A 58192-nucleotide genomic window follows, 5' to 3' on the forward strand; every position below is an offset into this window, starting at 1 on the left:
AATATTTATTAAATGAATTCTCTTCATTTTGTGAAGAACACGGTATTATTCTTCAAGTTTCGGCACCATATACTCCACAACAAAATGGTTTAGCTGAAAGGAAAAATCGATCTCTTGGAGAAATGGTTAATTGTATACTTTCAAATTCAAAGCTACCAATTAATCTTTGGGGAGAAGCATTACTTACTGCATGCTATATTCATAATAGAATACCTTCCAAGAAAAATGACATAACCCCTTATGAAATATGGAAAGTTAGAAAGCCAAATTTGTCATATATTAAAGTGTGGGGGTGTTTAGCATACTACCGAGCTCTAGATCCTAAGAGAACAAAGCTCGGTCCTAGAGCTATCAAAAGTGTCTTCGTAGGGTATGCTGAAAATAGTAAAGCTTATAGGCTTCTTGACTTAGAGTCTAATGTCATAGTAGAATCGAGAGACGTCGAATTCTTTGAGAATAAATGTTTTACAAGTTTTGAAATGATTGAAAATAATTCAAGATCTAGGGAAACTCAAAGTGATTTTCAAGAGAAAGAAACGAATTTTAAAGACATGATTGAACTAAGGAGAAGTACTAGAGCTAGGAAAATAAAAGACTTAGGTCCTGATTTTATTACTCATGTTTTTCTTGTTGAAGGAGATGGAGATAATAATGTGGTAAATAAATATCCTTTAGTGTTAAATTTAGAAGATGATCCTGGAAGCTTTGATGATACTATGTCTTCTAGAGATGCTTCTTTTTGGAAAGAAGCTGTGAATGATGAAATGGACTCAATTATGTCCAATAATACTTGGGTATTAGTAGATTTACCGAAAAGATCAAAACCTATTGGATGCAAATGGGTTTTTAGAAGAAAATATCATTCTGATGGTTCTATTCAAGTTTGTAAAGCTAGGCTTATAGTTAAGGGATATAGACAAAAAGAAGGAATATATTATTTTGATACATATGCTCCTGTTGCACGTATAACTTCCATTCGAGTTCTTTTTGCTCTAGCTTCCATTTATGATCTTTGTGTTCATCAAATAGATGTTAAAACTGCTTTCTTAAATGGAGACTTAAATGAGGAGATTTACATGGAACAACCGGAGGGTTTTGTTCTTCCTGGAAATAAAAGAAAAGTATGTAAATTGATTAAGTCTCTTTATGGACTTAAGCAAGCTCCTAATGTAACATCCCGATTTTCCGATTCTATTTTCAATTAATTGAGACGGGCATTTCGTTGGCACGCATATAGTTCTTTTCCTTGAGTCTGCCACTCATGTGAAAACTAGTCTATCGGGTGAAGCCGTTAAGAGTTTCTAATGCATTCGACTCGAGAATTTGGCCAGGAAGCGATCTTTCGACCGAGCTAATCTGCAAGGGTCATTACGGCACAATTAAAAACCGATTAGAGATCGGAGATAGGTCGACTCGACAGAGACATGTGATCAGGTGTGGGTGATTCCACCAGATCGCACAATTCTTGTCGATCGACACTTGACCGACTTTTCTATCGATTGGGTACCCTGTGTTCGTATTTGAAACCTTGAGATTACCCCGACAACCGAAAGTCACCAATGTTTCAAAGATGTACATTGTGGCTTGAGATGATCAACCACAGGTCAAATGCATGAAAATTTCTAAAGGCTACCCGGTAGGTTGGGCCGCGCTAGTATCGTGCCAAAGTGAAATTAACCGTGGAATTGAGATCGAATTCAAAAATTGGAAGTCTGGATGTGTCACAAATCATTTTAGGAATATTGACTCATCTTCAGAAGATTTTTCATATAATCAGAATTTTTCAGAAATTAAATCAGAGAATGGTTATTTTGGCTCGAGAAATTAGTAGGCCCGCCTTTGGTCGTGCTTTTGGAACTTAAGTTGGTTCTATGGACAAGTGAAGATGTGAATTGAAGTGTGGTGATATTGGATTAATTTTATGGACTTCATTTGATTTAATTGGAAGAGAATCAAGTGGAATTGAAGAATTGGCTATGCAAGATTTTATGCCCCGGAAAAATAAATTGCACCTATTGAAGATTGTTGTGGGAGGATTGGAGATAGTGGAATGTGACATCATCAGTGATGTCATGGTGGGGCTTGGGCGGCTAGGATCTTAACAAATGGAGGGTGGAGATTGACTCTTGAAAAGGTGGGCTTTCACTTCATCTTCTTCCTTGAATTAAGGGACTTGGTTGGATTTTTGAAAAGAGGAGAGAGAGTGGAGAACCGACCGGTTGAGCTTGCCCGACGCCCCCTTCGTCCGCCGCTTGGCCACCCGTTCGTCGTCGCCGTTTGCCGCCGCCGGTGCCGTTCCTCCTCCGCCCACGCGACCAGCTAGCTCATGCCATGCTCCGCCCTAGTCAGCCCAATTGAGACGCCGTTCGCTCGAACCAGGCTAGCCCGACGCCGCCCCTTTTGCCCACTCGGTCTCCTGCTTGCCGCCGCACGACGCCGTCGCCGGCATCGCTCGTCCGCGCACGCCCGCGCGTGCGCTCGCCAGCCAGCCGTCACGCGTTGCTTCTCCTTACTCACACGGCTCCAAGCTTCCAGCACCTTTGTTCAGTTGCTGCCGTCGTCGCTAGGGCCGCCGGAGAGCCGCCGGAGCCACCGCCAGCAACCGTTCGAGCAACCACCATCCTTCCTCCGCCGCTCCTCCGCCCGAATCGCCGCCGGACAGCTCTCCTCCGCCCATGATCAGAAGCTGCAGAAAATGGGTATGGCAGCCCATGTTTGGCCCGTTTTGGCCGCCTTCCCGAGCCCGGATGCTCGGCCCGCTTTGAGGAAAGTCGATCCTCGCGTCGTCCTCGTCGTTTTGGTCCGCTCGGCTCGCTAATCCGGTGAGTTTAACTCACTAAACCTTGATTAGACGGTTAATGATGCCCTAATTGTGCTTAGCTTAAGTTAAGTAAGCTTAGTTGGTTGAATTAGTTTATTTGGTTGATGATTAGATTATGGTGCTTAATTAAGTTAAAGTGTGTTTAGTTTAAAGTTAAGTATGTTTATTTTAATATAAAGCTTTGACGTGACATAATAGGATTTTAATTTTGAATTATTTAATTGCTTCGAAATTCTGGAAATTTATAATATTATATTAATTCCGAAATTATTAAAATATTATTATATAAAAAAAAGAACGGAAAAATTATTTTTGATCTCGGTTGCTCAGAATTTCGTGCCGATCGCTGCTGTGTAGTTGGATTTTGAAATTGATGGTTGGATATTATGAATTGAGTGTGGATCGTGAAAAATATGAATATTATTATTTAATTATTTTCGGAATAAATTTAATTATTTAATAAATTCAGAAAATTTTGTTAGGACCCTAAACTCTCAGAATTTCGTGCCGATCGTTGCTGTGCATTTAGAATTTGAATTTGATGATTGGTTGTGGCAAATTGACTGTGATTGCGATAAAATCCTAAGTGTAGAAATTGATAGGAGATTGGCCGTGATTGACCACCTATTAGAGGTCGTGCCTAGTGAGGCCGTGATGTACCACCTAGGAAAGGTCGTGCCCAGTGAGGCCGTGATTAACCACCTATTAGAGGTCGTGCCCGGTGGGCCGTGATGAACCATGATGAACCACCTGATGAGAGGGTCGTGCCTAATAGGGCCGTAATGAACCACCTATGAGAGGTCGTGCCCAGTGAGGCCGTGATGTACCACCTAGGAGAGGTCGTGCCTAGTGAGGCCATGATTGACCACCTATTAGAGGTCGTGCCCAGTGAGGTCGTGATGGACCACCTAATTAAAGGTCGTGCCGAGTGGGGCCGTGATTGCCACTGTCTGTTAAACCTTCCTATAGGGCCGGGATTGAGAGCAATGAGTTATTTGCTAGAATGACATGTAATCGGCCCGATCGATTGATCGCGAGACGATCCAAGTGGTTGAATTGTTTTGATAATGTGATTGTGCCATGGTTGTTTGGTTATCATAATTGTACGTGGTTGAATTATATAAATTGTGCTAACTCACGGATGAAGGCCGAGGCGAGGTAAGTCTTCGTGTGATGTGGCTAGGCCACCTGGGGCGTATTTTCTTTCTAATAGGGGTTTAGGGGGTTGAACTTGCTGAGACATCGTCTCATCCCGGTTGTGGGATTAAAATTTCAAGTCCCTGGTGGATGGAGCGATCAGATAGCTTTGGTTGGCCTTGAGGAGTTGCAGATGTGAAGTCGTAAGATTGAAGAACGTGTCCGACTTGTAGGTCGTAGGACAATTCATTTTTTAAGAGCCGGTCTTTTGTAGACTTTTGGCCGTAGACCTCTGTTTGTAATTCTGTTGAATTATGGAAGTGTTATGTTGTGGTTTTGCTTCCTGCTTTTCTATCCCGTATTTTATTGTCAGGGGTTTTATAATACGTTCCGCTTGCGCACTAATAAATGAATGGGGTCGGCGACACTACCTGGGAATGTCGCATTTGATCGACCGTAGTGGGATGTGCTCGCGCTCGGGGTTCGGGGCGTGACACCTAAGCAGTGGCATGAAAAGTTTCATTCGGTCATATTGTCAAATGGTTTCATCAATAATAGTGTCGATAGGTGTATATACTCTAAATTCACTAAAGACTATGGTGTCCTAGTGTGCTTGTATGTTGATGATATGCTTATCTTTGGAACGAATATGACTGGAGTTAATGAAACTAAGAAGTATCTAACTTCCATGTTTAAAATGAAGGATTTGGGTGAAGTAGATACTATCTTAGGTATTAAAGTTAAGAAAAATAGTGGGGTTATTCTTTAAGCCAATGTAGTTATGTTGAAAAATTATTAAATAAATTTCAACATCTTGGTTTTAAAGAAATAAGTACTCCATTTGATTATAGTATTAAATTAAATTATAATACTGGTAGAGCGGTGGCACAACTAGAATATGCAAGTGCTATAGGGTTTTTAATGTATGCGATGCATTGTACTAGACCCAATATTACTTATTATGTATGCAAGTTGAGTAGGTATACAAGTAATCCAAGTACAGAACATTGGAGAGCTATTACTAGAATTTTTGGTTATCTTAAGAGAACTAAAAATTTAGGATTGTTCTACAATAATTATCTGGCTGTATTAGAAGGATACACCGATGCTAGTTGGATTACAAGTGTGGGAGATGAGCGTTCCACTTCTGGATGGATCTTCACACTAGCTGGAGGTGTTGTATCTTGGGCGAGCAAGAAACAGACATGTATAACTCACTCAACAATGGAATATGAATTTATTGCTTTGGCGGCAGCTGGGAAAGAGACTAAATGGATTAGAAATTTGTTGTTGGATATCAAATTATGGCCTAATCCTATACCTCCTATTTCTATCCACTGTGATAGTCAGGCCACTTTGGCAAGAGCCTATAGTAGCACCTATAATGGTAAGTCGAGACACATTAGTCTAAGACATGAATATGTGAGACAATTGATTAAAGATGGTATCATAACAATTGTCTATGTGAGGTCAAGTAAAAATCTTGCCGATCCTTTGACGAAGGCTTTACCAAGACATATGGTAATAACGACCTCACAAGAAATGGGGCTGAAACCCTTTAATTGAAATCACCAATAATGGTAACCCGACCTTTTTCTAGAACATAACTAGTTACAAGGTTTAATGGGTAAGAACAAGTTATTGAATGTGATTGTTTGATACTAACATAGCCCTGATATGAGAAGTCAGTATTGTCTGTTACGTTTTGTAGGCTGAATTGAATTCTTAATGAAGTATGATACAAGTTTGTAGTGTGTTGATAGTAACAGAAACACATGGTAGATACTTCACCTATATGAGCTTAGAAGTGGTGCCGCTTCTTACGAAAGTGAGGGTTGCTTTCTAGAGAGCTCATGAAACATGATCAAGCACAATGCCATAATAGTGCGGAGTAATATAGAAATTCTCGCTGAAACAAGAGGTTAGTGTATGTGTGGTATGTCCAGTTCTATTACATAAAAGTACAAGTTTAAAACCGAGCTACTTATCACTTTGATAGAGCTTTGATATACTTGCACTAAGTAAAGGTTTAACTCGAAAGAGACCTTTTATGTATGTATATTAATCTTACTGAAACTTTGGCTGTATGGTTTTTAAAATTTTATTTTGAAATCTTTGTTTTACAAACAAAGTGGGGGATTGTTGGAATTTTGTTTGTTAAAACAAAATGAGTGCTTTTTACTTTGTCCCACATAGAAAAGGTGGGAGCAGGAGGATTAGTTTATTAATGTGGAATTTCCCTTTTAGTTCAAATGTTGCCTTTTAATTTGAGAATTTTGGAAATGAAATATAAATGAAAATTCGAAATTCTATTTAAAAAAAAAAATTATTCCGAATTTTATTTGTGTCTTTTCAAGACAACCTTTGGAAAATTACTTATTCGGTTTTAATTTTTCCGAAGGATTGCAATTGTTCGTTTTTCGACTTCTTCCGAAAAGTCGCATTTGTTTATCCGAACAATTTTCTAAAAACGTGTTTGTTCGCAATTTTCACGAAGAGTTGCAAGACTGTTTCATATATATAATTGTCATTTTTCGGAAAGAAATGTGTGGTCATTTTTCGAGTCTTCTTTCTAAAAAACTGCAGCCAATTTTCGATTGTTTCTTAGAGAGACCCTGGAGAAATACTAGAATTGCTATTTAGTATTCTCATCCGAGACTTTGTTGTATCCTGGATGATTTTTGCCGGTGACCATTAGCAACGTTGTGGGGCAAATAAATTCTTAAAGAAAGTGATATCACGCCTCAAAGTCCGAGTTGTTTTACTCGATCCGATTTCATTGTACTACCCAATTTCGAAGCATATTTTACCAACAGACTGAAACTGACCGACTTCGCGCCATTTTCGACGCTTCTTTTTCCAGTTTTTTGTATTCTCTTTGGTTGCTCAGATGTCGCGTTTGGCGGGTGGGCCGGTGGTTCACCACCGGACGATGTGCAGTGAACACAGCAACAGCTTGAGATGATGATGATGTGGTAGGTCATATACAATAGAATGAGAACAGAGCAGACGATGCTATGCTACCTGGCGTTTTGAGTCGTAGGGTCCTCGCTCCAACATGCATCCAATACACCCATTGCTGGAGGTTGCCAATTAGATAGAATTAATTGCGTTTCGACCATGTAACATAGGTACGTAACTTGAAAACGTTCATCTAGTATGAGGAAATTTGCAATACCACAATTCGGTATATGCATATATCAGCTCGCCTCCGACATCCAAATCGAAATAGTTCAACAAAACGAATTTAGCGAGAACAAACCAAAAGATAGAGAGTAGTTTGCTTGATTGGGTTTGGTCGGTAAAATTTTGAGTTTTGATTGCCGGTGTTACAAAGCACAGCTATTATAAAGTGACTGGAAAATTACCATAAAAAAGAAAAGAAAAAATTAAACTTCTTGTATTTATGTCAATTTAAGATTAAACTTTTCAATTTGATCAATTGAGTTATAAACCTTTTGATGATTTGTTAATATAGTCATTCGGATGAATATGAATAACTTTGGTTTGTTCCTTCTGCTACAAAACTGAAGGTTTTAATTCATGGGGTTTCAGCTTCTTCCCGTGTTCTCTTAGTCTAGTTCAAGATGGTCTTTGAAGGAAAATTATAATGGCTGCTAGATCTAGAGAGGTGAAGCCTCGCCGGCCATCGATGTGGGCCGGCAACCGGCGGAGGAAGAAGAAAATAAAAAGAAAAATTGAAAGAAAAGAATAAAAAGAAAAGAAATAATTTATTATTATTTTTTTTTTAATAAAAAGTTGAAAAGGTCCACTCCAAAGATCAAATCATACTATATAGGACGGTCGGTATCTGCGTAATAGATTTTTTGACCAAAATTAGTGAGAGTAATTATATTGGTAAATCGTCCAAAAGTTAAGAATTAAATTAGTCAAATTGAAAACTTAAGATTGAATTGACATTCATACAATAAAAATGGAGCGATAAGTACATAATTTTGGAAATTTTAAAATTTGTGAGATGAAAAAGGATGAAAAATCTAAAGGCTGCGTTTGTTTCACCAGCGACCCTCATCGGCAACGGAGGCCTCGCCCAGCTCTGGATGGAAAGTCTCTCCCCCAAAGGCCCTCTTTGGCCGAACTCTCTCAGTTTGGTCATTCTTATAAAAATTAGACAGAAAAATACTCTCTAAAATCTCTCTCTCTCTCTCTCTTCTCTGGCCTCGCCGAGCATCTCTCCCTCTGCCAATCTTCCACTCATGACTAGCTTATTCTCGACAGTTTTTGGCCGGTCTGACTGTGCGACCAACCTCCTCACGGAGTCCCCTAAGCTAGTCGTGGTGGTTGCCTCCTTCAAACTTCACCGGAATTGCCTTGATTTGGCTGATATCCAAAGTTGCTCGTCGGATGACTTCAAAGGTAGGTTCAGATCTCAAATGAACATTCAAGGATGCTCAAATCAAACTATAGTCTAAAATTGAAGTTATACTTTAATCTAAGTTTGATATTAAGTTAGGATGTGATGAGATCAAAGTGAAATTAAGAGGAAATTGCCTATAGTTTAGGTTGAATTTAGTGAAATCAAATATCAATTATCTGTTTAGATAACTTATACTACTTAATTTCATGATGATCGAAACATGCTTAAGTAGGAATTGATGTTGACTTTGGTTTATAGATGTCAATTGAACTTGATTTCTTGAAATTAAGAGATTGATTTTTCTAATGGAGCAAATCGTCAAGGGCACTTAGGTGATCGATTTTTCAATTTTGTGACACTTAAGCAAGTGAAAAAAAAAAAAAAAAAAAAGCTACGACATTCAATTGAGTTCTGTACAAAAGTTATGACACTCATACTATTTTTATCCATAAAAATCATCATGAAATCAACCTAATTACTTCTAAATCAATATTCTTGCAACATACATCAATCAGTGAACAGAAAACATCTACCCTAGGGAGTTTGGCTGCATGAAGATAGCAAGGCTTCAATCTTATTTTAGAGTTGAATTCCTACTAATCTTCATTTAATTACATTTTCGCGATAAATTTTAAATGTTTCAATGCATTTATCTTCTTTTTTTAAGAAAGCATCCTTAAAATCCAGTTCTTTTTTTCCGGCCTTATCCGCCAGATGGAAGATTTAGTTAATTATATCACTGGTTACAGAAGCTCAACCGGAAGATTTGCGTAGTAACATCACTAGTTACTGCCTTTGTACTTACCAAATTTCCTTTGACCTCGTACCCCCCTCTATCATCCTTTTGTCTTTATCCTACCGACCCGAGTTGGCTTTGACCTTGTTTTTCTTTCGCAAAAATACTGCTTCATTCGGATCCAAGAGAGTATAAAGCGAAATTTTGGCCGGCAGATTAACCATCTTGTGTTTATTCAAAGGTTTATATGGAAAACCGTAAGTGAAAGATATTTCTAACGCAAATAATCATAAGATGAAAACTTTCATTTATAAATGGACCGAACATGGTTAGCAAAATAAAATATCTTGTATGTGTTGGCAGCAGAACCGTGCTTGTGGTTTGTTCTTTATTACGCCGGCAATGCATTGAATAAAAATATTTTCTCCTTTGCCTCATATAATCCAATCCCTTTTGCGCAAAACAGCTTTGTTAACCAGCGTCACGATAGCTGATCTTTATATAATGAACTTAGGGCACGACATGCGAGATTATTCTGAGTGAGAGATAATGAAATTTGTCGTGTCATAAATTAAGTGGCGTCCAGCACTCAAATTAATGCTCTAGGGTATGGCTTTGATTTCACCCGGACATAACTAGAGGTGGGTATGTTCCCAATTGAGCCGATCCACCCCTAACCTTAGAACCAACTCACATAGTGTTGGTCCTCAATTTTGGGAATGAGAACCTATCTTATTGAGCTTGGGAATGAGGACCAGACCCATTTAATGGGTTTGGTTCGGTTCCAAAGTTAACTTGGGACTAATAAATAATTTTTATATTTCATTTTTTATATTCCCTGAAAAAGTAATCAAGGACCGGATCGACCAAATGAATTTGGTAACAAGCGAGGTTAGCTAAGAGAAGCAAGCGATGAGCGTCAAGTGGGGCGAGCATCAAGCCAAGCGAGTAGAAAGTAACAAGTTGGGCGAGCATATAATACTTGACAAAGGATATTTTGTGCGGTATCCAAAGCCGGTGAAACGATGTCAATAATTTGTCTTGAGCGATCCATGGATCATAAAGATCTCATCCTTTGATTTTGCCGATCCCAAGCGGGCTCCGCATTTGATCGGGTCTCATAAAATTAACAGTTGTGATGCATTCGATTCATCGAATGGTCAGCTAAATTCTACCATTGGCTAAGAAAAGCAGATCAAAAGGGGAAATACGATTTTTCGGAAAGCGACCATCTTCATCGCTCTACTTCTTCACCACCTGAACAGAGAAACGCCAACTCTCTCTCTCTCTCTCTCTCTCTCTCTCCGTCTTCAGACGACGTCGCTGGCTCCTTCAATCGATTGATCGGCCGCGACCGGCGACCTTGCGTTGCGTGGACCCTGGGCTGAACACGGGAGAGTTGGCGTATGGCACGAGGATCGCCCTCATCATCCTCTTCGCCCTCACCGTCCTCTTCACCCTCGTCTTCTACCTCTGCAACCCCGTCCGCGTCCCGCCGCACCGGAGCCAATCCCTCCTCGCCGCTGCGGCGGCGGTGCGGAGGATGGCGGCCACATGACTGCGGTCGCGCTCGGCCTGGACCAGGCCACGCTGTGCAGCTTCCCGAAGCTCCTCTACTCTCGGGTGAAGGCCGCGAGCTCGAGCTGCTGCTCCATTTGCTTGTCGGAGCACAAGGAGTCGGACGTGCTGAGGCTGTTGCCGGGCTGTGGCCATTACTTCCGCTCGAAGTGCGTTGATCTGTGGTTGAGAATGAATCGGTCGCGTCTGAACTGCAGGACCTCGCTGGTTCCGACTCCGGTCAGGAGTTCCCTCGCTGAGGTGACCCCGCCGGCGGGTGGTCGAATTGCAGCTCAGATTCTAGAATCAAACAAAATGCACTGTAAATTAATTGAGGTTTTTCGTGCATGGGTTCGAGGTGTTGACTGAAATCGATCGATTTTGCGCCATTTTCGATGCTTCTTTTACCTTTTTAATTTTCTTTGGTTGCTCAGGCTCGTCGAAACGCAGAAGAGACGTCGCGTTCGGCGGGTGGGTCGGTGGTTCGCCGCCAGATAAGTGCAGCGAATGTACAGCCAAAAACTTGAGACGATTATGAAGTGATCGGTCAAATATAATAGAATAAGAACAAAGCAGATGCTACCTGCTGTTATGGGGAGAGAGAGAGAGAGAGATTTGTGTTCTGTTTGTTCTGTTCGCTGAAATTAATGTAATGAACTCCCGAGCAAGTCATGATCATGTCGAACTCTCTCCCTCTCTCTCTCCTCTCTCTCTCTCTCTCTCTCTCTCTGTGCATCTCTTGGTTGACGATGATTCTACGGCAAGCATTTTGCTGTGATGACGCTCCTGTAGTTTGCGCAATGCTTTCGGTCGAATGAAACGGGCGCTTGTGTCGGAACGAAACTGGAGAATTGACGGGAAAAAAAAACGTGGGATTTAGTTTAGATGATCTTGAAGAAAGAAAGAAAAGAAGAAAGCAAATCTTACCAAAAAAGAAAAAAGAAAAGAAGAAAGCAAAGTTTATCTGTAAATTACGTAAGATATGCAATCGGTGGCATCATCATCACTCCCAGATTTTGGTGGCTTCCTCCTGTCTTGGGAGTCAATGTAGGTCCTCACTCCAACATGTGCATACTTCCATTGCTGGACTTGACTAATCAGATCGAATTAATTACGTTCGACTATGCAAGAAATGTAGGTACGTAACTCAAAAACATTCGTTTGGTATAAGGATATTTGCAATTCCATGATTCGATATATGTATATATTGACTCGCCTCCAACGTTCAAATCAAACCAACTATCCAACAAAAGAATTTAACGAAAACAAACCAAAAAATAGGCCATGAAGATCCGACATTCAAATCAAACCAATTATCCAACAAAAGAATTTAACGACAAACCAATAAATAGACCATGAAGATCTACCGTCCTCAGTAGTTATGGTTGTCTTACACGTAAACCCCAACCAAAACCTCTCCAGACATCAAAACCATCCACCATGAATATCTCCTGCCACTTTTCATGTTTTCAAATTTCAACATGTGCCTTTCTTGGAATGAAATGAAGCATTATTTCTTACAAAAGCAAAAAACCATGATAAAAAAAACCCTAGTCGCCGTGGTTTATACTAAGTCATTACATCATCTTTTTTTTTGGTAAAGAGTCATTACATCATCTTTCATCTCTCATTCTCTTCATTTTTGGCCAACCTTCGCTTATTCCTACTGCTTTAGGCTTTTGCTCTGGTACTTCGGTTGTCGTCTTTGGTCTCTCATTCTCGTTAGTTTCATTGTTTTTTTAATGATCGTTTTCTTCGATTTGATACTTAAGTGATCCAGTGAAAATTTTTAACATTAATATGAGCTTTGTACATAACTTTTGGCGCTTCTGATATTTTTCTCCCGCCTATTCTCAAACATCAATCACAATATTATTCTTTTGAAGAAGGAACTTCAAGAAATCACTATCATAACGGGTTGATGGACAAAGAGAGATGCAACTGAAAAAAGAAATTGGAGAAATATGAAGGCATGAGGAAATGTATTAGGGCATGAGGTCGAGAATCAAATAGATGAAGAGGGTAGATAAAGTACGAAAATTTTCCATGCGACAATGATTTAGAAAAGGCTGAGGTATAGGATTTTTATGTTACAACTAATGACGAGTCTTGGGTCCATGATAATGGAAGATTTCAACAAATGATAATTAATTATTTGGGATAAATACAATCGTGGACCCAAGCAAGTTCTATAACTACTTCACCTGAATTCTAGGGCGTAAAAACACGAGGGTATTCTCTGGAAAGGGGGAAGAAAAACTACCTATCAACTTAGGGAGTGAGGCGTGTGAGCACTGGGACATTAAAAATAAGGAACGCATTCGTGCAGTTTGCTGCACGAGTGAACATGCAATGGAGGCCCTCACTGGCAACTCTGGTTGCTCTTGCTTCAGTAGGAATAGGATTTTTATGTTAAAACTGATGACGAGTCCCGGGTCCATGATAATGGAAGACATTGTAGCAGATGATAATTAATTATATAGGATAAGCAGATGATAATTAATTATATAGGATAAACACAATCGAAATCCTAAAACTTATCATGGAAGAACAAAATCTAAAACTTTTAAAAAGTGCAACTAAATTTTACAATTTAATCATAAAACTCAAATACACCAATTTAATAAGTTTTTTAGAATTTGATTGTATTTTTTGAAAATTTTATGATTCAATTGCGACTTCATGATGATTTTTAGGTTGTGATTGTACATTTTAAAGTATTTTAAGACTTAATTGCATTTTTTTGAAAAGATTTTCACTACGTTTATTCTTTTTGATAATTATCACTTTTTTTTTTTAATTTTATTTTAAGTAGCCTCAAAATCCTCTTCTTTTTTAGCCTTACCCGCTAGCGGGAAGATTCAGGTAAAAACATCCCTAATTAACAAAAGCAAACGGAAGATTTAGGTAATAACATCACTGGTCATTGCCTTTGTACTTCCCAAAATTGACTTGACCTTGTCCCCTCTATCTTGGCACCACTTTATACACACACATGCATGCATGCACATACATAGACACACAATCATATATATAGCCTTTATCCTTCGAACCCGAGTTGACTTTGATCTTGTTCTTCTTTCCCAATATTACGTCGTTAAGATTTCAAGAGAGTATAGAGAGAAACTATGGCCGGCATAGATAAACATCTGTTTTCTTTTTAAGGGTTTAGATACCATTAGCGAAAGAAAATAATTATAGGATCGAAACTTTCTTTTATTAATGGATGGACCACGATTAGCAAAATTAAATTTCATAAGTGTGTCAGCAGCCGACCCGTACTTGCAAATTGATTTTTTATTTCATCAACAATGTACCAAATAAAAATCTTTTCTTTTTGTCTCGTATAATTTAATCCCATCCTCGCAGAACAATATTGTTAATAGGCGTCACGGTAATTGCTTTTTATATTGGCCATGACATAATAATGAACTAAGATCGAGGCATCCGAAAATTATTATGAGTGAGAGACTGATTTATATATAGAATTTGTCATTTCCAAATGTGTCTTCCTCTCTTAACTTCTTCACCACCTTAACAGTTAAGCATCAACAATCACTCTCTCTCTCTCTCTCCCTCCATCTTCAGACGACGTCGCCGATTCCTTCCATCGATTGATCCGCCGGCGACGTGAGCAGCACCTCCGGTTAAATGGGCCCGGGCCAGTACACGGGATGGTTTGGGTTCTGCATCGGGATCTCCCTCGGTGTCTTGGCCCTCATCGTTCTCTTCACCCTTGCCTCCTACGTCTGCACCCGCTTCTGCATACCGCCGCCCCAGACTCCGGTCACGGGAGCCGACCACTTACCTGGACCCGGGCCAGTTCACGGGAGCCGACCCCTCACGTCGGCAGTGGACGGCGGCTACTCGATCGCGATCATGCTCGGCCTCAACGAGGCCACTCTAGGGAGCTTCCCGAAGCTCCTCTACTCTCAGGTGAAGGGCGCAGGCTCGAGCTGCTGCTCCATTTGCTTGTTGGAGTACAAGGAGAGGGACGTGCTGAGGCTGCTGCCGGACTGTGGCCATTACTTCCACTCGAAGTGCGTCGATCCGTGGCTGAGAACGAACCCGTCCTGTCCGAACTGCAGGACCTTGCCGGTCCTGACTCCAGTCGCGACGCCCCTTGCTGAGGTCCCCATGTTGATGGCACCGCGGCGGTAATACTGACCGATCAGAAGGTGGCGGAATTGCGGGCGAAGGCTCCTGAATCAAACAAAATCTACTGTAAGTGAATTGAGATTTCTCGTGCACGAGTTCCAGGTGTGGACTGAAACTGACCGACTTCGCGCCATTTTCGACGCTTCTTTTTCCAGTTTTTTGTATTATCTTCGGTTGCTCAGACGTCGCGTTCGGCGGGTGGGCCGGTGGTTCGCCGCCGGACGATGTGCGGCTAGCACAACAACAGCTTGAGATGATGATGATGTGGTAGGTCATATACAATAGAATGAGAACAGAGCAGATGATGCTAAGCTACCTGTCGTTTTGAGTCGTAGGGTCCTCGCTCCAACATGCATCCAATACATCCTTTGCTGGACGTTGCTAATTAGATTTGCGTTTCGACCATGTAACATAGGTACGTAACTTGAAAACGTTCATCTAGTATGAGGAAATTTGCATTACCGCAATTCGGTATATGCATATGTCGGCTCGCCTCTGACGTCCAAATCGAACTAGTTCAACAAACGAATTTTAGCGAGAACAAACCAATAGATAGAAAGCAGTTTGCTTGATTGGGTTTGGTTGGTAAAATTTTGAGTACCGATTGCCGGTGTTGCAAAGCACAGCTATTATAAAGTGATCGGAAAATTACCTTAAAAAAGAAAAAAAACTAAACTTCTTGTATTTATGTCAATTTAAGATTAAACTTTTCAATTTGATCAATTGAGTTATAAACATTTTGATGATTTGTCAATGTAGTTATTCTAATGAATCTGAAGAACTCCGGTTTGTTCCTTTTGCCACAAACTGAAGGTTTTAATTCATGGGGTTTTAGCTTCTTCCTGTGATCTCTTCGTCTAGTTCAAGATGGTCTTTAAAGGAAAATTATAATGGCCTGCTAGATCTAGTGAGGTGAAGCCTCGCCGGCCATCGGTGTGGGCCAGCAACCGGCGGAGGAAGAAGAAAATAAAAAGAAAAGTTGAAAGAAAATAATAAAAAAGAAAAGAAATAATTGAATTTTTTTTGTAAAAAGTTGAAAAGGTCAACTCCAGATCGATCCTACTATGTAGGATGGCCGGTATCTGCGTCATAGATTTTTTTACCAAAATTAGTCAAGTAATTATATTAGTAAATCGTTCAAAAATTTAGAATTAAATTGGTAAAATTGAAGACTTAAGATCGAATTGACATTTATACAATAAAAATGGAGCGATAAGTATAGAATTTTGGACATTTTAAAATTTGTGAGATGAAAAAGGATGAAAAATCTAGAAGCCGTGTTAGTTTCACCAGAGACCCTCATCGGCAACGAAGGCCTCGCCCAGCTCTGGATGGAAAGTCTCTCCCCCAAAGGCCCTCTTTGGCCGAACTCTCTCTCATTTTGGTCCTTCTTATAAGAATTAGACAGAAAAATACTCTCTTGCTCTCTAAAAAGTGGAAAATCTCTCTCTCTCTCTCTCTCTCTCCTCTTCTCTAGCCTCGCCGGGCATCTCTCCCTCTGCCAATCTTCCACTCATGACTAGCTTATTCTCGACAGTTTTTGGCCGGTCTCACTTTGCGACCAACCTCATCACGGAGTCCCCTAAGCTAGTCCAGGTGGTTGCCTCCTTCAAACTTCACCGGAATTGCCTTGATTTGGCTGATATCGAAAGTTGCTCGTCGGACAACTTCAAAGGTAGGTTCAAATCTCAAATGAACATTCAAGGATGCTCAAATCAAACTACAGTCTAATAAAATTGAAGTTATACTTCAATCTAAGTTTGATATTAGGTTAGGATGTGATGAGATCAAAGTGAAATTAAGAGGAAATTGCCTATAGTTTAGGTTGAATTTAGTGAAATCAAATATCAATTATATGTTTAGATAACTTAAGCTACTTAATTTCGTGATGATCGAAACATGCTTAAGTAGGAATTGATGTCGACTTTGGTTTATAGATGTCAATTAAACTTGATTTCTTGAAATTAAGAGATTGATTTTTCTAAGGGAGCAAATTGCCATTGGCATTTAGGTGATCGATTTTTCAATTTTGTTACACTTAAGTGAGTGAAAAAATGTTACGACATTTAATTAAGTTCCGTACAAAATTATGACACTTATACTATTCTTATCCCTGAAAATCATCATGAGATCAACCTAACTTACTTCTAAATCAATATTTATGCAACATACATCAATCAGTGAACAAAAAACATCTAACCTAAGGAGTTCAGCTGCATGAAGATAGCAAGGCTTCAATCAAACTTATTTTAGAGTTGAATTCCTACGAATCTTCATTTAATTATATTTTCATGATAAATTTTAAATTTTTCGATGCATTTATCTTCTTTTTTCAGAAAGCAGCCTTAAAATCCAGTTCTCTTTTCCGGCCTTATCCACCAGATGGAAGATTCAGTTAATTATATCACTCCCCCTCCCCCAATATATATCCTTTTGTCTTTATCATACTAACCTGAGTTGGCTTTGACCTATTGGATGCAAATTAAAATCCCAAGATCTTTATAACCAGAACAAGAACATGCATAATTTAATAGAAAGATTAACGCACCTGTTTTAGGATCTATCGTTCTTGATGCAGAAGCGAAAAATCGATATCCACGCGTCAAGTTATTCTTTTCTATTGCCCTCCGTATCACTAGACGACCCCCTCACTCTTTAGCGCTAAGTTAACTTATGTGATGATATATGAGAGAATTAGGGTTAGAGGAGAAACTTGAGTACTATTTATAGAGTTTCCAACCAGACCCCGTCATTACGGGTCAGGCTCAACTCGGCTCACATTAATCAGCCTCATATTATATTAATTAAGAAATCTTCTATCTTACCTTAGATCAACCCCATTTTACAATAACCGTAAAACGGTAAATTACAATATCAATTAATATAGTCCACATTAGGAAAACTCTTACATGACCTTGTCTTCTTTCCCAAAAATACTGCTTCATTCGGATCCCAAGAGAGTATAAAGAGAAATTTTGGCCGGCAGATTAACCATCTTGTGTTTATTTAAGGGTTTATATGGAAAACCGTAAGTTAAAGATATTTCTTACACAAGATAATCATAAGATGAAAATTGTCATTTATAAATGGACCGAACATGGTTAGCAAAATTAAATATCATGTATGTGTTGGCAGCAGAACAGTGCTTGTGGATTGTTCTTAATTTCGCCGGCTATGTATCGAATAAAAATCTTTTCTCCTTAGCCTCATATAATCTACTCCCTTTCTCGCTATAAAGTTTTGTTAACCAGCGGTACGTTAGCTGCTTTTTATATAAGGAAATTAGAGCACAGCATGCAAGATTACTCTGAGTAAGAGATGACGGAATCCGCTGCGTCATAAATCAAGTGCCGTGCAGCACTCAAGTTAATGCTGGAGGGTACGGCTTTGATTTTGCCCAGACTGAACCTTCTTGCATTATGGATGGGGTGAAAGGCAAATCAGTATTTGATATCAATGATTTGCGGGGAATTTCTTTCACGGGTCAGGAAGATCTCAACCGTCAATTTTGCCAGTCCCGATTGGGCTCCGCATGTGGTCGGGTCTCACGAAATTAACGGTTGTGGTGCTTTACCATTGGCTAAGAAAAACAAATCAAAAGAGAGAGCTTATTAGGGGTGAGCATGGTCCCGATTGGTCTGGGCCACTCCCTAACTCTAGGACCAACCCGTACAGTGTCGGTCCTCAATTTTTAGGACCGAAGACCGACCTTATTGAGCCTGAGACCAAGGACCGGACCGACCCAATGGGTTCGGTCCGGTTCCAGGGTCAATTCGTGACCAATCGATAATTTTTTTCGTCTTACTTTTTATACTCCCTAAAAAAGAAAACTTACAAATTCAAATTACATATTCATCGACAATGCAGCATTGTGCAACTAAACTATAAATACTAATACATATTTAGCAAATTTAAGATGACATAATAATAAAAATTTCGTACCTGCTAATCGCTCATTGAGATATGAGACAAGATGGAAAGTTCTTATAATCATCTATCTTTAATATTCATAACACCATATGCAAAAGCGTTTTCCTGCATTTGATCATGTAGAGTCCACTCAACCAAAAAATGAGCTTCACACCACTTGACTAACAAATCACCGTAGCAACTGCAGTACTACTCTACTCTTCAAAAACTTATACCATTTGACACAAATTGAAAAGCAAAGTGCAACTAAAATTCATTAATAAAATACAATTAAACCATAAAAAGTTCAAAATACTTAATATAAACCATGAATATATAACTTCACATTTTATTAATTTACTTGAACTTCTAAACACCTAAAAACAAAACAAACGACACATAATTAATACTCAACAAAAGTTTTAAATTGAAATTACTATTAGTGCTATTGATAGAACATTTCGATATAACATAATATAACAGACATTTTATTTAGGTTTGGAATAATATACATGGTGGGTTAAGGGTTGGACCGACCAAAAACTCTTAGGACTGAAGACCAACCCGCACAGTATTGATCCTAGAATTTTAGGACCAAGGACTGACCCAGTCCTCTTGTGGACCGGACCAGGACCGGCAGGGTTGAGCCGGTCCAGGGTCGACCCTAGACCGTTGCTCACCCCTAGAGCTTATGGGCTATTGTGAGTCAGAAATTTTTTAAGATGTAGATTATATAATAATTTATAATAGTTTATTTTTTTATGATTTAGAATAGATTATTATTCTTACAATAAATTAATTCATGTGATTACTTTTCATTTGAAAGCGACTCGAAAGGGTTAAGGGTGCGCAACCGCCATTTCCAGATGTAGCTTCCTCACTTAACTTCTTCACCACCTAGACAATGAAACACGACTCCCTATCTCCCTCGCATGCTCGTCTCACGGACAACCACAACACACGCCTCCACGTTCTCTCTCTCTCTCTCTCTCCCCGTCTTCAGACCACGTTGGTGACTCCTTCGATCGATTGATCCGCCGGTGACATGAACAGCACCTCCGATTACCTGGCCCCCGGGGAGAACACGGGAGGGTTCGCGTACAGCATCGGGATCTCCCTCGGCATCCTCGCCCTCATCGTCTTCTTCACCCTCGCGTCCTACCTCTGCACCCGCGTCCGCGACCCGCCAACCCATCGCCACTCCCTCGCCGAGGCCGAGGACGGCAGCTACTCGATCGGGATTACGCTCGGCCTCGACGAGGCCACGCTGGGGAGCTTCCCAAAGCTCCTTTACTCTCAGGCGAAGGCCGCTCGCGGCGGCGGCGGCGGCTTGGCCGCGAACTCCAGCTGCTGCTCGATCTGCTTGTCGGAGTACAAGGAGACCGACGTGCTGAGGCTGCTGCCGGATTGTGGGCATTACTTCCATTCGAAGTGCGTCGATCCGTGGTTGAGAGTCAACCCGTCGTGTCCGAACTGCAGGACCTCGCCGCTCCCGTCTCCAGTCGGGACGCCTCTCGCTGAGGTCGCCCCATTGGCGGCGCTGCAGCGGTGATGCAAAGTGGAATTGCTGCGGAGCTTGTAGAATAAAACAAAAGCCCCCCGTAAGTACAGCAGTTAAGTGAAAGTACACGTCGGACAACAGTGCCAGGTCATCCATGGACGAATGTTTGCAGTGGGCAAGATCAATGCATCTCCACAATATTAACTTTGCATATAGGTTTTTGCAGTAAATAAATTCTCTCCAATTTTACCCTCCATGTACATTTACGGATTTGAAATGAACGTGTACGGTGATGTTTTAGTTTTTGTTGCCCTTGATCATGGATTTGTGTGTTTTTGGACTTCCGAATCACATATATAGACGACCTTTTACGGTTAAAAAGCCTTCCTTGCGCTCGCTAGATTCGATCTGGTAAGAGTCCAATGCGCCGTATGTTTCATCACGATTGCTATACGGCGAGGGCGTCCTGCACGCCTTTCACAGAGTGCGCGAGATTGGAGAGTCTGTCTATAACATGAGGCATCTAATAAGAGGCAAACGACAAGAATTCCGGCCAGTTCATTGACATTAAAGGCGGCTAGTGGAAGAGAAGTAGGAGGAAAACAGTACATGTCTGCAAAACAAGAGGCTGCAGAAGAGAACCCAGTTTTGGAAAAAGAAACGCTCGTCCCCGAGACTAATGGGCAAGCTTGAAAAGTGCAACCAATCTGAGATATCGACCTCTCGGATGCTTCCAACAACTTGAGAAGATAATGATGAAGTGGTAGGTCAAATGAAATAAAAAAAGAGCAGATGGCTACTGCCGTTTTGAGAAAGAGAGAGACATGACTGTTCCAGTTAAAGACTCGGAATCTTCCCTGCAACGACGCTAGATCGTGGCTTGCTCAGGGGTTTTTATCATATTAATATCAGCAAACCCAATCTCTCTGTGTATCTTTTGGTTGACGACAGACTCCACGGCAAGCAGTGGATACGACGATGCTGACATTAGCCGTGCAATGCTTCTGGTCAAAGTCAGACGGGCGCTCGTGCCGAAATGAACTGGGAAAGTGAGGAACGAGGAAAGAAAAGTTTTGGCATTACTTGAGGCGATCTATAGAGAAAGAAGCAGGGTTATCTATATCTAGACGAAGCTTATCTGAACCGGGGAGTTGCGTAAGGGACTATTATTAGGTTCTGATCACGATTAAACTACGTGGTGTAGGCACTCTCGCTGGGTTTTGTTTATTGTCGGAAGTTCTTGAAGTTGAAAACCCTCGATGGAATCGTCCCTACATAGGATTCGACCGTTCGCTACGGTTCCTAGTTGCAACCCAAGCGTGTTGTATAGGAACTATACAAATCGGCTTTCTCCGCCTCTCTATGTTATTGGTCCGGCGGGCGGTCGAGAATGCGTGGCTTGACTTTGATATCATGTTAGTATTGAACACGACCCGAAATTACGAATTTGGTACAGAGAGGTCGGCATGTGTGTACAACGATGATCAGTGACTTGTGCCGAATGGTGTTGATTCATCACCTTTACCACACAAAAAAGTGGATCACTAGAGAAGTGACGTGGTATTAAAGGACGACATATTATATTGGGAAACGATGAGGATATTAATGGATCTCACAATTCAATATTAAAATAAGGGTGTGTTTATTTCATGGAATACATTTTCATTTTCGGGAAAAACATTTTCTTCATTTTCCGGTGTTTGGTTCACTAAGGAAAATGAGTAAATGGAAAATGTTTTCCTAACAAAACTTAAATTCTAGAAAATTATTTCCTCTTTGAAAGGACTGGAAAACGTTTTCTGAATCTACCAAAATCTAGATTTGATGCTTGGTTTACAAATAATTATTCTTATAAATATATATTTTTATATTTTTATAATTCTTTTAAAAATATTTTTTAAAAAATCGAATTTTTAACTTTTTAATATAAATTTTTTTTAATCATTATTTTTTCTCTTTTCTCTTTTCTTTTTTCTTCTTCTTGGCCCAGCCGCCGGCCATGACGACGGCCGCGACCAGCCACGGCGAGATCGAGCTCGTCGATGTCGGGTGAGGCTCGATCTCGTCGATCCGGTGAGGCCGAGGCCCCACCCGATGCTTTGGCGAGCTCGAGCCTCCCCAGTCGTTGGCGAGGCCGAGCCTCACCGGATCTGGTGAGGCTTGAGGTCGTCGACATCAAGTGAGACTCGATCTCGCCAGCATCGGGCGAGGCTCGATCTTGCCGATCTGGCGAGGCCGAGGCCTTGCCCGACGCCAATGAGCTCGAGCCTCGCCAATCGTTGGCGAGGCCGAGCCTCGAGCTCGCCGACGTCGGGCAAGGCTTGATCTCGCTCGGCTCGTCGCCAACCGGCAACCGGTCGTCACCCCGCCGGCCACCGGCTAAGGAAGGAATAAAAATAAAGAAAAAAAGAAAAATAATTGAAATATGAAAAATAATTATAATTTCGATTTTTATAAAAAAATATTTTTATAAGGTTAAAAAAAAAGGTCATGGACTCAACAAATTAATTTGGAAGTAAGAGGCACACTATTGTCAATTATTAGGTCAGATGTCATTCAATCTTTTTTCAAATGTGATCCAAACACCAGAAAATACTTTCAATCACATATTACCAAACAAAGGAAAATTAACCATTTTTCTAGAAAATGATTTCCCGGAAAACATTTTCCAAAAACGTTATGTTTTTCGTGAAACAAACACACCCTAAGAGAGAATGAAATTACCACATCGACACTAGATATATACTTAGTTTGGTCAAAGTAGTGATACTTTGTCCACGACGAGAGCCAACCATCGAGAAATCATACTCAATAGCTTGAGTCTTATCTAATCCTAGATTACACCAAAGAGCTTTGAATTGTGGTTACTCACTGTATTTCACAATGGATCAAGAAAGAAGTCCACTGGCCAGAAATCATTATATGAACGTTAACCATCGTCACAAGAAATTGGGTTTACTTCAGCCTAGTTAACATAGTTGATGACATAAACCTATTATATTTGTGTCAATTCACATCAAAAGGGAAGAAAAATACCATAAAAGTCATAAACCTATTTTATTTGTACCAATTCACATCAAAAAGATGAAAAAAAGTACAAAAAAAAGTCATAAATTTATTACGTTTCTAGCAAATTAATCATAAACTTTTTAATTGTATTAATTGAATCGTAAACCTTTTTACGATTTGTTAGTGTAATCCATTTGGCCAATTTTGATTGGAAATTACTGACAAAGACACCGACCCTCATATGTACACAACTAATGCTAACATTTACAACTTTTAATTTTATATTTTAGAAATCTTTATGAGTTTGTTATTACTTTTTTTTTCTTAACTATGGGCCGGTGAGACCATCGACTAGCCCTCACTAACCACAAGTGAGGTTTGGCTAAGGGCCTCTGCCCCTCACTAACCACGAGTGAGGGCTTTTGTGTCCTTTTCGACCACAAGTGGGGGCGTCAAGCCCTTGCCAAGATCTAAGAGAGGATTGCGACCCTCACTTGTTAGGTGGCACGAGCTACGACGCCCTTGTTGGCCACAAGCAAGGACACTAAGGCTCTTGCTTGTGGCTAGTAAGAGTGTCGACCCTCACATGGATCAAGGTGATGGCCTAATGCCCTCACCCAAACTAGGCAACGATCATCAATGATCAATTAGCGCACGTTTGGTAACATTTATGTTTAAAAATTGTTTTAGGGAACAGAAATAGAAAAAAATGTTTCTGTTCCGGGGAACAATTTTTGAACAAAAAAACATGTTTGGTAAACTTGTTCTGGGAATAAAAAATGAACAAAAACACGTTTGGTAAATTTGTGTTCTTTTTTTTTTGTTTCTTTTAATTTTTTAATAATTTTCTTTTAATTTTCTATTTCTTTTTTTCTTCTTTTGGCCGGTTATCGGCCTTAGCCATGGCCGACGACCAGCGAACGAGGGCCGGCGGCCTCGCCCGGCCACGGCAAGGCTCGCCGGCCCCGACGAGGCCGAGCCTCGCCTTGGCCGGGCTAGCTCGGGCTTGCCGCTCGGGCTCGCCACTCGCCTTGCCCCGCGCCGGCGAGGCCAAGCCTCGCCAGGGGCCGGCGACGCTCCAGCGAGGTCGCCGGCCATGGCCGAGGCCGGTGATTGGCCAAAGAAAAAAGAAAAAGAAAACAAGAAAAAAAAGAGAGGAGAGAAATAATCTGTTCTTAAATTCTGTTCCAGAAATAAGAAACATGTTTTTTCTTGTTTCTTGTTTCTATTCCAAATATGTTCCTGGGAACAAAAAAAATAGATTTGGAACAGAAACGCAAGCAACAAAAACGCAAGCAAACTCGTTTACGTTTTTTTTTTTTTCCCCGGAACAAAAAAAAAAAAAATTGTTTATAAAAAGAAATAAAGAACATTAACAAATAGGGCCCTAGTGACCTTGTAAACCTAGAGTTGTTTAAAAAAGAAATTAAAAAATTAAAAAAGCAAAAATTTGCAATATTTGTCTGTATCAGTGCTTGTTGTGTCACATAGAATTACTAATATGAATTGTTAGTGATTTTTGGCCAAAAATGAGGTAGCTATACTACATAAACATATCATCAAAATATTTAGGATTCAATTAAAGCAATTGAAATGTTTAAAATTGAATTATCACAAATATAATAAGTTTAGAACTTTTTCGTATATTTTTCCTATCGTGACACTATTATTTGGGGCGAGCGGTTATAGATTTCATATAAATTCCACCCGAAACCTACCTTATCATAGGTTCCAAAGTCTACCCAAGTTCTACCTATATTATCAATTGAACGATTATAATGAATTATTACATTTAATGACCACCAAAATGGAAGTTGAGACTATTGATCCTAGATTATATACTCATTATCAAATGTTATGGAATACTACAGGATTGCGCGGACACATAGATAAAGAAAAACACAAAAACTTATTCTAAGTTCTAAAGTATAGGTTCTTGGTTCCTCCAACTTAAAATAAAAAATTTACCTATTAAAATAAGTTTCTTAATTTTAGAACTAAGAACCTACCTTATATATCTTGAAATTTGGAACTGGATAAGTTCTTACCAGTTCGATTCCCATGTTCTAAGTTCTATGGTGGAATCATGTGTACCCTAACTATTATTTGGACCCACTCAATGACTAATAAAGCACACATGCGATGTGGTGGATTGACGATGTAGAATGACAACCTTTGTTTCGCACTCGATGGTGGAAGATTGTAACCATCGAGTGCAAAACGAGATTGCAATAAAGCCCCCGCGCAAAAAAATAAAATAAAATTGTTAATTAGGTCAAGGACGCGAACTTCACTTTGGTATGGACACTTGATAACCCACGTCATGATGACGTGGAAAAGCAATTCTTATTATCCACCCGACAGAATAAAAGCATCGTTATCTCTATTTCATTGGGGCAGAGCCTATATATATATATATATATATATATATTTTTTTTTTTTTTTTTTCATTATAGATCACCCATTTTGGATTAGAAAGAATAAAGCAGTTACAAGGAAAATAAAAAAGTGCCGACGTAACACTATCCTTGAAACTAGGAAACCAAATTTGCACATGCCTTGTATATATATAATAACGATGTTTTCCAAAAGTTTGGCATTCGATGACATGATGAAACATCCTTTTCACTCCACAACCAACTCAAATAAGCTGAAAATGAATTAATCCAATACAAATTATTATTGTCAAAAGAGAATGCAATTACATAAATCCCACCATCATTTAAAGAAACTTTTTCTCGACTTAAAATGTGCAACAAAACCAGTGAAGCATCAATCTTCACAACTCGACAAGTTTTAGTTAAGTACAGTATGCAAGTGTTCAACTAAAGTCAACTGTATTATTTAAACAATGCCAAGTATAAAAGTGCTTGCTCTTTTGTGCACGACATTACTAGCAAGACATTTCATTTTCTTGCTATTTCTTTAAAGTATCGAATATTTTAAAAAATATATTAGCGAAAGAGGCATAAATATATGGAGGAAAAAACAAAGAAAGAATAGGTGTGCATGAGCGAATGAGAGAAAGGAGGGTGTTAATGTTGAAATATCATATTACACACTCTATGTTGAATACGATAGAAAGCTGATAAAGGACATCATTGAAATCATTACTAAAACTAGACCAATGAAAACTATCATCCCATTAAAATACAACTTTTGCATCTCAAACATGGAAGCCAATTACGATTTTTGCTTCTTGACACTGCTTTCTGCTTAGTGAAACGTCATGCTGTCGGCACTATCTACATATGAATCTACATATATAAAGATGTCATCGTCGGCATATTCAATTACACATATCAATATACTCATAATGTTTTACTTATCCTTGAATAGTCAGCAATGAATTTTTTCGTTTTTGTTGTATTTCATGAAAAATTAATAGGAGGATGATTGCATGAATCACCGGTTCAGGTACAAGATACCATTATTATTATCCGAACAAGACATCCAGCCTGTAATCGCAATTAACCCAATTGCAAGGCCGAAGCTCCACCAGCTCGGCTATATCCACAAAGAAACAATTGGAGTTGAGCATGTGAATGAATTAGATGCTTCTTCCATTCTATTCTACTCCTCAACCCGATTGGGCCGTACCAAACTCGAACTAAAGGCCTCGCCTATGAAGTAAAATTGCCACTCATTTTTCTAGAGCGATTTGATTTATCATTTCTGAACGTGACATACAACTCCTTGTTATACGACGCTCTCTCTATCGCTTATAAAATTGAATGGACCAAGATATTTGCATCCTCCATGACGATGGCTTGATATAAACTATTGTCGATAATAAGAAAAAAATCAAATCCTTTATTTGTTATCAAAACAGACGGAGCCAAAGACAGCAGTATGTTTTAAATTAGAATTGACTTTATGGAGACACAAAAACAAAACAGAAAAAAAAAAATTTCCTTTATTTATTTTGGCGGCCAAAATAAATAGAAAGAGAGAGAAAGAGAAGAAAATGGGAATTTAAAAAAAGGGAAACCGCATCGCTCACGTTCTCCTCTCGACAACCAAAAATCCGTCGTCACTTCCCACACAACATTCCTCTCATTCTACTTTTTCAGCAAAAAGAAGAACAAAAAAACAGAGAGAGAAAATCAGAAGAAAAATGGGCGACCCATTACACTCCAATTCATCTTCATCTTCATCTTCATCTTCATCTTCATCTTCTTCATCTCCGCCATCATCTTCTTCATCTTCACTTCCATTTTCTCCGTCTTCTTCCTCGCCTTCGTTCGCCGATCGCGTCCTCGCCCCTCTCGGATTCGCCCTCCTGGTCCTCCTCGTCGCGGTCATCTCCTACTCCTTCGCCCGCCGCCGCCGCCGCGCCGCCGCTCGCTCCCTCCGCCCCGGCGCCTCCCCCCCCGCCGACCCCGACGACGACGACGACGAGGAGGAGCCCGCGGGGGCCGCCGACGCCGGCCTCAGCGAGGCCACGATCCTCAGCTACCCGAATCTCCTCTACTCGAGCGCGAAGCCCCGGCGGGCGGGGAAATCCAGCGAGTCCTGCTGCTCGATCTGCCTGGCGGACTACGGCGACAGCGACATGCTGAGGCTGCTGCCGCAGTGCGGCCACTACTTCCACCTCAAGTGCCTGGACCCGTGGCTGAAGCTCCACTCCTCGTGCCCGATCTGCAGGAAGTCGCTGATCGGCCCGTGACGGCGGCTTGTTCGCCGGAATCGGAGGTGTGCGGCTCCGATTCCTAGGGTTCCAGCTCCAGCGCCGTCGATTCAATCTGCATCGGACCTTGGGGATCCAGCTGAAGTGACCCAACCAATGGCGGCGGATGCCCACCCGACCCGACCCGACCCGACCAATCCAGTCAAGGCCGATAGAAGAAAGAGAATATTTCCCGTTTTGAAATCTGAACTTTTGGGGGAAATATATGGAAATATTTTTGGTAATGAATTTACAACGAAAATTTATCAATGAAAGCTGGAAGATTTTGTGATGGCAACGACTTTGGTACATTTCTTGTTGAGCAAGCAATGCGTGAATATTTACTCGAATTTTCGAAAATCATACGAAGAATTATAACCGTATTAATGCGTGAATATTTATATGTTGTCGTGACCGTCGAAATGCAGGATTGCAGGATTTGCAAGTTTTGTTTTTTTTTTTTTTTAAAGGTACAAGTCGAACCCAATAAAACGAAATTTCGAAAGATCAAATTGTATCGAAAATTATACCGTGAAACCATCATGCATACGCTAGGGAAATTATGCCAGAGCGATATAAAACAAAATCCCGGAGTTTACAAACCTAATGGACGAATTGGGCACGTTTCTCCTCAGTCGGGTCGGAGGTCGACCACATGAAGCACTGAAGTCAAAATTCGGCACATACCAACAAAAGAAAATTACAAGCCTTAATAATAATTAATTAATTTATTAATTTTTTTTTTTTACGACAAGGGACAAATTCAACGCAATCTTTCGAGCGCACCAAAAAGAATGTGACAAATATAGGAAATCTTTTGCATTCGATTCGTTCTCACCTTTATCTTGTACAGTCGTGGTCCTAGCCAGCTGTCATTGCGTCGACGGCGGCGCATTTTCTACCCTTCCAAGTACCGTTCACTTTCTTCTTAACATTGATTGGATGGTGCCTCATCAATGCTAATATTTTTCCAAATTAGGACCTTACGGAAAAAGTTATGAGCCTTCCTTTTATGGACGTGATATTAACTTATGCTATTTTGTCACAACCGCAATCGTGTTTGAAAGGTCGTGTTGTTAAATTTGTCACGGCGATAGTAAATTATGTCAATTTTTTTGGTATGTTTGAGAAGTTGCTTCGAAAATGTCATGGTAAATAAAAAATTATGCTACGTTTTGTAGTTGTCCAAAGTCGATTTGTGGTCTGTTCAAAAAAAAAAAGTCGATTTGTGGTGATCCCCGGAAATGAAGAACGCGGGTTAGTAAAAAGAAGCCATATTAGCTATTATTTTTACACGCTATATAGACCTGCAATATGCTTCAAGAATTTAATTGGACGGACACGTTCCTGACCCCACCAAACCAGAAGTAAACTCTTCGACACCGCTCCTTTATTTTATTTTATTTTATTTTTTTATTATTAATTTTAAAGTCAACACTCAAAGCTTTTATCTCCACATTGTCAACTTTCCAGTGTTTCGAACTTTCAAGAGAAGCTTTCTATATTTATTTCGCGAAAAATATAATATTTTTGAATAATATTTTTTTAGAAAAGTTATTATTTAAGAAAATAAAAATATTTGTCAATGTTTCACTGAACCTTTAAATTGAACTAAACAATATTTTTCGTCTAGTAAGAAAATTTTGATTTTATAAATAGGTATGCATTATTCAGACGCTAGTGATTTGCGCATACACAACTGAAAATGAATCTAGGGTCTTAATTTTGAGTATTAGGATTTTGAATTCGGTCTTGCTAGATCTCATCCCAGGTGTTGGGGACCCACAAGAAAGCACTCCCGGCCTCGATTGACCCGTGTATGGATAGGATGCCGTTCGGGCACAAACACCAAGATCTCAAGCATGAGCCTTGGGGATGGGCCCCGCCTTGATGGACCTAGTTGTAGGCGTGGGGTCTCAGGTTTGAGCAGTGTGGACCTGAGGCTAATCTCAAAGTCTCGGGCTCAAGTGTTGGAGATCTAGGCATGAGCACTATCTTGCCCTCGGCCTATGTGGACCCAAGTCGAGGCATTGGGGAGTCGGGCAATGGTACCAAAGTCCTAGGTTCAACCAAAGGCAATAGTGTCCCGAGCCCAACCTCTAAGGAGTCTGGTCCACTAGGGTTTCGGACCTAGCCTCTTTGGATTTGGGCTTAGCCTCGACAAACCATGACGAACCCGGCCTTGGCCCAAGAACAAGCATTGAGATTTATGTGCCCAAAAAAAAGACTTTCTAGTATAAGTGTCAATATCTAGTCATATTTTGGATAACGTTTTTCACATTTTTAATGAGGAAATTATTTTTCTAAATTTAAGTATAAATTTTCCGTTAACTCCTTTTCCTAAACAATCCAAATGCTGGAAATGTTTTTCTGCAAAATATTTTCCGCGAAATAAAGAGAGGGTAACTATGAAATGTTGCTCCATGGAATTATTTCTGCCCTCAGAGGCTTAACCCCAGTACTAATACTGAATGTTTCAGTGAAGAGATTGATGAAAACCCGGAAGCATCCAAGATCAGATAGACTGTTCTTGGGTGGACTTTATGTCTACACGAAACTCATCAATCTGTGGACTGAATCCGCTCGAGCTCTCCGGTCCGTGCGTAGAAACATTCTTCGAGCGTGCAGTCACCCCTGTTCCTTCACCAGAGCAGGATAGCTGTCTATGTTTCAGCATTCATCGATCCATCCAAGTGTTTTGAAGCTCAGCTGAGGGACAACTTTTCCTCCATCAGTGGCAATTTTTGTTAAGTATCTATCTGAAATCATCTGGAGTCGATTTGAATTCTTGCAATTGGCGTTTTGGCTGCGCAGGAAAAGTTTGATCAGTTTGAAGGGATTATTAGCTGGTTCCTAGAAAAAATTAGCATTGACCCAACCATTACAATGTCCATTTGTGTATCATCTTCTTTCACTCTAAGTCCTCGGCTTGTGCCGACAGAACATTCTGTGGCGCAAAATAGTGGATGCCACATAATGTAATTGTCGATGATGTCACAATGGAGAAACTTCTGTGCAGTTATTAAACCTACGGTTGCATCGGTGTAATTTTCTCTGTACAATATGAGCAAAGTGCAGTAGCCACAGCAGTTCAAGCCAAAGCCGAAATAACAGGAGATCCCATGAAATGAAAATCCATTACAATTAGGAAAGTCACCAGAAGGCAGAGGAACAACAACGGTTGATGTTGCAGAGCTTGTATGAAGTGCTCGTGGCTCCGGCCCATTCCCTTGCCTAGCAATTGTTTGGGCGAACAAGATGGCGCCGGGGTGGTAGTGACCGTGGCTGGGACGGGAGGCGGCCGAACAATAACTGGAACAGGATGATACACGGCGACCTCGACCTTTTGCCCGAGAGAGCAGTAATACGAGACGCTGCAGATGAAATAGAACATGCCCTTCTCGATCAGCGGGACTCTGGCCGGCCCTGCGTGGAAGGACCGGAAGGGATTGTCTGCCGTGCAGGCCTTGTACTCGCGCCTCGACACTTGCATCACGTTGTAAAAGCCCGACTCGAACTCGAAAACTAGGACACGAAGGAGAGCCAGAGGAATTATTCTTCTTCCAATTACACAGTGATCAAACAGCAACATGCATCAAAAGGGCTGAAATTAAAGAAACCGAAGAGGTTACCGAGGATGTCGCCGACGAGAAAATGGTGGGAGGAGGACCAGTTGGAATAGTAAGTTGGGTATGGAGGAATGGACCAAATTGAGCCTCCAACCTTGTACTGCAAGCCATTCGAGACGTTGAGGATCGCGCTCGCCAGGATCAAGAGAAGCGCCTGTGAAGTTGCGGAGAACTGTCTCTGCGCTGCCATCTCTCTGCAGAGTTTGGAGGAGGAGACTGTTCAGGATTCATGTCAACGGAAGGTCTATAGACTCGTGAGGATGAAGTAGAAAATGAAGAGACTTTCGCCATGGAAGGAAGACCGTAACGTTTTAAGATCGGAAGATGAATGATGTGATGGTGTAAATGCAGAAGAGCAATCGCGGATATTTTTTTTCGAATAGGGAATGGCTCTTTATATGATTTTCCATGCAAATATCAACATTTACAGAATCTAATCTAATCTAATCTAATCTAATGTAGTCTGGCGATAATACTATTTGTGTAAGACTCTTCTTCCCAGGAGATCTTGTTGCTGACACTCAGAGCAAACGACGCATGATTGGAATGAAAAAAATTGAATCCTTGGTCGTGACTCGAAAAATCTCAACTACAAACTTCAGGATTGGCACGATTGATTAAGATCTTGGGAGACTTCTAGCTCAGGAACCGAATGTTATCAGATATAGTCCCACTAATTGCGAAGGAACTACTTTGAATCTGATGCACACAGCATGAATAAAGGTCTAGATTTAATTGAATCACAAGGCTTATAGAGTACATTAGGGAATTTCAGGTAGCCAGATCTTCATGCTCAGATTCAAAAATTGATTAGCTTGGATCATTTTAATATGGGATTTGATCATGACAGACTTTGACAATTATGAATAAATTTAACGTTGAATGTCCCAAATCTTTGGACGAGAAATTAGACCATCCAGCTTCTGAGTGGCAAAACCATCCAAATCCACGGCATACTGCTAAAGAAGTGCCGCATGCCTAAAATAGGGACGACCACATAAAACCCCCAATCCATCAATTTCTTCTAATTGTTGGTAGATAATTATCTAATAGTTGGGTCTGCTTGTTATGGTTTTTTCAGTCAAAAGTAGGTATTGACTATTTCGGAAAAATTAGAAAAAAACTATCTTTAGGTAGAAAAGATTAGGAAAAAACTTGGCTCGATTCTAATGACACTAAATATCGATAGGTATACATTAATAATGACTTAGGAATTTATATAAAAATCAGATCTTAAATACTTACAAACCGAGAGTCAAAAGCAATAGTCAATTTCTTTGTATGAGTGAAATTTTAAATTTTCCCATTTATTTGGGAGAAAATATCAAATAAGGATACGAAGTGAGGTTGTTCTTCCAAAAATGGCATTAAATAAATGTTTTCTCAAATAAGAACTTGAAATTGAACCATTTTTTGAAATATATATATATATATATATATATATATAAAGTAGATGCTTTCCCAAATAAAATTTTGACGTTTGGGCCGTTTTTTAAAAAGAATGCTAGAGTTGATATTGTCTCAGATAAAGGCCGAAAATGTCCAACTAAATTTCAAATCAAAGCATGAGCTCTCACTAGTTGGCTACATCCCTTGCTGGCCTACTTGCTCTTGTGTTTTAAAGAGTAGCTCAAGCAATTTTCTTATATATGGTGCCAATAGACAAATACCCCGATATTTTTTCATCAGGTGACCAAGAACCCAAAAATCTAAAAAAAGCGCAAAATTTAGTCAAAATTGCCATTTGATCCCACCATTGCTTGTCTTCCACTATTGAGACTTTGGGACCTTTCTTTCACGGTTCAAAGAAAAAAGAAGAAGAAGAAGAAGAAAGTTTGACCACTTATTGATGAAGATTTGCTCAATCGCTAAACTTGGCTTATTTGCAAGTAAGTTGGCAAATTTTGACCACTTATTGAAATAAAATCCACTCTTGACTGTTTAAAGAAAACGACCTAATTTCAAATTCTTTTGTGAAACATATTTAAGTTAGACTCAAAATCCTTTATTTTCCAATCAGAGTTGAGAATAAGCACATACTTGAAAGATTATTTACAAACTCACTTCTCATTTGTCAAACTGGATAAGGACGTCTATGGTAAAGACGGGAAGAGCAATATGCCATTGATTTAAATGCGAAAAAGTGGAACATATGATGCCCTCACATTCCCATCAAGTTGATTGAAGATAATGACATTTTTGTCTTCATATTCCACCAAATTCTACCTTCCCCTTCCCCCTTCCAATCGTCTCTTTTCAAATTAGGGGAAAAATTTGAACCGAAAAAGGAGGCATGCCTAATCGCCCATCACCAAAAACGCCTTTAAAAAAGTCGAGAAAAAAGCAAAAGATTTCGACAGAAAGCTGTCTGAAAAATCATGCATCGTCCGTCTTCGGTCCGAATCCCCTCGGCCGTGGTCTGTAGGCCCCACCCCAGATGGGGGCAAATCATCTTACCGTTAGCCGCAGACTCCTCTGCTTTGCCCCAAGCTGAAATTCACTTTCGACGGTCCAATCGCCCGCCTCCACGTGCGCCCTTCGACACGTGGCGGATCGTCATTGCACTGTTTCATCTAGCACTGTGGTCTGCCTCGCCGGCGATGTTTTTCGAATTTTAAAATACGAAGTAACAGCTTTCTAGCCGTTGCGAACTTGGACCGGGAACCTTACAATCTCCTCTGTCTCTCTCCTGCAAAAGGAGAAGAACACTGTCTCTCTCTCTTGCTCTCCGCTTCGATTTTGCGCTTCGGCTGGTCCTATTTCGGAGAACCCATCTTGGGATTCCTTCGTTTTCACTCTCTCTCTGAATCAAGATTCCATCTTGCTGAAGTTTTTTGTGGTTTTTTTTCCCTTCTTTTTTTGGGTTGGGGGGGTGGGGGTGTTACAAGAAATGAAGGGAGTGAAGGGGAAGCTGCTGAAGAAGCTCAAGACGATCAAGCCCATCGGGTATCTGAAGCAGGACACGATCCTCCACCTGAACGCCTCGGATGGGTACGTCGAGGCCTTCTTGAAGAATCCGATCATGAAGGCTCAGACCATGCTGTTTCCCAAGGATAATTCCGAACGGAGCCTGAAGAATCAGGGCGGTGTCGTGGAGGCGCAAGAGCCGGAGGTCATCGACGTCACGGAGCTCATGAAGGATCTCGACGATGCCGAGATGGAGTGCGGGGAGGACGAGGATTTGGAGAATAAGGAGAACATTGGTCCGAATGTCAATGGGGAGAGCGCGTTTCTTGGCAAAGAGAACTGTGAGAATGTGCTCGTGAAGTCGGAGCTGGAATCGTCTCCTGATGAGGCGGCTTCAAGATTGTCTGAAGCAGAGGAGCTACCCAGAAACAGTTTGAAGACCCCGTTATCGGAAATCAATGTGTCGAATTTTAGGCGGCCGGATTTGAATTCGTCAACTCTATTCGATCCTAACCTGCTCGCAGCATTTGAGCAGGCCGTGAAGGAGCACATTAAGATCAGCCAAGAAGAGATGAGACCAAGAATTGAGGCAGAGCCAGGTGATTTAGAGAAGAGCTGCGACGAGCCCCCTTCCAAAACTCGTCGAATTGAGGAGGAGGAGGAAGACGATGACGATGCTGATCCACTGTTGGCATTTGAAGAGAAGTGCCCGCCTGGAGGCTGCGGCGCAGTAATCTTCTACACGACCAGCCTCAGAGGCATAAGAAAGACATTCGAGGACTGCGGCAAGATTCGTTTCCTCCTCAACAGCTTCCGCATCCTATACTGCGAGCGAGACGTGTCGATGCACACCGAGTTTAAGGAAGAATTGTGGGATGTCTTGGGCGGGAAAGCGGTCCCGCCGAGGGTGTTCATTAAGGGGAGGTACATCGGTGGAGCTGAACAAGTGCTGGGGTTACATGAGCAAGGCAAGCTCAAGAAGATTCTTGAGGGAGTCCCGATCGATAGCTCTACCGGTCCGTGTGAAGGTTGCGGTGGTATGAAATTCGTGGTGTGTTTTAAATGCAACGGCAGCCACAAGCTCGTCGGCGAAGACTCGCCGGTGGCGACTATATGCTCAGATTGCAATGAGAACGGCCTGATTATTTGCCCACTTTGCTGTTGAGAGAATTCACCTCATTTCTGATCATTTTTCCCCTGGTGTGGTCCCCAATTTACTTGTTTCATTGTAAAGCTCCTATAAAATATACATCGGTTGGGTGCTCTTTCCTCCCATCAAGTTCTCTTACACTAAAACTTGTATGGGCATTGGGTTGGTCTATGTTTGCTGAATATATTCTGTAAAATCTGAAGACAAATAAATCTTCCTGGCTTTCAATACAAGCTCTCAAGCATTCCATTTGGCAAAAGCACCGGAGAAAGTGTAATCTGATTTCGGAGTAGGTCGCTTAAAATAGGAGCTGCCAACAGATGAATCGAATGATTTGGAGGTTTGGTATATGGCTATTGTCGCAAGAGCCATCTATGACAGTCATTAGATTCAAATCTGTCATACTTCCTTTGCATACTGAAAGAAGACTTATCAAATGGTAGACTGTGATCTTCTTGCTTTCCTCATTTCTTGACTGGGAATTTATTTCCTTTGCTTACTTCGAGACAGCTGCAAATCCTCAGTGGCAAATTCACATCTAGATTAGAAGAGGAATTGCAGCTAAAGAAATGCATAATTGCCTTGAACATAGGAAGCACCAACACTTATAAGAGTTTTTGTGTCGTATTGGATATTCCAACATGTGTTCGACACTCTCTGTACTATTCAATACTCTTTGCACTCGGTTAATAGGTGTCAAAAAATCTAACCTCGGGTCAATTCTCCTGACACTTGAGTTCGGAATTTCGACACACAAGTTCGAACATATGATTCCAATATGCATAAGGTCAATTTTAAAAAATTCTATAAAAATAAAAATAATAAAAATAATAAAGAGGAGATAAAATAAACTTAATATTCTTTTCTCTTATGATTCTTACTTCCCGTGACATACAATTCGCGCTCCTAAGTTTTTTTTTTTTTCTTTTATTCTCTTCCGTCGTGCATTGACACATTAGTCCAAAAATGTGGATTGTTTGTGTTTTCTTCAAATTTTATGGATTATTAAAATGGAGTAACATTTGTCAAATTAAAATAATGAATAATATTAACAAATGATGGACTAATATTTTTAGTATAAATGCATAAATAAATTTATTTATAAATTTAAATTAAATTAATATTATTGAAATAATCATAAAAATGATAATTTATCATATATATATATAAATATACATTTAATATATAACGTATTCCAACATATTAGAATTCTCTATTTTTTTTTTTTTAAAACAACATATCAATGTATCATGTTGTGTTGCATTACTTGTTGGCATGAGTGCAATTAGCCTACTTCTGGTACAGTTGCAAATGTTTGTATGAAGTCGTTCGCTACCGACATTGCAGTTCCATTCCACAACGAAGGCTACTCTTTTGACGGTAAGCACAATGATATTACTTCCTGCCTCTGTTTTATTAGTTTGTACTTCCTGCCCGTGCGCTTCATATTTTTTGTTCTTCCTGAATCTGAACTTGACGTCTGTGGTTTGCAGTCCCTTACTTTCAAGCAGATCAATTCCGAAACCTTTCGATTATTTCAACCGAGTATACAGTGTGGTTTCGGGAATTACATGTCACAATCTAAATATTCCATACAAATTGAACCATAATGAATAAACAGATGAATGTAGAACGACGTACACAATTTTCTATTTATTATTGTACATGACCGAAACTTCCATGCCATGCAAAAGATAGGGAAAATGATATAAATAATCCCTTATCTTGGTAAATTTCCACTTTCGCTAACCTATGTGCTCTTTGGGTATATCGATCCCGCCCAGTAAAAAATGTATCCATACAATTTTTACCATCAATATCGGATAATAAGTTATGCGCCAATCTCTATCCAATTATGCATATTGAAGTTAGTGAAATTATATATACCAATTGATTTTTCTCAACTACGGCACATTCGGATAATGCAACGACCAATAAATTTTACATTCACGTTAAGTTTGTAATGTTCCAGAACCTTCATAGCATTTCCCATCAAGTCGCCCCTTTTGACCCTCAAAAAGAGTTGATAACCCTCAACAAACTCACAAGCGTAAAAATCTCGACTCCAAAAGGAAATTTCCCAGAAGTCCTCCTACCTTAAATCGAAGTAATCAAATAATTCATGAATATCATTCATCGTCTTAATCTCCTAAATAGCATTGGAAATGAAGAAATTTCCGAATATCACACGACAGTAGGACATGCTCTAGTGATCGGGAGGAGAGTCTACGCTTTTCGATCGCAGACTGGCTCAGCGTGTGTTAGCCGCATTTTGAGAGCGAATCATCATCATTCTAAAGTCAGGAATTGCTTTTCCCACACCGTTTTTTGAGGGCATTGGAAACAAAGCTTCGCTGCAGAGGGACGGGGGGATACACACATCCGACAGTTTTTATGGCAAATCCATTAGAGCCAGCTGCAAACAGTATAAATCATCCAAGTAAGGGCTTTGCCTACCTCTTCTTCCTTTCTTTCTTCTGCAAGTCAGGTCAGTGTGTGCCAAATCTAGACAAACCCACGGACAGGATTCAAAATATTCGACCGAGAAACAAATATCACGCCACCATTGCATTCCATCATTTACCATCATAATGCCAAAAAAAAAAAGCAGAGGCCAACCCCCATGAGTGGCGGCTTTCTTAAGCTGACAAATATGAGTTCCTTTATGTTACACATATCGGGAGTGCACAGTAGGAGGAGAAAAAGAGAAAGGGGAAGGAGAAAGAAGGGGGGTTGGGTGGGGTCGACAATCTCCACCTACGACCAGGAGGCTAGTACACATACTAGTACAGGAAGAGGTCCACAAATTCGCTACAATGTCGGATACAAAATTGTGACAACTTATGTCGCGGAAAAAGAGGAAAAAGAAAAAAAAAGAAAAAAAAAGAAAAATGCATAAGGAGAAAATTCAAAAGGAAAATAATAGAGAAGGGCGTAACCTGGTGAGGCTTCATTGACATCACTGCGACCAAGAATCACGTTATCAGAAGGGACACCCGGTTCCTCCAACGAAATTATTATCTCCAACCAACTGATCAGAAATAACCAAGGTCCTGGACATCAATCCACCAGCTGCGCCAAAGCAAAATTTCTCCTATTTCCTCCTTTGCTTGTGCTTAACTTTTATGATTTTACGACCAGACTTGTCACCAGCGATGGTTCCAAGTGAGAAGCTCCCTCCTCCACTTAGATCTAAACTGCCAGAAGCCATAAATGGGTTCGGCAGGGGCGGGGTGGATCCTAAACCTAGATCTAAACTGCCAGAAGCCATAAATGGGTTCGGCGTGGGCAGGGTGGATCCTACACCTAGATCTAAACTGCCAGAAGCCATAAACGGGTTCGGCATGGGCAGGGTGGATCCTACACCTAGATCTAAACTGCCAGAAGCCATAAACGGGTTCGGCATGGGCAGGGTGGATCCTCCACCTAGATCTAAACTGCCAGAAGCCATAAACGGGTTCGGCGTGGGCGGGGTGGATCCTCCACCTAGATCTAAACTGCCAGAAGCCATAAATGGGTTCAGCGGGGTGGACAGGTTCTGTTGACTTCCAAATTGGAAAGGTTTAGCCGCTGAAGTCGGTAAGTTGAACATATACCCAGCCGAAGGTTGTGGTGAGGTTGGTTTCTGGCCAAACGCAGGAACTGAGGGAGTAGTCGCGACAACTGTGTCCTCAGCCATGCTATCCTCTGCATTCATCTGATCATTATTGCCTGAGGGTGCTGAACCAAAGGCAAACAAAGAATTAGAATTCCCAGAACCAGGCACTGAAGGTGTGCTAGAAGCAGCAGAAGTAAACGGGAAAGTTGAAGCAGAGGAAGCACCAGTTGATCCAAAAGTAGGAGGGGCGCTGGTTGATCCAAACATAGAGGAAGCAGATGAGGCATTGGTTGATCCGAAAATAGAGGGCCCAGTGGAAGCAGACAAATTGCTGCTTGTCCCAAAAATAGGGGGACCAATAGAAGCAGTCGTCATGCTGGTTGCTCCAAAAACAGTACTGCTTGAAGAAGATGTGGAACCTGATGATCCAAATATTTGACTGCTAGAAGCTGCTGGCGCGCCAAAAGAAAAACTGGTCGATTGAGATGCTGCTGAGGTACCAAATACAGGAAGTGTTGATGACTGCCAAGAAGCAAACGCATTTGAAGTAGTGCTGCTACCAGTACTGACAGAATTCGCCTCTGAAGAGGAAGCAGAACTCATGCCAAATGACGGCCCAGAGAACAGTTTTGGTGCAGAAGATGAACCAAACATAGGGCTTCCAGTATTCCCAGACAATCCAAATGAAAAAGATGCCGCAGATGATCCAGATTGAAGTGAGGCACTCTGAGTCAAGGCTGGTACTGCAGTCCCAGAGGCAGATGCTGAAAGTTGTGAAGAACCATTGGCAGCATCAAATAATGAAGTACCCTCTTTTTTTGTCTCAAGAGTTGATGTGGAAGCTGGTGGACGAAGCCCGAAGATGCCACTTCCTGTGGTGGCATTTGCAGAAGATGGAGCCGAAAAAAGATTGCTGGTGACATTTCCAGAGTCAGTGTCCACCTTCGTCTTGGCTTCTCCTGGAGAAACAGATGGAGTAGTTGCTGCTGGTGAAACTAAAGTTGACACAGAGGACCCGATTTTGAATATTGAAGAAGCTGGAAAGGAGGGTGCTGCTGTTGACATAGACAAACCAGCAGTGGGAGCACTGGTTGACGTTTGGACGTCAATACTGGTGCCATTACAGGTAGAAGTGAAAGAAAGGCCGCTGGATGGCTTTTGAGTAACAGTGGCATTTAACTCCGCTGATATAGGTGAGGATACTCGCTGGTTAGAGGTCATAGACTTAGGAGGAAGACCAAATGTGAATGCAGTCGAAGCCGATGATGTTGCCCCAGATCCCAGAGAAGTAGGCTCAGGTGTAGCAGATACCACTCCATCCTTCAAATCTTTTTTATCATCAGTTTTATTGAATTCAGGAACTTTGGCAGTAACAGCTGGGACGGTGGCAACACTAAAAAAGCTGCAGGCAGCAAATTAAACAAACAGTCAGCATTCTACACATCCTCTTATGAATACAGGTTGCACAATCTTAACCAAGATCGTCATATTCACCCTTGAAATATCAAAACAACATATATGATGAAATATTTCAAAATGAACATCGAGTGGACAAAGGCAAAAAACTAAAGTGTACCCAGTAAGAAGTGAAAAATCAAATCATGAGTGCTGAAGAAATGGAAAACCATGCAGCATGCTGTCAACCACGATCACCTTGCTCAATATTTACAGAGAAAATCAAGAAATAACCAAAACTCACACAAAACAACAGTCAGTTTCAGGCCTCAAGCATTAGCCACCGTTACCAGCCAGTAAACTGGAGGTAAAATGCCTATACTTCTTCTAATCCCTAAACTTTCTATCATGTCATACGCTAGAAGCAAACTCATTAACAACGGCAGTTGAGTAAACCAATAACCATAAAAAGGCATTTTTGATGAAAACAGCAGCATTGTATATTTAAGATCCCATTTGGCATCAGCCATGTCAAGTCCATTGCCCATGCATAACTGCAGTGAAATACATACTCCCATGGCTTGATGCCAGGAACCTAAATTTCACAAAAGTACATGTTCACAACAGGAGTCAATATTAAATAGCTATCTTCAGAAAGCTCACGCTATTTCACTAAACTTTTTCCAAAGAGAAACAAAAGCTAATGACAGACCAATGACAGACCAATTATATAAAAAAAGTCAATGGATTAGATAGTTGAAGAATCAAAAAGAAACTTATCGCCAGTAATGAAACGTACACTGACCTGCTTGAGCTCTCTGATTTTGTATCAGATGAGATACCAAACTTCGGATTTGATCCACCAAATGATGAGGATGAAGGGAAAGAAAATGGGGAAACCTTATTAGCTTCCATGGCAGATCCATTATTGAGGCCAAAGCCACCAAATGTGGTGGGCACAGCATTCTGTTCAGTGGATGACGCCATTTTATCAACAAAACCAACGACCGATGAGACGGCATTTGACTGCCTCTCTGAACCAGTTTTATCAAATTTTGAGGTCGTCTGAGTAGCTTGTACATCTGATTGGACGTCGGTGCTGGCCACAGGCACACTTGAGAAGCTAAGACTGGCACTCGTTCCACCCGAACTCAATAAGTCATTAGTTCCCACATCACTTTTCTCCTTCAAAACACGTGCGGAGGCATTTACTTCAGAAATAGACAAAGACTTATCAACTTTGACAGCTTCAGCAGCTGCTTGCTTGCAATCCACTGCTGAGGTATCCTGCTTTTCTCTCCCTTCAACCGAAGTGCAAGTTAGCATCTCGCTGGAATGACCATCATCATCCAAATCGAAGAAATCCTACAAACAAGAATCCTTAAAAGAAGTTAACAGGGACATCAACAAAAGGTTATATAGTTTCCAATGGAAAATAAACAGCAAGTCCGCCTATCTCCCCAATGTTAGTATTAAGATATAAGACATTTTTCCTTCAAAAATCAAAAGATAAAAGGCACCAAAGGGAACCACTTAAGATGAAAAGGCTTGAATACAGAAAAGATATCTTGACTATATAATTGCACATCCGTTAGATAGAGAGAACTAGCAATCTCTGCCTTGCTAGACCATTTATCCAAAATGCAGATTACTTAACACTAAAGAGTTCTTTTTTTCAAAATAAGCCATTAATGTTCCTCCCCCAAAAAAAGAGCATGTGCACTATATATTAGAATCTGAGGCTATACCTCATAAAAGATTATATGAAGAGAACTTACAAGAGGATGAAAGGAAAATACAGAAATTTAGTAAAGTGAACATCTAATTGATCTCCACAAAAAAAGCACAATTTTTTCACCTCATGTGCGCTCATTTTGAATCCCCCGTTTGGTCGCGATGCCAGATGGACCAGAAAATTCATCGAATTGGAATCCACAGATTTAACAGGGCCAACAACATCTTTCTTCTTACTCAAAACTGTATCACCCAAACCATTCACGGCAGCAATGTTGGAAAAAGAAAAATTAGATGGACCATTCTGCTCAACTTTATCTGGCTTCTGTGAGATGGCCTCTCTGGCATCCTGCAACAAGCTTACAGCTAAATCATCTAATTTATTGGTATCTTGAACAATCTCTAGGAATTTGGACGAATCAATATGCTCAAGACTCTTAAGAGCCTGTCCACGTAATTTTGATGGAGACAACTTTGTAGGTAACTTTTCACTTACGCTGGCTAGCTTCAGATCAGATGCTCTCTCTTTGGGAGGCGAAACTATTTTATCAAGTTGCTGCAGTATTTTGGAAGCCATTTCAGTAGACTTGGAAGAAGTAGAGGCCATGTTTCTGACAGGAATATCACTGTCCTCATTGTCAACTGATTGATCAGTAAAGTTGTTTTTTTCACCCAAAGAAAGCAACTTTTGACTTGGGGAAGGGTGGTCGGAAACTTGAGTAACTCCACCTCCAGAGACTGGCAAACTCCAGTTCCTTTGAGATAAAAGATTTGGTTTTTGGCGAATTCTTCGTATTGGACCAACAGAGCCTATATCATTTTCAAAGATGGAACTTCTTCGTTTCAAAGCCTGCATTCAAGAAAATAAGTGTAGGAAATTATAGCAATCTACAGTCCAGTTGATAAATAAAATTTGACAATCAGATTGATGAGTACATTATTAGATCCAGAAACTCTGCCATGCTCCCATGCTTGTGATGAGGAAGGTCCCCTATGGCCATCAGCTACAGGCTCAACACTCTGAAAATGATATAAGTTAGACAATGTCACAAGTTGCTATGTAATAGAAGTTCTATGCCAAAATAAGGACCTTGGCAGGAGTGGGGAGAACTCTGGAATATGGAGTCCGTGCCATGCTGTATATTGCAGACCTGCCGCGGGATCTTGGTGTCATATATCCATTTTCAAGAGCCCCTAAACGCGGTGAAGACCTGGGGACAAGTGACACAACTGGGGATTTCAAAGCCTGCTGCGACTGAGTAAAAATTGTCGAATCTTCTCTGATTGTCTGAGTGCGAGTTCCCGGAATAGACGGGGCCACTTTTGGAGGCCTGCTGCCCATGTAGGCTTTTGCAAGCTCTGCTGGTGATGCAACATCCTCATCAAGGACCTATAAAAGCACATCCCCACTTAAGAACAATGCTATTTAATACTTCTACGACATAAATACCAAAGATCAGTTTAATTCATATTCAAAGAATTTTTCATTTGAACTGACATGAGTTTTGGTAAGCCGGCTTTCGCTGCCATTGTCTTGTCCAATAATGTCTGATACTTCTTCTTTCCCATTAAATGACTTTGATGGTAAATCTTCTGACTTCCTCCCTTCATCTGCAACATGTATATCAGCAGTTCTAGCATGGAGTAGGGCTGTCAACCGATCAATCTCTGATCTGTGTAGTTGAACACAAATATCAGAATAAAAAGAAATCACTTGATGGCACCTTATAACTTTAAAAGTGTTCCTCGATTGAATCAGAGATGAGAACTGTATCGCAGCTGACATTAAAGTATAACCGACAAAAAGAAGAAGACTAACTTAGAGGCAAAACCGTGGTTCATCCCACCAAATAGGTATGTATTCAACAAAGGCAATAGACATCAGAACGGATCAAAAAGTGCACTGGTTAATGTAGCACTGGAATAGCTGTAACAGTTAGTCCAGTAATGATCCACCATGACACACAATAGGAGTTTGGTTTGGTGTGTGCAACCCCATTGTGGCTGCAAAAGGTGACTCTTTGATATGCTTCGGTTTTATGCATTTATCTGTCCACAATTCATGCATCACAAATTGACACCATATAAAAATAAGAAAAATTATAATATTAGAGGGGTACTACGTAAAACAAAGAATGGCCATAATAAAAAGGTTTAATCATTTAAGTGTCACATTCCTGCATAGGTTCTCTCTATAGTCTAATAACAAAATCAAATATAATCACAAACGACACCCAAAAGATGAGCTCCCCGGAAAAAAAAAAAAAAAAAAAAAAAAAAAAAATGCTACAAGCTGAAAATATTTATCATATCTACAATTGCTTGCCTGGTAAAGGTCTTCTGCTTTAAAACTTTCTCCAGCTCAGTAAAACAACCTCCCTCAGATGTAGAAGCAGGTTGCTGAACTTCACTGATGGCCACTTTTTGCTCTCTCGAAATGCCCTACACATAGAAGAGATTACATAAAAGATCGAATTTATAAAATACAGATTACAGCACTGTCCATGCACACTTCAGAGTAGTAGATACATTCCATAACCACAGACATAGGCGGAGCAAAAAAATAGCTATAGACACAATAAATTCATTTGGCTGGTGGACTGAAGCATCATGCCTCTTATTCAACCCATGGCAGAATCAGGAGAACCAGATCAAACTTCTGGTGGTGATCGATCCTGCCAGATGTCTGCCATGGTCACTTCTATTGATATTGAGTGCTACATAAGTAGGATTAAGGAGACCTGATGTTAATTTAATACCTGTCGAAGATTTGCCTTTGACAAATAGGCCAATCCTCAGCCGCAGAATGAAAGTAGTACAAAGAAAATAGCAATTGTACAGGAAACTCAGGATTATGCTCTCGCTATGCCAGCAGACTGAGCTACTCTCTCAGTTTATTGTTTCCATACATTCCAAGTGCTATACCTCTTCTTGTCCTTTGAAAATGACAGCAACAGTATGCTACTGGCATTGATGTTTAATTGAAGCAAAAAACTTCAAAGAACTAAGTCACATACATTTCTTTTGTCATCCAGATGTAACATCTCATAAGGACCTGAACACTGAAAAAGGAAACACAACAGAGGCAATTGTCTTACCTCAACCCAGAAATTAGCCTCCCACTCACCTAAACGCAAAAGATCATATGTTTTTATTTAAAAATATGTTCTGGTAACAGTGACATAGACAAGGAAATAGCTCTAGCTCTAGCTCAATTAAATTTCCCACTAAAACATCCTCATTGAGAAAGATCTTCCAGTTGCACACCAATTCCCAGCCACAGGGAGTCCTTGATACTTGAATCTGAATTCTAAAACTTTCCATCATCTTCCTTTCTCATAAGCAAGATCCTCCCCCAACCTCCTGATCTCCCATTCAGCATGCCAATTTCTAATAATCGTACTTTCTGCTACATTTAAGTCAAACTATAGTACACTGTATCAAAATAACATCATCTTTACTTGAAATTGAACTGCAAACCCATTCCTCTTCTGTGCCTAATTTTAAGCACGTCCATGAAGTATGTCCTTACACAACACTCAAGTCTCAAAACAATGAGCAAGTAGAGTTAGCAGACCAATACTTCATCTCTATCAACAGTCTTTCCCCACGAAGACAGCAGTATCCCAGCTCTGTCTCGGCAAAACATAGTTCTAGTGGCCTTTTGCTACATTTAAGTCAAACTATAGTACACTGTATCAAAATAACATCATCTTTACTTGAAATTGAACTGCAAACCCATTCCTCTTCTGTGCCTAATTTTAAGCACGTCCATGAAGTATGTCCTTACACAACACTCAAGTCTCAAAACAATGAGCAAGTAGAGTTAGCAGACCAATACTTCATCTCTATCAACAGTCTTTCCCCACGAAGACAGCAGTATCCCAGCTCTGTCTCGGCAAAACATAGTTTTAGTGGCCTTTTGCTACATTTAAGTCAAACTATAGTACACTGTATCAAAATAACATCATCTTTACTTGAAATTGAACTGCAAACCCATTCCTCTTCTGTGCCTAATTTTAAGCACGTCCATGAAGTATGTCCTTACACAACACTCAAGTCTCAAAACAATGAGCAAGTAGAGTTAGCAGACCAATACTTCATCTCTATCAACAGTCTTTCCCCACGAAGACAGCAGTATCCCAGCTCTGTCTCGGCAAAACATAGTTCTAGTGGCCTTTTGCTACATTTAAGTCAAACTATAGTACACTGTATCAAAATAACATCATCTTTACTTGAAATTGAACTGCAAACCCATTCCTCTTCTGTGCCTAATTTTAAGCACGTCCATGAAGTATGTCCTTACACAACACTCAAGTCTCAAAACAATGAGCAAGTAGAGTTAGCAGACCAATACTTCATCTCTATCAACAGTCTTTCCCCACGAAGACAGCAGTATCCCAGCTCCGTCTCGGCAAAACATAGTTTTAGTGGCATTTTTCTTTGGAAATTAAGTACAACCTACCAAACTAAACTCTAGGACAACACCTTCACCAAGAAAAATTAAAGAGAGCAAAATGAAAATTCCACCAAATAATGTTACTCTAGGAATACAAATAATTGAAAGAAAACAATAAAAAGCAATCGTAAGATGAAAATAATGGGTATTTATCTTACTAGGAGGACTGTCTCTTGTCGCTTGTCCCTTTCATCTCGATCTGCTTCTGATAAAACCATACATTTAAACATAATAGTAAGAAAAATTTCAGAATGCTTAAACTTCAAAAAGAGATGGACTAAGGAAAACCAACATAAACTTGAAGCATGCGACTATCTTTAAAAGATGAAGAAACTGATTCCTGATTTTATTTTTTTTAACAAAACAGAGAAAATAACTGCAAGTCTCGGTTGAACGACAATTTCCCACTATAGCACCCCATAGATATCCAAGTCAATCTACAATGCTTTCCCTAGCATCTAGCACCACATAAAGTGTAAATATGATGCTCTGTATATCCACAAGCCTCATAAGCAAATAAAAAAAGACATTCTCCCAGCAACAACTAGCAAAACTGTAAAGAAATAGCTCTTGATCGGCATCTAGACAGGAAATGTAAACAAAAATGAAATTATGCGTCACATAAAAACTCCCTTTTAATAGTTTCAGTTCATATTTACTGAAAAAGAATACTTAGTAATATGAAAATACGACTTAGAAAACAAGGCCAATTAAATTGTACAGGATCACTGCCAAAATCTCTCCATGTAAGGATTCATTTTTCCATCACCCCATACTAGCCAAAAGGCACAAAAATCGCAAAAAGACACCAACTTGCAGAGCGTATAGCATCCTAACTACAGTGCCAGGTCGGGAGAACCTCATGAATACTTCCACTTTAACAATTTAATCCTCAATGATAATCGCGACTAACTAACAAACGGTAGCATCACTTCAACACTCAAACCCTACTTCCTGGCATTACTGATAACTCGTAATCAGGAAGCCAGAGAAAACCAAAAATTAAACATTTCATAGAGCAGAAAAACCATTACAGAGAACTACCTAAGAGAAATTTTGCACGGAGAAGAACCAAAGCCAGAAAAACGAGCTTCACAACGGCGAAACCGGCAGAGAAGTCCGATTACAGAAGGACGCTTCGGTCGGCCAATAACCGCGGAAAGAGGAAAAAACCAGCACACAGAGAGCCCAAGAAACGAAAAAAAAAAGCGCAACTCCAAAGAGCAGAAGCAGAGCCGGCGTACCTGGCGGCTGCGGCCGCGGAGGCGGAGGCGTAGGGGGCTGCGTGAGGCGCTTCCTGAAGACGGAGGCGAAGAGCCGGTGCGCGCCGGCGGCGAGGAGCCTTTGGGCCGGATCGACGATCCTCCTCAACCAGCCGTCGCCGGCCCCACCGCCGACGCCGGGGACGGCGCCGGCATTCCGGAACGCGACCGGGGGGCGGTCGTACGGCGTCGCCTGGTGCCTCCGGTAGGGTTTCTTCCGGAACTTGCCCCCCGCGCCACCGCCGCCGCTGCCCCCGCCCCCGGGGGCATCGTACGGGCTCCTCTCGCTCTGGGACGTCGCCATGGGGGGGTTGCAAAGGAAGTTATAGGCCGGCGGGAAGCCCTTGTCGGCTCGCCTGGTCCGGCTCCGGCTCCGGCTCCGGCTCCGGCTCCGGCTTCGGCTTCGGCTCCGCTTCGCTCGGCTCTGGCTTCGCTAGGCTCGGCTCGGCTCGGCTCGGCTCGGCTCCTGGGGAGAGAGGTCACGAAGGGAGCGGAAGAGAGAGAAAGCGGGGGAGGAGGAAATTAGGGTTTTTAATTTTCCGCGCAGCGAGAGAGAGAGAGCGGTATTGCGATATTGAAAGGTAAAAAAAAAAAAAAAAAAAAAATGGAAACGCGAGTGACCCGGCGTACGTGTGCATTTGCGACCCTGACGGCGGGGTGGTAACGTGACCGGCTGTTGCTTTCGGCTGCGTCACAGTCGCTTTAGATCCGTCCTTTTTTTTCGGGGCGCGGGGGATCTGGGGAAAATGGACGGCTAGGGGGAGAAGATCGGTGAACTGCCGGGTGAGAGTAGTAGAGAAGATCCGTGAAAATTGATGGGTTGTGACTACAAACGGTCGATTATCATGCATCTCGACTTTATCATATTCGTTGATCATATGAAATCCGTGAAAATTGTTGAGTTGCAATAGTAAATGATCAACAAGCCACGATCTGCGTTAATATTTTTCATATTCTTGGAGATGTTTGTATGGAAATTTATATGAAAGATTTGGATAGTCTTGACTATTTCCAGGAGCAACTTGAAAAAGAAGGAGTCTCGATGGAATTGACGACTTTTGAAATTTAAGATGGAGCAAGCACTAAAATAGTATCCAAAAGATAAAGTACAAGTTTGGATATGAGCAAATTTTTAAATTATTTCATCTGAATTCTGAAACGTAAAATTAAAAGATATTCTTAAAACATACATTTTGAAACGAGGATAAAAAGGTATAGAGCAACTTGAAAGAGAAGGAGTCCTCGATGAATTTGAGGGTTTGTAGAACTTAAAAGATTGGAGGAAGCACTAGAATAGTACCCCAGAAGAATAAATACAAGTGATGTGGGACCGAAAGCGTGCAGCATTTGAAAGTGGGAGATGGCCAAAAGCTGTCTAGAGGGGAGGTGATGGGTATATGCTCTTTCTTCATGGCATGGATTCTTCTTGGCTCTTTCAGCACCAAAAGGGAAATGATAGATTTTTGGGGTCGTTATAGATCTCTCCCTTTACTTGTCGTCCCCTGGGACGTGTGGGTATTGTACATTTCACTTTTTAATCGATTAAATATATCACGTGTTGCTGTCGTGTGATATATCCGTCATAAAATGTTTTTTTTTTGTAATGAACTAATGCTTTTGGACTTGTGTCGATCATGAACAATCAAGAACACAACCATGTATGCGTGCGTACACATGTAGAATTGGTGTTACATCGATCATAAAGACCATGTGGATCAAAACTATATAGATCGCTCTGTCCACGTGGTCAATGGGTTCAAATTGTTCTGGTCCACAATCGAGGACTACATGCATTATCTTTTACTTAAATAGTTGCATGTTATTGATAATAATTCATGTTTAAATGTTTTCTAAATGATCATAAAATATTTTTTCGAGTAAGAAGAATTGCAAGTTTTCTTTACCTTTTCTTGATGAAGATGATTTCCAATGCCTAGTCCAAGTTGTATTTGGCGATCATGATAAAATTCAAGATAAGACAAGAAAAAAAAAATTATCCTGCATTTGGTACTTGTTTAAGATAAGATAAAGTCGAATATAAATATGATATACTCTGGATAAAATTATTTTATAAGGGAGGTGGGATAAGGGCGAATAAGATTTTAATATCCATAATAAAAAAGTTTTTTTCTCAAATAACAGATTTTTTAAATTAACAAATTAGGATTATATTTCAATTTAATGATATTTGAATTCTAATATAAGAAAATCAAAATAAGAAAAAAATTAAAAATTTTAATTTTAATTTTAATTTAATCATTTATATATATTACATATTTTAGGTGTTTTAGTATTTTAGGTATATTAGTACAATTTTCTATTTAGTAAAATTTTATTAGAGAATGATGGAAATGGAAGAAAGAAGTAAAAAAAAAAAACTTTAAAAAGAGAGAAAATAAAATAAAATAAAAATAAAGTAGACCGAGTATCGCAAGAAATTTTTATAATAAAATTTGTGATTCATATATGCATTTATATCAAATAATATATATATATATATATATATATATATATATATATAATATGATATGAATATATCCGACTTTATTATTACAATCATCAAATAGTAGATATGATATGACAAAATTTTATAAATTTATATTCTATTCTATCAGTCATATCTTTGCTAGAAATCTAGATGATAAAAGATAGCCTTATAATCATCCATGGAGACTTCACTCTCCCACAATTTAAACCATATGGGCTCCGAGCAAATCTCCCTGCTAAGCAAACTCGAACCTCACTCGCCATTTCCTTGTTGCTTGGCGCAAAAAAGAAATAAAAAGGAAGGAGTTTTGAGTCTTTATTTCCGTGGAAGTTCATTCTGTACTTGATGAACGTACTGGCAAACTTGCCAGACGATGATATCGAAACCAAGAAGTGTGTAGTTCGGGAGGAAGCTTATGGAGATGAAGTCATAAAGCTTTGCCTTCAGGTACACCCTTACTATCTTGGTCACCAGGTTATGTATGAGGAGATAAAGTGCTCGTTAAGTTCAATCTAACGTAATCGTCAGGATTAGAAGAGTGAGTGGCTTACTGATGGAGCCTGTCATTTGGTAGGTGGTAGTTATGTATAGATAATTGAATGTTGACATGCAACCATATCCTCTCGTTTTTCTTAACTATAAAGAATGAGGTCACTTCACTTTTGGTGATGAGTAAATATGTATATAGACACACCAAAGGGATGTGTGTTGGCATCACAGCATTAGACGTATGAAGTTTGTAAAATATGAATGGAGTCACTTCACTTTTTCCCGATTTGACTTCTCTTGTGTGTAGAATTCTTGTCTTTTTCAAATCGTCATTTCAGGCATTTCATAATAGGAGCGACAAGTCCCAGACAACATTGACGGAAAGATGGTGATCCGAATGGACTTGTTCTCTGTGCATGCTTGAATGTGAATGTTGTCCATTTGTGTCGACGCTTCTCTGGACTCGACGATGACACAGGGCAAAGCATTGTGGGCCTCCCATTCGAAATTGGCAACGGTACTAGAATTATAGCAGATGGCTTCTATGTTCTGAGGTTATTCTCTAGCTGGTGGATACAACCGGTGCATTTGGGAACTATTTTTGGGGAAAGTCCTTGGGAAAATGCAAAGACATTTGAGTTAAAGGTGTTTTTCAAAATGCAACCGTGTTTGATAAATTGTATTTTGAAAGCCTGTTTGAGAAGTACTTTGAACAAAATAGTGTCTAGGGAATTACATTTACAAAGGATCTTTGTGATAAAAAAAAATTGGCAAAAGAAAAATTAAAAAATATTGATCGGCAAGGGCAGCAACCGCCGGCGATCTCCAGCGACCTCCGACGACCCCGGATCTGGGGCGGCGAGGTCGCGTGACGTCGCCTCGACCTCGGGCGACCTCGGATCTGGGCGGCGAGGTCGCACGACACCGCCTCGACCTCCGGCGACCTCGATTCGGGGCGTCGAGGTCGCGGGAGGACCACGCCGCCTCGAATCTGGGTCGCGCGACCTCGTTGCCCCCGGATCTGGGTCACGCGACCTCGCTGCCCCCGGATCTGGGGGCGGCGAGGTCGCGGGAGGTCGCACGGCGCCGCCGCGACCCGCAGATCCGGGCGGCGAGCGCGACCCGATCCGGTCGCCGCTCGAGCCTCCGGCACCAGATCTGGTCGCGACTAGACCTGCGACTAGATGGGTCGCGTGGCCCCGGTGAGCTCCGTGCGGAGGTCGCGGTGCGGCAGGCGACGGTTGCCGGCGACCACGTGCGTTTGGCCACCAGATTTGCGACTCGCGGAAGTCGCCCAAATCTCCGACGAAGATCGCCTAGGTCGCGGTGTCTCTCTACGCTCGGAGAAGATGAACAGTGCTTGATAAAGGCACGCACCCGGAAAATCAAAAAATTCGTGAGGATAATTTCGGAAAAAAAAAAAAAATGTGAACAGTGCGGGGCGTGGCATGCCGAAAAAGCCGAAAGCCCAAGGCAGGTCTCCCCTGCCTTGGGCTTTCAGCCTTCACAAGGCTGGCATTTGGAGAAGGTGGGTTCAAAATTTTTTGCCAAACGGGCTGGCATTTGCCCAAGTATCTTTAGGCCTCCAAAGGGCTTTGGGAAGTGGTTCCCAAATTGACCCAACGTGCTGAGGCTTTTTTCTGATGTAATGGTGATGTCGGCAATTAGCACACATACAGAAACAAAAAGTGCATCTTATTCCTTTATCATTGAGTGACATTCAAACTTCTCTGCCTGATTCGCCCTCCGATGAGAGCAGGAAAGGAACAATCTTGCTCTCACTGCTTTCCCTTTACTCTCTTGCGGAATCGATGCATATTCTTTTTACTATAATACATGATTTGTAGATGAACTTTGAGAACCATAACTTTTTGGAGGTTGAATGAGACCCAAATGATCCTAAGTGCAATTTGCGGGGTGTGCCCTGTTATTGCCGATATCTTGGTTGTATCTTAGTCAACACTTATGGGTGGAATGTGATTTACCGGATGTATATGGACATAGCTAGTGCATACTAGCCGTGGAGATCGGGGTATGATCGCGCTCTGTTCTTGACATCCATGACAGGAGATTTGATTCGGCGTTGTCTCTCTCTCTCTCTCTCACACGTACATTGGGCGAATACAGTGGATATTCCATAATTCAAAGTCGGACATGGAGTTGCATCAGACCATCTTGCCTGTTGCTTTTGCTCTTGCATCGAAATAGAAATTGGAAGATCATGTGAATCACGTATACGCTTTATGGACAACACTCTCTGCACAATTTCTGCAAGAGAACCTCCGAATTTCCTCCCGACAAAGACCCGAGCATAAGTTTGGAATTATCAACTTCAAGATAATTCTTGATGACTGAATCAGAGGCATGTAGCTGTCTTAGTGTGCTGCATAAGCTAACTCCAAGAAACACTGCGATAACAAGAGTTCCTCCAGTGAATTTCCTGTCAAAGGTTCCAAATTATCATAATTTTCTCTCGAAACAAGAGTGGACCTTATCCGCCTGTTTTCTTTAATATATTTTTCCTGAATATGTAATCACAGATCTTTTACTGCTCTTGCATCCATCTAACGAATCATACAGTATTTTGAAACCCAATTGCCATGATGCAGCATGACGAGCACGTCGGGCTATCCTGCATACATGTGGGGCTATATATTTATTTCCTGGGGATAAGACTTTCGGACAGGGACCAGAGAGACCCAAAATGGTTGAGCCACTCATAAGGTGAAACATGGAGCTTGAATGCACGTTCTGTAATGGTTTGAATACAAAAATCTCACTCCCTTGTCCCGTCCTCATTCCTCATAGTCCTGCAGGAAAGATTTCTAAGGAAAACCGGTAGCTTCTCCACCCACTAATTTTTTCTGTGTAGCTGATGATGATGGTGAGATCATACTTAGAGCGTTGGAGAATGAAGGTGTCTCGTTCTATCCCAAAATATTTCCCTTGAGGTTGATATCTTGCTTTACTGGTGTGACCTGCAAGTTTTTAAGTTTGACCGGTGAGAGAGGACTCTTGAAGTGATTCGCAAGTGGAGGCCCACGCGAAAAGATCATTGCTTGAGTAACCTTTTGGTTAACATACATGGATCTGGCAAGGTGGTTAAGATTGATTCTAGGTTGACCGAAGAAATGGTGGACTTTCCTTACGAAATAATTGGTGAAATCTTGATCCGCCTACCTGCTAAATCCCTAGTCCAGTTCCGTTGCATATTGAAATCATGGAATGCTCACCTCACCAGTCAATTGTTAAAATAATAGTTATTTCCTTTTGCACGTTTGGTTTTTCAGTTATTAGAGTTAGTGGAGTCATGTGCGTTGGCTATCTTAGTTTTTAGGTATTAGTGGGGTAAGTGCTTTATGCAGAACATGAGTAGTTATAGTGTGTTTTACGTTATGTATTTTGTCTTTTGTAAAAAACTTGGTTGTTCTGTACGTAAGGTAAAGTTTTCAGTCTCATATCTTCTCTCTCTAGCAATTTAATAGTGATATCAGAGCCTGAGAGAAACGAGAGAGAGAGTTTAAGAAAAAAGAAAAAGAAGGTTTAGAGGTGTGAGATACTTTCGTGAGAAAATTGCAGCAACAATATTTCCAATGACCACCGACAATTTTGTTCAACCAGCAATTCCACGCTTTTGATGGTCACTATGACTATTGGAGTATGCTGATGGAGAATTTTTTACGATCAAAGGAGTATTGGTCGGTTGTCAAATCTGGAATTCAAGAGACACCAGCAGACATGGCTTTGACAGATCCCCAAAAAGCAAAATTAGAAGCTAGAAAGTTGAAGGATCTAAAGGCAAAAAATTATTTTTTTTAGGCTATTAATCGTCCTATCTTGGAGACTATTATTTGCAAAGAAACTTCCAAGGATATTTGGAATTCTATAAAAAAGAAATATCAAGGCTCGTTAGGGTGAAGTGTGCACAGCTTCAAGCCTTGAGAAAAGATTTTGAGACACTAGCGATGAAGGATGGAGAATCTATCACTAGTTATTATGCAAGAACAATGGAAATCAGCAATAAGATGTGATTCCATGGCGAGAAGATGGACGATGTCACCATTATGGAAAAGATTTTGCGTTCCTTCACACCAAAGTTTAATTATGTTGTCTGCTCAATTGAAGAGTCGAAAGACATAGATGCACTCTCTCTTGATGAATTGCAAAGCTCCTTATTGGTCCATGAACATAAGATGAATAGATGTTCAATAGTAGAGGAGCAAGCGTTGAAGGCTTCTACCAATACTCATTCCAACAATTTCAGAGGAAGGGATAGAGGTAGAGGTAGAGAGGAAGGGGAGATTAAAGAAATGGAGATGTTGATAGGAATTTCAAAATCAATAATGACCAATTTCAAGGCAAAGGCAGAGTACGGGATCCTAACAAATCCGGTAGAGTGTTTTAGATGTCATAAATTTGGTTATTATGCATCTGAATATTATACTAGGCTGGCTAATAATAAAGAAAATGTAAAAAGTTCAAATTTTGTTAAAGAAAAGGAAGCATAAATGTTGTTAATGGCTATTTAAGACGAAAAGAAGCGTGAGTAAGATATTTGGTATCTGGATACAAGCTACAGTAACCATATGAGTGGAAGTAAGTTTTCTTTTTCTCATCTAAATGAAGATTTTCATTCTACTGTGAGTTTTTGGGATCATTCTACTGTGAAAGTGATAAGAAAATGTGATATTAAGATAAGAACTAAGAATGGTTTTGTGGAAATAATCTCTAATGTGTTATATGTTCTTGACTTGAAAAGTAACCTATTGAGTACTGGTCAATTACAAGAAAATGGTTATGTAATCACCATTTAGAGGGGTGCTTGTGAAATTTATGATTCTGTTAGAGGTGCTATTGCAATTGTTCCTATGAGTTTAAATAGATTATTTCCATTAAAGATTGAAAATCTTGTTTGATGGCTAAAAAGAAAGATCCCTAATGGTTATGGCATTTTCGCTATGGTCACTTGAGTTTTTGTGGATTAAAGACCCTCCAATAGGAAAAACGTGGTGACGGGTCTTCCTCAAATTACTGTTCCTTTCCAAGTCTGCGAAGAATGTGTTGTTAGCAAACAACATCGTTCTCAATTTTCAAAAGAAAAGTCATGGAGAGCAAAGAATGTTTTGCAACTGGTGCATTCGGACATTTGCAGTCCTATAAACCTATCTTTTAATGGAGGTAAAAGATACTTAATTACCTGCATTGATGATTTTTCCAAAAAAACTTGAGTTTATCTTTTGTAGGAAATATCAGAAGCTTTCTCCACATTTAAAAGCTTCAAAACTCGTGTGGAAAATGAATCAGAAAAGATCATTAAGACCTTTCGAACAGATCGTGGTGGTGAATATTGCTCAAAAGAATTTGAAACTTTGTGTACATTCGAAGAGAATTTACTACTGCATATACACCACAACAAAATGGTGTATCTGAGAGGAAAAATAGAACAATTCTTAACATGATGAAAAGCTTATTGGCAAGAGGAAGACTTCTAAAGACTTTTTGACCAGAAGCAATAAATTGGAGTATTCATGTTTTGAATAGAAGTCCAACTTTTGATGTTCAAAATATAACACCTGAAGAGGTTTGGAGTGGGAGAAGACCGGCTGTAGATCACTTCAAAATCTTTGGATACATCGCATATGCCCATGTCCCGAATGTAAAAAGGAAGAAACTTGATGACAAGGCTGAAAAATATGTCTTTTTTGGTGTAAGTGAAACATCCAAAGCATATAAATTATTTAATCCACTAACAAAGAAGATTGTGACTAGTAGGGATGTTTTTTATGAAGAGAACACTTGGGATTGGAATAGGCAACAACCTATCAAGTTCTTTATGACAATGATGTTGAACAGGAGCAAATTTCAGCACATTGTATACCTCAAAATTCATCAAACACGACTTCTACAGCTGCTGGAATTTCATTGACAGGCACTGAAGTCAATGAAGAAGAAGTCCAATCTCTTTGTTGCATTAGAAGAAAGCCTGCTTGGATGGAAGATTATGAGGTAACTAGAATTGGAGATTCAATTACACACTTTGCTTTGTTTTCAGATTATGATCTTACAACTTTTGAGAGTGCTATCAGAGAAGAAAAATGGCGAAAAGCAATGGATGATAAAATTAATACCATCGAAAGAAATGATACTTGGGAGCTATCTAATCTTCCGGATGGACAAAAAACCATTGGTGTAAAGTGGGTCTTTAAAACGAAACTAAAAGAAAATGGTGAAGTTGACAAATACAAAGCACGTTTGGTAGCCAAGGGATATAAGTAGCAATATGAAATTGACTATACAAAGGTTTTTTCTCTAGTTGTAAGACATGACATGATCAGATTGATGGTTGCATTGGCGGCACAAAATTCTTGGCATATTTTCCAGCTAGATGTCAAATCGGCATTCTTAGATGGGTACTTGGAGGAACAGGTATTTGTCGAGCAACCCCCTAGTTATGTCAAGATTGAAAATGAGCATAAAGTTTATAGATTGAAGACTCTTTATGAGCTAAAACAAGTCCCTCGGGCTTGGCATAATCGTATTGAAACTTATTTTCTTAAAGTTGGTTTTTTGAAATGTCCTTATGAACATACGCTTTTTGTCAAGATTGGAAATAAAGGGAAAACGCTTATTGTCTACTTGTATGTTGACGATCTTATATTTACTGGAAATTGTGATGGCATGTTTGAAGAGTTCAAGAAATCTATGATGGATGAGTTTGAAATATCAGATCTTGGTATGATGCATTACTTCCTTAGCATAGAAGTGGTACAATCAGATGATAGGATCCTTATTTCTCAAAAGAAATATGTGGGAGAAATTTTGGACAGGTTTCAGATGAAGGATTGTAACCCTATAAACAGAGTTTGGCTTAAAGTTATACAAAGATTATGAAGGGAGGAAGGTTGATGGCACACTTTATAAACAAATTGTTGGCGGTTTAATGTATTTAACTGCAACAAGACCAGACATAATATATTCTGTGAGTTTAATCAGTAGATATATGGAGAATCCTACACAAATGCATTTGTTAACTGCCAAGAGAATCCTTCATTACTTGCAAGAAACTAGAGATTTGGGTTGTTTTACAAGAAGGGTGAAAAGTTTGATCTATTGGGATTTAATGATAGTAACTATGCAGGAGATTAAGATGATAGGAGGACAAGTGCTATTTTGTGGTCATCTAAGAAGCAACCAATTGTCACATTG

General features: G+C 40.3%; 7 protein-coding genes across 8 annotated transcripts; 5 read left to right on the plus strand and 2 right to left on the minus strand.

The window, feature by feature from the left end:
* Positions 1 to 10334: 10334 nt before the first annotated feature.
* LOC120288522 (RING-H2 finger protein ATL70-like) lies at positions 10335 to 11196 on the plus strand. Its single transcript, XM_039302577.1, has one exon. The coding sequence runs from the start codon at positions 10627 to 10629 to the stop codon at positions 10996 to 10998; it is 372 nt and encodes a 123-aa protein (XP_039158511.1). The 5' UTR covers positions 10335 to 10626; the 3' UTR covers positions 10999 to 11196.
* A 3084-nt stretch (positions 11197 to 14280) lies between these two features.
* On the plus strand, positions 14281 to 14903 carry LOC104423360 (RING-H2 finger protein ATL70). Its single transcript, XM_010035861.2, has one exon. It carries the CDS (start codon positions 14281 to 14283, stop codon positions 14788 to 14790), a length of 510 nt encoding a protein of 169 aa, XP_010034163.2. The 3' UTR covers positions 14791 to 14903.
* A 4686-nt stretch (positions 14904 to 19589) lies between these two features.
* Positions 19590 to 20497, plus strand: LOC104421162 (RING-H2 finger protein ATL70). Its single transcript, XM_010033021.3, has one exon. The coding sequence runs from the start codon at positions 19742 to 19744 to the stop codon at positions 20246 to 20248; it is 507 nt and encodes a 168-aa protein (XP_010031323.2). The 5' UTR covers positions 19590 to 19741; the 3' UTR covers positions 20249 to 20497.
* A 6652-nt stretch (positions 20498 to 27149) lies between these two features.
* On the plus strand, positions 27150 to 28173 carry LOC120292081 (RING-H2 finger protein ATL67-like). The gene has a single exon (XM_039309962.1). It carries the CDS (start codon positions 27324 to 27326, stop codon positions 27873 to 27875), a length of 552 nt encoding a protein of 183 aa, XP_039165896.1. The 5' UTR covers positions 27150 to 27323; the 3' UTR covers positions 27876 to 28173.
* Positions 28174 to 30917: 2744 nt separating this feature from the next.
* On the minus strand, positions 30918 to 31842 carry LOC104421164 (cucumber peeling cupredoxin-like). The gene is made up of 2 exons (XM_010033022.3): positions 31508 to 31842; positions 30918 to 31400 (listed from the first exon to the last, which is right to left on the minus strand). Exons 1-2 carry the CDS (start codon positions 31692 to 31694, stop codon positions 30967 to 30969), a joined length of 621 nt encoding a protein of 206 aa, XP_010031324.1. The 5' UTR covers positions 31695 to 31842; the 3' UTR covers positions 30918 to 30966.
* A 2315-nt stretch (positions 31843 to 34157) lies between these two features.
* LOC104421165 (uncharacterized protein At5g39865) lies at positions 34158 to 35820 on the plus strand. The gene has a single exon (XM_010033024.3). The coding sequence runs from the start codon at positions 34395 to 34397 to the stop codon at positions 35574 to 35576; it is 1182 nt and encodes a 393-aa protein (XP_010031326.2). The 5' UTR covers positions 34158 to 34394; the 3' UTR covers positions 35577 to 35820.
* A 2275-nt stretch (positions 35821 to 38095) lies between these two features.
* On the minus strand, positions 38096 to 48554 carry LOC104421166 (nuclear pore complex protein NUP1). 2 transcript variants are annotated; one of them, XM_010033027.3, is made up of 11 exons: positions 47992 to 48553; positions 46906 to 46952; positions 44615 to 44730; positions 43787 to 43961; positions 43379 to 43678; positions 43225 to 43308; positions 42785 to 43138; positions 42413 to 42637; positions 41360 to 41919; positions 39384 to 40561; positions 38096 to 39281 (listed from the first exon to the last, which is right to left on the minus strand). In XM_010033027.3, exons 1-11 carry the CDS (start codon positions 48311 to 48313, stop codon positions 38656 to 38658), a joined length of 3987 nt encoding a protein of 1328 aa, XP_010031329.1. In that variant the 5' UTR covers positions 48314 to 48553; the 3' UTR covers positions 38096 to 38655. The 2 variants fall into 2 exon arrangements, with proteins under 2 accessions (XP_010031329.1, XP_039170911.1); XM_039314977.1 differs by having other exon boundaries at positions 38096 to 40561; positions 47992 to 48554.
* Positions 48555 to 58192: the final 9638 nt, after the last annotated feature.

Source organism: Eucalyptus grandis, chromosome 1 (genome assembly GCF_016545825.1).
Source record: "Eucalyptus grandis isolate ANBG69807.140 chromosome 1, ASM1654582v1, whole genome shotgun sequence".
Lineage (NCBI taxonomy): Eukaryota > Viridiplantae > Streptophyta > Magnoliopsida > Myrtales > Myrtaceae > Eucalyptus > Eucalyptus grandis.

Bases quoted from the DNA above. Each gene is read 5' to 3' on its own strand.
- LOC120288522 (XM_039302577.1), top strand. From the start codon at position 10,627: ATGACTGCGGTCGCGCTCGGCCTGGACCAGGCCACGCTGTGCAGCTTC.
- LOC104423360 (XM_010035861.2), top strand. From the start codon at position 14,281: ATGGGCCCGGGCCAGTACACGGGATGGTTTGGGTTCTGCATCGGGATC.
- LOC104421162 (XM_010033021.3), top strand. From the start codon at position 19,742: ATGAACAGCACCTCCGATTACCTGGCCCCCGGGGAGAACACGGGAGGG.
- LOC120292081 (XM_039309962.1), top strand. From the start codon at position 27,324: ATGGGCGACCCATTACACTCCAATTCATCTTCATCTTCATCTTCATCT.
- LOC104421164 (XM_010033022.3), bottom strand. From the start codon at position 31,694: ATGGCAGCGCAGAGACAGTTCTCCGCAACTTCACAGGCGCTTCTCTTG. The intron at 31,401-31,507 runs GTAACCTCTTCG...TTCGTGTCCTAG, and splicing joins TCTCGTCGGCGACATCCTCG to TTTTCGAGTTCGAGTCGGGC.
- LOC104421165 (XM_010033024.3), top strand. From the start codon at position 34,395: ATGAAGGGAGTGAAGGGGAAGCTGCTGAAGAAGCTCAAGACGATCAAG.
- LOC104421166 (XM_039314977.1), bottom strand. From the start codon at position 48,313: ATGGCGACGTCCCAGAGCGAGAGGAGCCCGTACGATGCCCCCGGGGGC. The intron at 43,679-43,786 runs GTCAGTTCAAAT...GTGCTTTTATAG, and splicing joins GCCGGCTTACCAAAACTCAT to GTCCTTGATGAGGATGTTGC. The intron at 43,139-43,224 runs GTACTCATCAAT...TCTTGAATGCAG, and splicing joins GAGTTTCTGGATCTAATAAT to GCTTTGAAACGAAGAAGTTC.